General features: G+C 37.8%; 1 protein-coding gene across 2 annotated transcripts; it reads right to left on the reverse strand.

Annotated features, from left to right (window-relative positions):
- Nucleotides 1–20948: 20948 nt before the first annotated feature.
- HERPUD2 (HERPUD family member 2) lies at nt 20949–39633 on the reverse strand. 2 transcript variants are annotated; one of them, XM_007431483.4, is made up of 8 exons: nt 39107–39633; nt 35495–35572; nt 33458–33571; nt 32584–32735; nt 27970–28026; nt 25808–26131; nt 22839–22953; nt 20949–21475 (listed from the first exon to the last, which is right to left on the reverse strand). In XM_007431483.4, the coding sequence occupies exons 1-8, from the start codon at nt 39251–39253 to the stop codon at nt 21317–21319; spliced, it is 1146 nt and encodes a 381-aa protein (XP_007431545.1). In that variant the 5' UTR covers nt 39254–39633; the 3' UTR covers nt 20949–21316. The 2 variants fall into 2 exon arrangements, with proteins under 2 accessions (XP_007431545.1, XP_007431544.1); XM_007431482.4 differs by having other exon boundaries at nt 27970–28092; nt 39107–39629.
- Between the last annotated feature and the right edge of the window lie 32456 nt (nt 39634–72089).

The following is a 72089-nucleotide window of genomic DNA, read 5'->3' on the forward strand; positions in this document are numbered from 1 at the left end:
ACTAGGGAGCATCCATTCTGAAACACTTCCCACACCCTCTCAATTTCTGTGGGCTGAGACATCTTTTGCATGATGGTTCTGTAGTCTGCAGCCCTCCCTCCTGTCTCCCAAGGTCATTCCCACATACCATTACAGATCCTCAGTCTTCCTCAGTAACATGTTGAGTGCCATGTGACCTAAGAGGCTATCATCTGGCACTATATCATCAATCATTTTATATTTTCTATCCATGTGGTTTTCTTGATAAAAATACAGGAGTGATTTACCACTGCCTTTCCCCCACAGTAAGAATCAATGACTTTGCCATTGTCACTAAGGTGGTCATTCACCTCCAGCATCTTCCTATATTGCTGCTGCCCAGTAAAGGTGTCAACTTGCTTTACTTTCACACCTTGGATGACCCTGCTGGGAATATATAGGCATACACTCTTTGCTAGACATTCTTTGCTCGTCCCTCCCAGGAATACCCCCACTACCACAGGAAGGCAGTACAGGAGGATTTGGGGCAGGAGGATGTCGTCAGTTCATACACATTTATTAAATAGTTAATCTAAAATGGGAGGAAGTTTTTGCATTCATGTCAAAGGAATAAACAGCTGAGTGTTTTCTGCATATATCTTCACTCATTCATTGACTATGAGCCAAACAACGTATAACATTAAAAAAAAAAAAACCTTCCATGGTATCATTCTCCTACCTGAGAAAGCGGGGGGGGGGGGGGGGGAACAAACTATTTTAATACTTAATGCACATCAATAGGTTGTACATAATCGTATGTTCTGGCTTTTGGAAGATCTGTAACAGTACTCTTAAAATTATTCTCCCTTATTAAAAGAACTGGATGACTCAGCAGTGACCTATATGATGCCCATTCAAGAAGTCAGTGCATTGGTAAAATGAAAGAAATAAGAGGAATAAAAAAGACAATCTTTGTTAGACTTAACATACTGAATTACTAAGCCCAGCTGAAAATACCTTAATTTTTCTGAAATTATGCATAACAGAGAAAGATATACCAATTTATGCCCCTTCAGCATACCAGAAACCTCAAGAATGGGAGTGGATGGACTCCTGAAACCAGCAGTTGCTCAACAATCTCCTGGGACTTTTGACCATTGCCAAATTTCAAACTGTCTGGGGGTTTTTGCCACCTTTTGATACTTTTCTTGAGAGAGGGAATACAAACAATAACACCTGCAGATGACATATCTCATCAATACCTTGGGAAGTGACCATGGTTTTTTGCTGTTAGGCTGTTATTTATTTTTCCTCCTCTCTTAGCAGAAGTTATATTAGGTAGCTGGTGTTGTTCTCTTTATCTTAATGGCTACAAGTAGGAATACAGACAGATGGCAAGCAGAAGTGACTAACAATAACCATGATGCAATCCGCAGAGCTAACTAAGTAACTTCTTCTAAGTTCAAGTGCAGACAAACACATACATTGCTTCAGCTGGCTAAATAACTCTTTCTGCACAGGTGCAAAGGGAAAAGGGGACCCGCACCACTAACTCCTTTCCAATCTTCTCTGGTGCCAATACAATGTTAACTAGTGAAAGTTTCCTCCTCTGACTTGTTTCATGAAAAGTGGGGCTATGTAGAGTTCATAAGTTTTGAGAATTACTATAAACCTGCTTCTGATTGAGAGCTAAGGCTCTAAATCTTAAAAATATCTTGACATTTCTTCTTCTATAAATTTAAGTCACTGATGCTATGTAAGTTTTTCTCAGAACCTTAAACATCTAATAATTTTAAATGGATAAATTTTAAATTTATCCATTTAAAATTATTAGAATTTAAAACTCCTTGGGTATTTAGAATGTCCTAACTAAATATTTAATATAAAAATATAAGCCATTAATATCCATTCAGTACGCTGGGCGGAGGGAATCCAACAAATCAGCTGACTCGAGTTCTATGGAATCAAAAGAAAGCATCTGTCACTGACAGATATTTTGTATAGGGACAGTTATTACATTTCTGGGGCAAACTCTATGTCTTGAGCTGTATATTACAAACAGAGGTTACAAGGAGGGACTCATTCTTCTTGATCTATTGATTTGCTCAGTACATTATGCATTAGTAAAATGTTCAGAACTGCAGATAGTATGTGTTTTAAGGGAAGAGCAGTCTTTAAAAGGTCAAAAAAGCAATTGAGAGGTAATACAATTGTGTGCAATTATATTAAAGAGCAGAGTTATTCAGCTTGTTTCATCTGGTGATTAGCTACTGAACTGTCTATTTATCTGAGCTGGAGTTGATTCAGTTATGTTAATACTGAAAATGAGAATTTTAGTTCAGTTCTGCTTTGTTACCTAAAGTTCAAGGCATTTCCATTTTTACAAGCAAGCCATTTCAAAGTCAAAGAACCTTTTAAAGATTAGAAACTCCCAGCTATATTGTTTTGTACAATACACTGAAATGGATATGACACCTAAAATAGTAAATAGTTTTTAGGTGGTGGTGGTGGTGATGGCGATGATGGAGGACGAGGAGAAAAACAAGAAGATTGTTTCTATAATAATATTAGCACTTAGTAATAAGTGCATTTGAATATACTTAGCATTTGAATATACTTAGAACAATGGTTCTTAAACTGGGGATAATTACCCTCAAGGGGGAATTGAGGCATATCCTGGGGTTAATGGAGCAATTTGTAATTGCTTATTTGTGAGTTGAGGGTCCAGTTTGGGATGGACACTGCTGAGATGTTTGCGTAAAACAACAGAGTCTAACTGGCTGGTTGTTTTTTTGTTTTTGGTAAATTGGGGGGGTAATTATCTTGTACAATATATGTTTACAGTAATGTCCTTGGACAGATCAGCAATTTTGTTCCCATATTTCAAATGGCATCCCAAGGCAGATAAGTATTTACCCACTTCATACCACTTTATAAATTAAAGGTAGAGTTGAACCAGAAATCTCTTGAAACAATTTGCAGTACAAACTTACACGTTTACATCATATTGGATAAAAATGCCTTATTGAAATTTGAATTTGAAAGATCCCATCTAAATTCTTAAATATATAGACAGATTTGTACTGTACTGTAGTCTTAAACACACTCAACTGAGAATAAAGCCTATTAAACACCGTGGGATTTAGTTTTGAGTAAATGCATGTATTGAGTGGCACAGTTAATGTTGTTGTTACTTTGTATCCCCAGGATCCCATGAGATTAAATGGATTGCAATGCCTTTTCTACCTCCTCTACTTGAGGAGTTTGGGGACAGGGGGGAGTCATTCTCAAACTTAATTTTGGAGAAAAAAAAATGAAAAAATTGCACCACCAAAAAACTCACACCCTGGAACATAGCCTCGTCTTTCACTGGCTCTGTTAAACCTGGAGAATGATTCATGAATGTCCTGCATGCACTCTACTAAAATGTGCAATGCAGCAAAGTAAATGTAGCAGTTATTTACAAGATAGTGTTGTTTATTGATTTGTTCAACCTGCACATCATCATATCTGTTCCAATGTACATCCAGAGTTCTTATATAATCTGTCTCTTCTATTTGCTTCCAGGGGGATGACAAGTTGTATGAGCACAGCAGTATATGAAGGAACTTTCACTCACAACAAATTAATTTAAGAAAGTTCATGGGAAGAAGAGCTTTCTACAAGTGGTGGCGTCCCTATAGCCACAAGAGATCCATTAGATGGGCGAATTCTTTTACCTAGTTTTTCATGTCCTATTTTCTTTTCTTTCATTCTATTTATAAACCGTTCAGTGTGGCCTTCCATTCATTTTGCAAAACGTTCTTCCAAAATGACAGAACGTAGTCACTTTAGGTTCAAATGTTCTTTTAAAAATTGTCATAAATTAGTCCTGTTTCCTGAAAGAGTTTGAACACTTTGGTGATTGAAGTGATTCTTTTGCTGTTCCTTTTTTTCAAAGTGAATCTCACCCAGATATTAAGCAAACCCTGAATGATTTATGCATCCCATCAGAACTGTCTGAAGTTGATGATCTTGCATATTTTCCAAAAAGAAACAAAACATTGTTTCAGCTGAGGTTGGTTTTCAGCTTGAAAACCCATTTGAAAGCCAGATGCACAGCGATTAAGACTCTCCTTGCAAGAGTTGAAAAGGTATTGGGTAAATTGATTGGCACTCTTCCAATTTACAAACTCAGGTATTGTCTTGCATTCATAATATTGTCTTAGACGTCTTTGACACACACTGATGCTGTTCAAACCAAGCACTCACCACACATATAGGAGTCTGGCTGAAGGACCACACACATGGTTTCATTTTTTTACCTTTCCTTCTACCCTTCTACAGCCCTCACACCACATCAAACTCTGATCCAGTCAGAAAAGGAAAATCAGCAACTCCATCTCCAATGAGCAGAAGCATTTCTTCACTCATACAAGGGGTAAAAAGTCTTTGGATCTCTGCCTGAAATGGATCATACACTGCAGTATTTTCTCCTGAAAGTCAGGTTTTGAAGCTCAATTTTTTATGGCAAATTGTGTCTTCAAAAACCCCATCCAGCATTTGCAAATCATCTGATTATCTGGTTGGACCACTGGCAGGGGCTGTTACTGGGCACCCGCTAAAGGTCCACAGTCCAGCAAAGGTCCACGGACGAGTCCTGGAGTTTGCAGGTATTATATTCTTTTTTGTTTGTTTGTTTTTCTTTCTTTTTCTGTTCTCCCTGATTATGCAAGCAGTGACAAAAGAAAGGGAAAAGAGCAGTAGGCTCCAATTGCCATACTTGTTTCCTCATTCTGAGGAGATTGGGCTCATAGAGAGAGGAAAAACAAATGGACAACCACAACAAGAATAGCATGGCTTTCCACCTGTACAACAAGAAGCCAGCTAAATGGGGCAATCCTTCTGTAAGTTGGAGTCATACTTTGTAGGAAAAAAATCCTTTCTTGCATGACACCCATCTTGGGCCATCGTCCTTATCTGCTCTGAAGACAAGGAACATGAGAAGGAAGAACCTTGAGGTTAGGAAGAACCCTAACCCATTTTCAGTCAACACCCAGATTGCAGGCTCAGGTGACTTAGGGTTGATCTGCACTTCAGCATGAGGACAAACCACCTTTCAAGAGGGCAAGAATGCATGACATGGTGCTCAGTCCACCTGTAGCCTGCTGGGAAGGTGACGTCCACATATGTTTTCTTGTTCTATGCCAAAGTAGTGCTTTTCCCCTCCCTGGGGCAAGCAGGGCTCTCCAGTCTACATCCAGTCTGTCTTATACAAAACCTTCCATTCTAATTGGCTGAGGTTTGCTCTGGAGACCTTACTTCACAGGCCCCATTCTTTGCTTTTGATGGCCTTTTTGTGCTGGGCAGCCTGCCATGAAAGGCTGGCCCTTTTGTGTGTGTGTGTGTGTGTGTGTGTGTGTGTGTGTTTTGGTGGGGGGGAGGGCAGGTAGTGAAATGCCTACAAATTCTTTTTTTTTCTTTTAATTGGATGGAATTAACAACAATTCTGCCAAGTTTCCTCTTCTAGCCCAGCTCACAGGAGAAATTTTTCAGCAGTTCTCAAAAGAAATGTCCACAGAAGGGAAAGTGATTGGCACTTATTTTTCTGGCATGGATGGGAGGGGCTAAAGGAAGCTGGGGAATCCACCAGTCAGTGTGGCCAAAGTAGAGCCACAGTTATTTATTAGGATTATATCCTGTCTTTTCTACAGGAGCTCAAGGCAGCGTACATAATGCTCCATCATCCTTCCCCACAACAACTACCCAGTGAGGTAGGTTTGGCTGAGAGAGAATGAATGGCCCAAAGGGTAGGGTAGAACCCAGGTCTCCCTGCTCGTAGCCTAGCACTTTAACCACTATACCACATTAGCTCTGCAGTCCTGGTTAAAATCCAGAAAAAGAAATCTGTTAAGCAGGTTTATCTCCAGCTGGTCTGTGGTGGGAGTCCAGCAGCTGAAGGCTGCAGTGGAGAAGAGCCTTTAGTCACAATTATGGTAAGATGTGTTATACCTTTATGCACTAGTGTGTCACTTTTGTCCCTGGTTTAGTACTGTATTTTGGGGCAGTGTGTACATGGCTTTCCTTCCCACTTCTCTCTTCAGAAAAATAAAATTTTGGAAGGAAGATTTGGTAGTGCTTTTTGGAGATTTTAGGGTGTTTCCAGTCAGTACAGACTTTCTTCCAGAGAAGGCCAGCAGAGAGGGCACCTGTATTCTCAGGTTGGTCAGGTATGGATGCTTTGATGGGTGTTGGGTGTCTTCCATGACTGAAGTTCCTGGAACTTCAACCCCATCTTCACAGAATAATAATAGTCCTAAACTTGGTATATTCCCTCCAATTCAATTGTCACCCAGAGAATATATCAACCAATTGGAATGAACTTCACAAATATTCCATTGTGTGTTTATCCTGAAAAATAACACTGCATATGTGTGCCATTCTATCCATTTAATACTAACAACAACAAGTTTCTGGCTATTCTAAACATCCTAAATGTGGACAATCCTTAGAACTAGTGAACTTACAGAAATGCTAACATTAATTGTCCAGATTCCACAAAGGTATTAATACAGGTTTATGCATGTATAAATGTACATCTGAATCTGCAATATGAAGGCCATCCTTTCCATCCGGTTGACTGAGGGGATAGATGTCTCATGGGTATGGAATACACATTCCAATGAAGAAGCCTGACATGTTGGAGAAGACTAATCGTACGTGGTTGAAGCTGGATTGTAACCAAATTCTTTAAGAGATTCACACAGTAACAGTTATGAAAGTAAGAGATGAGCTTTGTAAGTGACACACAGCTAACACCAGTGCTTTATTTTCAACATCAGTATCCTTGATTGGCACATACACCAAGGCAGAGTCTTGCACCTCAACCATCAGTCATAGATTTTCCTCCCCCAAACTGAGAAATCATTCATCTCTTTGGTGTGAAAACAAATTCTCCCAGTGTGGCTACAAGCTGAGCTAACATAGAAAACATTTCCTAGCAGTGCCTGCAGAGGATGGGCTTTGTCCCTGGACATTGTATTTCATTCCAGTTGAGAGCTGTGAAATCAGGCTGAGGCTGGGAATCCCACCCTCCCCCGGTATGAAGGAAGTGGTGATGAAAGCCAAGCATTTAGCTTTGAAGGCAAGGATTATTTCTGAGTGTCAAATGTTTAGCTGTAAAAAAATATAAAACAGCCTTCTCCAACCTGGTGCCCTCCAGATGTGTTGGACTTCCAAGTTCCATAGTCCCAAATCAATGTGGTCAAAGCAGCAATAGAAAACGAGTTTTCTTTTAGGGTCTGCATGACCACAGGATTGGTTGCTTGCTGAGGTTGCTTGCTGAGGTTTATCACATCCCTCAGGTGAGTGGGGACAGAGCCAAAAATGAGGAGGGACCCTCTGTATCTGGGGCCCTTTTTTCATTCTTTTGGGCTTTCATTCTTTCATCCACATCAAGCTCACTAACCCCCCAATAACTGATTTGGCTGTTCAAATGCTCTTATTTTGGGACCATTTTTCTTAAGATTCAGTCTAGTTTCCTGTAACTTAAAATCCATTTGTTCTGTGACCTGCCCTCTGGTCACAGAGAAGAAATCTTGGCCTTCTTCTTTGCAATAGCCCTTTAGATACTTGAAGAGGGCTATCACACTGTCTCCTGAAGGCTATATCCAGTTCCCTTAGTCTTTCCTCATCCAACCTGCTTCCCAGTCTCTTGATTACAGGGGTGTCATCTAGCTGTTTCAGCCCAGGTCACAGAAGCAGATTCTTAATTTTTCTCTAAGATATATCTCATCTTTTGTCATTCCACAACAAATTAAGGAAAACATATAGTTTTTAAAGTTTTTGCAAAATATATGGTTGAAGATGGATGGGCCGGCTAGAACATTGGCAACAGTAGCAGGAAGACACTGGGAAGATAAGATGGTAGGTTGAAAGGAATATCTGTGACAGCAGCAAGAAGAGACTATGATGATGGGGGGGGGGCTGCATCCTGTTTATTTATTTATTTGAATGTATTAGCTGCCCAGCTTCAATGGACTCTACAGCCTAATTTAAATGACAAGCCTGCTTACTTATCCTCACTGATCCTCTTTGCATCTGTTCCAGGTTCTCTGAATTCTTCTTCAAGTGTGATGCCCCAAAGTAGTCAGAATACATGAGCTGGAGGCAGGGGTGTCTGCAGCGTATTGTCAAAAAAGTCAACGTGTCAACATAAAAAAAAAAGTTTCAATTGCACCCTGATGGCTGTCATACCTGACTTACCCTACAGCCATCCATGGCCAGCCAAAGAGGATAATGACATTATTATTCCCTATGATATGGAAATTATTATTGTACTGGCCAACTACTATTAACATTCCATTAGCCTTTTCTGCAGCCATATTACACCACTGACTTTCCCCCTATCCCATCTTCCTGTCTTGTTGTAGCTGCTTGGTAGTTACTGCTGTCACCATTTCCTTCCCAGGTGATGTCTTTATCTAGCATCCTCCCTCCTAATCATGGTGTGTGGGAAGGATAGGACCATCATGGCCTCACTAACAAATACAAAAGAAAAAAAAATGATGAAGATGAAATAAATTCTCCCACTATTATCTCCCGGGCCTGAAGTGTGAGGTGTGTGACTAGGGAAATCATTCCCTGCTCCATGAGGAGACAGATCCATCTCACAAACAAGACATAAAATTACTTTATTAAAAACATATAATGTAAAAATTCATTTTCTTGCTTTAAGTATTTTTTATTTATTTAAATTTATAGTCTATATTATTAATTATAAATAGTAAGACATTAAATTTATAAATAGTCTATAGTATTAATTATAAATAGTAAGACATTAAATTTATAAATAGTCTATAGTATTAATTATAAATAGTAAGACATTCAGTGGCAAAGGAGATAAACCTCAAGGGCTGCTCAAAACATAGAAAGACAGCTGTGTGTCAGCAGGTCTTTTGGGGGGAGGGATGAAGAAAGCAGCATTGCTTTTGTGCTGATGTGACACAAACTCTGCCCTTTTTGTATGTGCATTGTGATGTTGCTTGCAGGTACAAAAGGGGTATTACTTGCATCATGATGACACATTGTTCCTTTCACACTTTGATGAAATTTTCAGATCCTGCAGATGCCTCTGCAGAAAGTGATTGAAAAGTGATCTCTGAAAGAAAAAAAAGATGAAGGAGTATGCATGGTTTTGAATAGATCAGAAGATGGGGAACTCTGCCATAGAGAGGTTTTAAGTTGAAAAGGAGCACAAAATCTACTGAGCATGTACAGAAAACATAAATATCAGAGAGTCAAATGTAAAGCTCAACACAACTAGACAAATCAAAGATCAAACTCCCAACACAGTACATCATTTGCACTTCTTGCTCCTTTTCTTCCAGATCCCTTGATTTTTCTAGAAGAGGAGATCCCTTTTTCTCTCTAGATCCTTTTTTCTCTCTAGCAGAGGAGGGACTAGGGTGAACTCTTTGGACTATGTGTACAGGTCCCTGCTTCAGTCAGGAAGATCCTCTTTGAGATCGAGGTGTTGCTTCTGTGTCTAGGAAGTAGCGGTCAATTGTGTGAATGCTAGATGACATCACAACAGATGTATATTCATGTTGTTCCAACAGCCCTTTCATACATACTATTCTCAAGCCAGATGTCTTCTATGTTAATCTGTGTATTTGATTGATTTTTCTTAATCTTCAACATTTCTCTCTTTTAAATTTCATTCTGTTATTTTCAGCTGAGCTGTCTCATTTTTCAGAATTATATTGAACTTTGTTCCTGATTTTAGTGTAATTGTCTGTCTAGTTCTGCATCATCTGCAAATCTGGTAAGCATTCCATTCACTTCTTAGTCAAAGTCATTAATAAAAATATTGAAGAGTAACAGGTCCAGGACTGAATCCTGTAGCATCCTACTTGATACTTCTTTCCAGTTTGATGAGGAACCATTGATGAAAACTCTTTGACCATGGTTTTCAAAACAACCATTGCCCCACCAAATAGACCATTCAGCTTATGCTTAACTAGCTTTCTAATTAGGATAAGTATTTTTAAAATATTTTGCTGAAGCCAAGATATTTTTTGTTCACAGCTTTCTGACAATGTGCTAAGACTTGTTCTTAATAAATCCAGGCTGACTTCTAGAATAAGAACTGCAGGGGAAACATCCAAGAGAGAAAGGGATGACTTACTTCTCTTGCCAATTGCCCATTATTGTCTGATATGTTCTGTAGTTTTTATTCAGCAAATGTGATCTTGAACTCAGCAGAGCAAAATGTTGCTGGGAAGCAGCTAGAGAGAAAAAGTAATGAGGAAAGGATTAAACATGGGGATTGTCTTCCAATTATCCTCTGATAATGACTCCCACCTCTTCCTGGCACATCTGAACTCTTATCAGGCATGTTCTTTGGAAAAGGTCATACCATGGAAGATTTAATTATTTGCTTAGCCCTCTTATATAACTAGAAAGCCTTTGTTGCCCCAAATCTGCTAGCCAGTTATTCCAAGTTGCCATTAGTTTGCTCTTGGGATTGGAAATAGTTTACAGTCATTTGGCCAATCATTAGTAAGGTTTTAGCATCTCTGCCACACAAGTACTTCACGTTAACAGAAGTAGTGTTCACACACACTATTAAATTTAAAAAAATAGGCACACAGATTCCAAGCATTCCAAACATTCTGCAAACAGACCATTTTAAACAAACCTAACGGTCCAAAAGACAGGCCAGAACTGGAGACTGTCTACTTCAATTTAAATCTGACCCTGAATTATGTACATGAATTAGTTGAGAGAACTGCAAGAAGATGAATAAACAAACAATAAAAGAAAAATTGGGGTAGAAGAGAAAAAGCTAGACATTTTAAACAATCAGACTCCAGAATTATTCCCAGGCTAATATCCATGCCTAACCAATGCACTTCTCAGAGCACATCAGTGTTCAACACCCAGCCTAGCATAATGTGCTGCGAAGATCCATCCATACAGAGGCCAGGGCTCAGGTGATATATATAGGACTGAGAACAGAACTCAGCCCCCCAAATCAACTTTTAAAATTTTTCCTTTAAAAAATGTATGCGTGTTGTGTTAAGCTAAGCATAATAACAACCATGAAATAATACAAGATTTGTATTGCTGGATATACCAAGTCTTCCTATTCTATTTCCAAAAGAAGCCAGCTAGATAAGCAAGTCAGAGCAAAAGTGATAGAAGCCAGGTAGACCTCAATAACAGGAGCAGTAAATTTCATTCGAGGATTGTGCAGGCAGGAATGGGCATTTTCTGAGAACATTTCTGGGATGTTATTTTTACTAACTCCCCCTTCCCCCACCCAAATAATTTTGAATAATGTCCTTAAATATTCTTTATCATTTCTTCTTAATGTATTGCTCCAGTTGAGTGTTTTTCAAACTTCAGAACAAGCATGTTGGCTGGGGAATTCTGGTTGTTGAAGTCCACACATCTAAAAGTTACCAAGTTTGAAAAACGCTGCCTTAGTAGAATCAATTTTCCTTCCTTGGGCCATATGTATAAAATTACTGTTCCCGTTTCCTTTATATGCAGGGTAGGTGCAGGACTTCTTCCGATAGTTAGAACAGATCTCTTGTTGAAACTGAGCAGTCCTCTCCACTGATACTTGGATAGACGCCTAGGAATCACGAGCAAGTGATCTTGTATCTCCCTCCAGATAGGTTAGGATTGCAATTCCCAGAATTCTCAGCCTACATGGTCATCTAGCCATGAACTGCTGCAAGTTGCATAAAATACAAAAGAGCTAGCCAACTTTGATTACTACCTTGACTTGGATGTGAATATTTTTAAAACTGCTTCTTGCCAGTATGCCTTCATAAGTTTAGGAAAACCAGGGTCTAGATAAATGAAACAGAGAATTTCTGCATGATAACTGAAGTAGACTGCTTGTTATCTCTAAATACTTCTTCAAACATCCAGTTTCAAATGGATCAGAGAACCTATGTGATTCCAGTTCTGGATAAAATTCTGTTTTAAGGCTGAAATCTTAGAACTTATTTTGGGCTATTTAGCCTTTCAGATATGACCCGAATGCTTCCTGTTTCAGCAGAGTAAACCATCCACCTCTATTAAATGAGAAAAATATCCATGACTAATCTTACAGTTGTTTAATTTTAATTATTTCCAACCTGTCTACCATTAGTTCAGTTTGCCTGAATCTCTTGATCAAATTTACATCCATATTGAAAGGGATTTTAGGAATAATGTGCATCTTTCCTATATTGGAAAGTGCTAGACCAAGTCAATATACAGAAAAGCTTGCCCCATCCTTTTCCTTGAAACTCTTCTTCAATTTAACCCAATTTTCTAAGTCATTTAGAGGCCTTTAAACAAAATGAAATCCTAATGATGTTGCTGCCATGAATAATTAATTGTATTTGCACAATCTCTCAAACAAAATCTATTTTCATTAGATTAGAGGTTCTCTCAAGACTCAAGAGTTCATGATGGCATTTCTATACCCTTCTTTTCTCTTACATTTCTTTATCTATTCTTTTCCATGTCTATAATCAAGGCTTCCATCATTTCTACAATTGCCCTAAATCATTTGCATTGCCTAGCTTGGAAGTCTTTAGAAATGGATGTTTAATTAAAATGAACTCCTGCCTTGCCAAAAATAGCTGCACTTTTTAAAGGTAAAGGTTCCATAACTGCCAATCAGCATAAACAGATGAACATATATCATAGTTATTTAAATAACTAATAATACCAAATAAACATGGTATTATTTATTGCAAACATCCCAGAATCAATATGGAAATTTGATGTTTCTGGTTTGGAAATTTGGCTGTACACAGAGCAAAAGTTTGTAAACTAAGTATTAGAAGAATGACTGATTCCTTCAAGCTAAAACTAGATAGGTTGCTTCTGAACAAAAACTAAATTAGTAACACTCCTGGAAATTATTGGTTCCTAAGAAACTTGGTGGACTCAAAAGGAAGAAAAAGACCCTGCAAATTTGCCTTGTACTTTCTTGCAGAATTGAAAATCAAACTGACATTTTAGTTTCTTCTGTAACAATGTATGAACACTAGAAAAAGATCAAAAGAAAAAGGCAACAATAAGGAAAAATGGTCATAATCATTGTTAAATGCTGTACTGTAGTTTGGATGCAATAAAATGGTAATGATGTCCCATCTTGTCATCGTAGGGAAACTGAACTTATTTTGTAGGATCATATCTTTTTATATATACCATTCAGTAAAGGAAAATTCAATGGTAGATTATTGAACACAATTCAAAGCACACACTGTAATAAATGTCCCAGTAAGTTATGTTTTCCAGCTAATTCTTTAACACATCAGAAGTTATTAAATTTCACTAAAAAGCAGAGAGAATTAGATCAAGTAAAAGGTGAAGTACCCATTTATTCTTCCTAATGGAAGATTGAGCAACCTAATGAAAATGAGTGGAAAATACAAGAGGAAAGTTTGCAATAGAAAACCGGCCCTCACTCTTTGCCTGCACTATGATTAAAGTGGCAAATATGGTTTGTAGTCAGATCAGCACCCACGAATTTCATTGCATTGATCCTTCTGAAGATCAAATTAACTTTTGATACCACCCCTGCAGAATACCAAACATGTATACAGAACAAAGTGTTCTTTTGGATTTATTTTTTCAAGCTGCAACACTATACTGTAATAGTAACACATTTATCTTTCATACCATTTACGTTGTCACTGCATTGGAGGAGAAGAGGCATATGTTCCCTATCCCTATCACTGGAAAGAACACCAATAATGAGGGATAGAAAAAGTCACTGATCCACATACAAAGTGAAGAAAGAAGACAGAGTTCTATTTAACTGAATATTCTTGTGTAGGCAGGAATGATCAAAGATCATTGAACAACTCAAGCATGAGATCAAAACCTATATTTAATGCAATTCAACTTCATTAAAAAGATTAATAATACCCCTCATTGATAGTCACATACAATCCCTTATATTGGAGCAGAGATTTTCATGCAGAGTATGGTAGATTTCTTCAGAGGTCAAGGCAGTGCATCTGTGGCCTCAACAGTCTTTGCTGGTGCGGGTCTTTCTGGGATTCATCCAAGTCATATCACAAATATTTTGTAATGTAGTCTTTGTCTTAAGCTAAAACAAAGTTACAAAATACTTGTGATATAAGCCATTCTCCTAGAGGTCTTAGTGTTCTTATTATCTCTCTGCAGGCAACCTAAACCCTTCCTATCAGTTCTGTTTTTTATCTTTCTAACCAACCATATTTCTCTACGCTGTTTGTTTGCAGCTTTCTGTTTTCACTCTTGCCCATTTTTCTGCATTCTGTACATTTTCCATCCGTACCTTTAAAAAGGTTACATTGATTTCAGGTACCAGTTATGATCAATATTTTGTAATCAATGATAGAGATGTTATGGTAATAATAGAAAAGATCTGTGATTACAGGAATTGGAAGAAACCAAACAGCTACACAAATACATTAAAAAGTATTGTATAGTTGATTCACTCTACAACTGGACAGGATTAACTCTTAGATCCTTGCCATGATGAAGGAAAGGTGGAGAAATCTTCCTTTTCATATACACATTCACATTACCCACACAGCTCAAGAAAATGAAACAAAGCCCAATTTCCCATATTTAAGAATCTTTTCATTTAGGAGCAAAAGGATATTTAATCTACTTCAACTGACTTGCCTAGGAAAGCCCAGAAAATAAGCAAAACCATGGCTGTTTAAAATTTAAGTTGAAAATGTAGACACTGAGCAACATATCTCATTTCTTTTCTAATGCCTCCATCTTTAAGCCTGTGTACTGTTTCCCAGTCTTTATAAAGATTACCCACAAAAGGAATCTTCCAAATAGAGTTGAAACATAGTTTTTAGTTAGCAATCCATATGCCTATTGCACCATCTAGTGGGATATATGATGACAATATAAATATGACAGGAAATCCCAGTAAGAGGATGAAGCTTCTTTTTTAAAGAAGTGGAAGTAGCATTACTTGCTATAGGGTCAATACTTTCTATCTCCACTGCCAGTATTCAAATGTGTACCTTCAAAGATACTGTTAGTCTAGGATTCAGACATATACAGTATTTGTTTCCCACTCCTCACTCATGATTAATAGAAAGCCAGAGAGTAATTTAGATCAAGGAAAATTTAAAACAGTAATTTTAAATTACTGAATTACTGCCCTGAATCAGATTAGCAGTTCACCATAGCTGAGGAAGAGGAGGAGGGAGAGGGAGAGGGAGAGGGAGAAGAAGAAGAAGAAGAAGAAGAAGAAGAAGAAGAAGAAGAAGAAGAAGAAGAAGAAGAAGAAGAAGAAGAAGAAGAAGAAGAAGAAGAAGAAGAAGAAGAAGAAGAAGGAGAAACAACAACACACATGCTGTTCTGGGATCTTCCAAATCACATGTCATTTCTCTTATATTTTAGTGCAAGCTGAAAATGATCCAAAGGAGACTCACACATTAGTTGGTAGCATACATCATAGATTTTTTTCTATCATTTTCCATATGTTTTGTTTCATTCAGAAAAAAAAACCCACTTATATTTGCAAAATCATATAGGCTTGATAAATGTTAAGAATGTTTACCATAAATTTACCCAGAACAGAAGGTAATCTCACTATAATTTCTGAAGTTCTCTCTTAATTCCTTCTTTATTCTTTATTCTTTCCAATCCAGCAGGACATCAGAAAGAAATTATGTATAGGTGTGTGAGATTCTGCTGTTTACCCATCTTTCTATCAGCAGAGTAAGGGACCACCTCTCCCTGTGTAATGGTGCGTGGGAATGACTGTGGGGAACAGGAGGTAGAGCCATAGCATAGACAATGGTCTGATAAATGATATCTGAGTCCAAAGGAGGGGTAGGACTGGAGAAAATATCTTAGAAGGGACCCTCCTTAGTTTTCAGGAGAGTAAAATAAGGGAGGGGAGAGGTACTTTCAGACTTCTGTTACTGTAACTTTACAATAAAAGTAGTGTTAGTACTCATGGTTGATACTTGTCTGGATTACTTCAAAGGGCTGACACCCTGATTACATCTACCTGTCCCATCAGATCTGGCAGGAGAGGCATGTTATGGGTCCCATCTACTAAGGAATGTCATCTGGCAAAACCCAGGAAGAAAGCTTTTTCTACTGTGGTGCCCACCCTTTGGAACATCATCCCCCCAGAACTTAAATTGCCCCCTATCCTTCTGGCCTTTAGGAAGGGCCTGAAAACATGGCTGTGCCACCGTGCTTGGGGCTCCAGCAGTAGTGGTGAGCCTTTTCAAAGGCTATACTGAATGAGTTGTTTTGCTTGTATTCTCCTGCTGACTGTGATTATGTTTATGTTGAGTTGAGTTTTTAACAGTGGTTTTTATATGATTGTATGTTTCTTATTTTTATTCATATTTTTATTGCTCTTGTTTTTTATTGTTGTAAGCCCAGAGTCACATATGTGAGATGGGCAGCTATAAAAAAAATAAAATATATAAATAAATAAAATAAAGTTACTCTTCAGAACCAGAACAAAATGGGACCATATCTGGTGTGGTGGGAAATTGAGTTTCAAAATGGGCTGGATATGGTTTGGGGCTACAGACCATAAACAAAGAAAGAAATTCAGAAAAAAAATCCCCAATGCATCCCCCTGGGAGAGAGGGCTGGGCAGTGCCTTGGAGGGCTGCCAATTGCTTCGTTCCTATGTGCCCCATCCTTCCCGTCTCTTGATCACATGACCCAGAGTTCTGCTGCTATTAAGGGGCTGGAAAGCATTTCAGAAGCCTTGTTCTACATGGTTTCCCTGAGTTGTTAATAATCGGTGATACTCAAGACTGTTTTTCAGTCTTCTTGTACAGAATTGGCTGGCTGGGGAATTCTGGGAGTTGAAGTCCACCCTTCTTAAAGTTGCTAAGGTTGACAAACACTGGGTTAGACTAAGGATAGATTCCAAGTTTCATAAACTCTAAATGATACAGTCATTGACCTTGCAGACTGGGGGTGATTGTGGGTATTGTTTTAGTGAAGGCTGTTGCAGAACCTCTTTCCTTATCATAAGCAGATGTCTCAGTTTCTCAAACATCTTTTTTGAAAATGTTGTTCGGATAAAGTATCTGCCCTATGTCTTCTGTAGTTAAGGTACAGGCAGGTTATTTATTTGTTTATTTATTTGCATCTGACTCTTTAAATATTTATTTAGCACTTCAATACCCATTTAATCCTTTTGTTGTCTAATAGTCCACCCACCTCCTTACCCTTCTTCTTCCTTCTGATGTACTGAAGAGGTTTTAAATCATTCTTATTTTTAACATGCCCCAAATCCCCCCCCCCAACAGACATGGTTTAATCCATTGTTGTCCCACCTGTGGTTCTTTTAAGCTCTTTAAACACCATTTGTTAATTGCTGCACTATTCCCTTGCAGCTAAGTGTTACCTCACCTGAACTACGTGAGACATGCCACTGGAGGTTTCATTATTATGATCCTGAGTGCTGCATGCCCTAAACACTCTAGGCAGATTTGACTTTTGTGCATTTATTTGTACTAATCCGTTTTAGAGATTTTTTCTCCTTTGAAGTCAAACGTGATGACTGCCTTGAATATCTTTGACATTTCTTTACTGTACTTATATATACACTTTAATAGCAATATAGTCATTTCCCCAAGCAGCTTAACAACCCACACAGTTTGCAGTCTCAGTCACCCCTTACAACTGAGTCCAGGATTACATCCTTTTTGGTCACTTGTGTGGTTCATTGCTGTAGAACTGTATCATTCACTACATCTTTGTTATGATTAGAACACAAGCTCTGTGAGAGTAACTGAATAATCCATTACTAATACATTTCTCTCGTTATCTGTCTCAGTGCCACCATGAGTACAGGTAGTCCCCAGTTTAATAACGAGTTCCATTCCCAAAGTCTGTCCTTAAGTCGAATTTGTAAGTCAGAACAGTATTGTATTGTATAGTGAGTAGTATTGTGTAATTAACTCGAACCATTGTGTATTTAACTCGCATTATTGTGTATTTAATTTGAATTTTGCTACAATAGGCTCTGTTGTTAATTATGGGTCATCCGTAACCCAGGGACTACCTGTACTTAGCCAAAGGGCAATAGCATTTCCCCATTACAAAATTATTTCTAGGGATTCATATAGCAGTTATGTGAAGAAGTCTGCCCTTCTGAAGTTTATTTCTTTGACACAGTACTTTCTTTGATGTACAGAACAATTAGACATATTTCCCTATTCATCCTATGTACTTCAAAATAATTGTATCATACAGGTATCCTCAGGTTATGACCACTCATTCAGCAACCATTCAAAGTTTCAATGACACTGAATAAAGGGGACTTATGACTGGTCCTTGAAGTTGTGGCTGTTGCAGCTTCCCCATGGTCACATGATCATGATTTGGGCGCTTGGTAACTGGCTTGCAATTACGATGGTTGCAGCATCCTGTGATCACGTGATCACCATTTATGATCTTCCCTGCCGGCTTCCTACAAGCAAAGTCAATGGGGAAGCTGGGAGGTCACAAGTCGTTCCCACTCCCGCTGCTTTTTTGCCTGCCCACCCACCCATGCTCCATAGCACTTACCCACCTGTAGCGCTCACCCTCCAGCCTGCTTGCCTGGGACTCCCACCTCTTCCCATGTCATGGTCATGTGAGGTCCTTGCTTAACAACCCATGCGGTCCTGGGGTTACAACAGCAACCGGGACTGTGATGCAGGCATGTGATATCATGCTTTATGACTGCATTGCTTAGTGATGGCAATCCCAGTCCCAACTGCCATCATAACCCAAGGACTACCTTTTCTCATCTTTGACATTCTATCAGATTTCTATGATGCCTACTATATCTATGTTTCAAAATTAAACATTTCAAGTTTCCAATTTCATCCCACGGGCTCCTACCATTAGCATCTACCATGATAGACTTTCTTCTTTTTCTAAGCTGTAAATACAGAGTAAAACATAGCAATCAATTTCTGCTTGGTTAAGTCAGGATACTCTCATTCCCTATAGAAGATTCAATCCAAACTGGAAACTCCCAAGAATTTTCAAAACTGATTATCTGCCATCTTTTAAATATTAGAATACCAGCACTCTAGTTCTCTGTTAGTTTCAGTGGAGGCTGTCCCTTTGTAGACTCAAGTCACCAGTAAAAACATGATAATCTGCAATTACTAGAGAGCATGATATCATTAGAATAGTAGGCTGTTACTACTGTTCTAATCCAGATTTACTTCTGGACTTAAGTTATAAGTATTTTTATAATACTCAATTGCCAGTTTGTTCTGTGTATATCTAATTAATAACTAGCAAAGGGATAATGCAACCAGGCTAAATTGATTAGAATAACTACTGATTAAACTTGATTTGATGGACTTTTTCATCCATAACTTTCAACTTTGTTCCATTCAAGTTTGATTGGGTTCTGTGAAAAAAAATCTGCTAACTTTTAACTTGTGAAAATGTGAAAGATTCCCTGCTTAATTACTGATCATAATTGATATGGGTAGAAAAATACCTTTTAGGATTCTCTTATATTAATCAGTCACATTAGTGAACAGAACCTACTTCTGCTGTTTGATAAACATGCCAATGGCCCATTTCCAAGTAAGGAAGCCATGAATGATTGACTTTGCCAGAAAATAACTGAAACTAGTGCTACAAGCACAAATGCAGTTGAAAAAGTATAGGTGGTAAGAGTTAATTCCTTAATACCACTTTATTTAGTCATAAAGGTCCTATTGTTTTTAATATTATTCCTTCACTCTAATTATGTTCAAATCAGTAATTGCTATGGCCATTAACTATTTTTTCACAGATAAACTATCCAAACTGTATGCTAGAAAAGGGTTGATTTGCCTCTTGGCCATCAATTTTAGAAGACACTCAAATTCACTTTCAGCAGGCAGTTAAGAGAAAAATTATTTCAAGAATCTAATGGCAACTGCAGTACCAGGGCCAGCTTAATGATTGTCTTGATATTTGTAGTTGTAGCCTAATGGATTAAGTTGCCTTCTAGAGTTAACATTTTAAGAAATATCAGCAATATTAATGTTTCAAAAATATCCAAATGAATTCTCACTTGAGGCATAAATGACCAGGCTCAAATTATCCTACTTTGGACACATTAAGCGAAGACCCAGCTCTCTGGAGAAGGCTCTAATGCTGGGAAAGGTGGAAGGAAAGAGGACAACCTGCAGCAAGGTGGACAGACACAGTTACAGTAGCAGTTAGTGCACATCGGAAGAGCTGAAGGACCAGGTTAGGGACAGATCATCATGGAGAAAATCTATTTGTGTGGTTGCTAAGAGTCAATGACTTGATGGCACATAATCATCATAATAATCATTAATTTGGGGACCTTTATAATGAGTTGTTTTTTTTTACCCGCCAACCATTGAAAGTTCATGAACTCTGCCTAAATACATCACTTATTTCTATCTTTTAAGTTATTCTATGCATTGGTTTTTTAATGTATTTCTGTTGCACCTAGCACTGCTCATTTTGATATATGTAACCTCTGGATCTATTATGTCTGCCCCACCCCCAAATATCTCTATCTATGGCAAATGATAATTGCAGTTCAACACATGTGAAGAACAGCAGTTTAGATGATGCTGCTATAAATAACAGTTAAGATGTATTCAACATTCTTTATGATTGTTTTTATACAGAACAGACATACTGAGCCTTGCTCATGCAAATTAATACTGAAGAGTTCCAGATAAGTTTCCTCATTACTATAGCTTAATTTAAAAACTAATTACATTCATCTGTGTGTCCTGTAACTATTTTTTAAACTTCAGTATGGATTAAATGTTTGTAATGTATTTAGTTGTTATCTATTCTCTTCAAAACGTTGCTTTATTATTGATATCATGAGGTGAGTGGGAAAACCTAGAGAACAGGCCAATAGCATGGCTGAGTTGCTCAAAACTATAAGTCCAATATAGATTTTTGATACACAGTTTTTTTTAAAAAAGAAACAATGACAAAGATTCCAACACAAGTTCTATTTTACTATGAAGGAGCTTATTTCTAATTGGTAATTTAATAACTCTTTAAAGGAAGGACATTGCACCAATTACAGGTTCCTTCCCTTAGTGTTAATACAATTAAAACAAAAACATGGAAGACCAATTTTTTACATTTTTCTTCTTTAAAGAAGAATATTTTTAAAGCATTTAGTAGTCCATTTTGCTTAAAATATTCATTAGCATGAGAAAGCTGAAAGAAAAAAATCACATTTTTGTACAGCATGATCAGAAAATTTACATTATATATATATATTTTTTGCAATTGCACTATATTTAAAATTCTTCCCTCCCAGAGTCAACTTCCACTCCACTTTAAAGCATACTAGTAGTTCCTTCTTTGCTTAGTTGCCAACTTGTGGAGGTCCTTCAGGAATGAGGGATGTAAAGAAAGTGGTGATGAAGGACCACGCAGAAGCCATAAATCCAGGATGCTGTTCTGTATTGACGTCAACAATGTCTTCGCCGCTGTCTTCATCAATACCTTCATCCATGAGACGTTCCTTTATAGAAAAAAAAATCCTAAGTGATTTAATTGCTTTAATGGAATTTGTATTAATGGAATTATTGTAAACTGCAGTTTCTTGGAAAATATGTCCTCTTTCCTATCCAGATACCTAAGTACAATGTATTCATTCCTCTTTGCAAATTTGATAAATTATAGGCAAATCAACACCATGTTATAAATGGTAAAAATTAATAAGAGATTGCAATCCAATATAAATTTACTCAGAAGCTCTGGTTTCAACTAAACTTACTCCCTATTAAGCATGCATAGACTCATAACCTTACTTTTATTTTATTTTAATTTATTTATACATCACATTTATATAGCCACCCATCTCACACGAAGTGACACCGGGCAGCATTCAACAATTAAAAATAAAATAACAAGTGAATAAAAACAGGCATTATAAAAAGATAAAAAGTTATTATTAGAATAAAAACATTATCACAGATTTTTAAAAAGATTTTAAAATATACAAACCCCACGGAGAGAGCAGAATATCAATTACAGTGGAGCCATCTAAGAATGTCTCTGGTTCCCAAAGACCCCCAGCCCTGATGACACAACTGGGTCTTGAGGGATTCCTAAACAACAGCAGGAAAGGGGCGAGTCTAACTTCAACGGGGAGAATGTTCCACAAGGACAGAGCCACAGCAGAGAAGGCCAGCCTACTGGGATCCACCAAATGCAAGTCCCTGGCCAATGGAATGTGTAGCATATCTTCCCTGCCAGATCTAATGGGATGAGCTGTTGTGATCAGGGAAAGGCAGTCTCTCAGATAACCTGGCCCCATGCCATGAAGGGCTTTAAAGGTCAAAACCAGCACCTTGAATTTGACCTGGAAGCAAACTGGCAGCCAATGCAGTTCGCAAAGCAGAGGTGTATTGTGTGCTCTTCTAGAAGCACACATAACTGCCCGTGCTGCCACATTCTACACCAGTTGAAGCTTCTGGATATTCTTCAAGGGCAGCCCCATGTAGAGTGCATTACAGTAGTCTAATATAGAGGTGACTAGGGCATGAGTGACTGTGAGCAGAGCCTCCCATTCCAGGAAAGGGCACAATTGGCACACAACATGGAGTTGTGCAAAGGCCCCCCTAGCCACGACTGCCACCTGCTCTTTGAGCAGGAGTTGCAAGTCTAGGAGGACCTCCAAATTGTGCACTGAGTCTGCCCAGGGCAGTGCCACCCCATCCAGTACCAAAGTAGTCCCAGAACTGGCAGGATCCCGAACCCAATGCCACTCAGTCTTGCCAGGGTTCAGATGAGTTTAAATTTCCTCAATTTAGAGATCAAGTTTCATAAAATAATAATTTTTAAATTTAAAATTAATGGTGTTGCTCAACTCATCTCCTTACCATTTCTTCAAGTCCAGCATTATTTACATTTTGACCATCATGGTTTATATCTGCATTGTTTGCTGCAGGCTGTTGGATTCCTTCTTGTCTGAATGGGAACCACCCAGCTTGGTGCCTTTATAAGACATTGACAAAATTACTAAAAAAAATAATGTATCTTTTTAATCTAAGATGAAATAAAACATGTAAGTCAGGAAATAATATAAAACAACAAATTATAACAGATCAGTTAAGGGTAATATCATTTAACTCACTCTTCCCCAGATGCATTAGGAACACAACTTGTAGAACTCCTCAGCCAGGAACTTACATATTTTTGAATGCAATTGAATGTATTGTGTGTAATTGAACGCATAACTGAAATGGTTCAATTATATATTTTTGAATATATGTAACATGTAAAACATACATGTAGAAGCACTAACATATTCTGTTTTAATTTAGATGAGCACATAACAATCGGTGTAAATATTATGAGTGTTACTGATCAACTTTCACAAATGAAAAATATGCACACTTACTATACAATGGATTAAATCTTAATGTAAACTAAAACGTTCAATTGATTTCAGTGAGTCTAAATTTGACTAAAGTTGTATCAAACCACTATAAAAGATATAAACTGGGTGGTGAGTGAGAGGATTTCACACTCATTTCCAATTGTGAGCTATATGCCACATGCCCATGTACTGGATATGATCTTGCGCTAATAGGATACAGTGGGGGTGGTGCTGGACTAGGTCTAGGGAGACCTAGATCCAAGTCCACTCTTGATTACAGAAGTTCACTGGATGATTTTGAGACAATCATTATGTCTTCACAGGGTGGTTGTTGTAAGAAAATTGGGAAAAGGAATTCCTGGAGGAAAGGCAGTATTTAAATCAAACAAATGAATGTACTAAACCTCATAACCCTTTCTTATCAAAATAAGGAGTAAAAATTTGCTTTTCATGCTATATACATCCTTCAGAAAATTTCTGATGTTGAGTATCCGTTACACAGCTCAATTGTAAATAACCTAGAGGGCTATATATAAAATATTTTCAGAATCCAGAATATACATTCTCTGGGCTGTACTAATGTGAATTTCATACTGAAGATATTAAGTCATCAACTCTGAATGTACAGTTCAAGCGTATCAAACAACTAGTGAGAGCCTGTTTGGTCTAGTGGTTAAGGCACCAGGCTAGAAAGCAGAAGACTGTGAGTTCTAGTCCTGCCTTAGGCATGAAAGCCAGCTGGGTAACTTTGGGCCAATTTCTCTCTCTAGCCTAACTCACTTCACGGGGTTGTTGTTTTGGGGAAAGTAGGAGGAGGAAGACGTATTAGGTATGTTTGTTGCCTTGAGATACAGTGGTACCTCGGGTCACGAACGCTTCTGTTCACGACCAATTCGGGTCACGAACAGCACCGTTCGCAAAATTTTGCTTCCGTTCGCGAACTCCGCATCAGAAGACGAACAGGATCCGTGGCCATTTTCCCTGCTGACACACGTGGTCGTGGCTTCCTGTAGGGAGGGGGACTCTCCCTCCAAACAATAACCGCCTCCCCACCCGCCTTCCTGTCCTCCACGCCTCAAGCAAGGTTAGTGTTCTCTCTCTTCATACTGTACTGTACTGTACTTTGTGTCATATTTTTGTGGTTTAAAAAAAAAATACATATGGTTCAGAACAGATTAACTGTATTTACATTGAACCTTATGGGAAAATTTGATTCAGGTCGTGACTAATTCGGGTCGTGACCAGAGTCGCGGAATGAATTAAGTTCATGACCCAAGGTACCACTGTATTTATAAAAAATAATAAAGACAGTATAATTTTTTTTTTTCAAAAAAAGCAGTTTGTGTCATATGCTTCAACTCCCTGAATAAGACTGATAAATTTCTAATTCTACAGAATTTTAATGAGGAGACATAACTGAGAAATTAAAAAGCATATTCAATATATGACATATAAATATCATATTAAAATATGAACATGATTCTGAATTTTATATAGATAGCATTTCAGATATTAAATAGAAATAAACTTTAAAATAGATTATATAATTAACTCAATGCTTGACAATTATGTACACTAATAGTTAACCTTGGGACTAAGATCAAGGAGATTTTCTGAATTCAATCTATGGATTTCCTAATATATAGCACCAGGAATCTCACCTCAATTATGAACTCACTGGATAGCCTTAGGCAAACTACTCATCCCTCAGACTCTCATGGTCTGTCTTTCCACCGATTGTAAGTGTTACTGAAAGAATTAATTTGATATAATGATGGATAAAATAGTTTTTATTCTGTTCATGACCCATTTCTGTTTTATTTTAAGATAGATATTCCCATCAGCTTGCTCAAATTTTAGAAATGCATTGTAAACTTATATGTTTATATGATCTTTTCAAGGGTTCCTTTTCATGTTTAAATTCCCATTTTTTTACAGATTCTAGCATCACAGAATAGTTAGAAAGGATGCCTTCTGCTATGCGGAATAATCATGAGTCCAAAATGTCCCAGATTTCAGCAAAAATATACATCTTTTCTAGAAAACCATATGAGGAAAAAATCATATCTGATGCTAACAAGGAACTCATCTTTTTAAATATATAATTATCCAGGAAGAGAGGATGCATTGAGATGCACTGGTTTTTCCTTAAGCAATCTCAGGGGTGTTTTAGATGCAGGTGATGGTGCTACACTTTGTAAGTACTCCGAATAGCTAGACCATGTAAAAAAATAAAATAACTGCGACATTCAGACCATTAACAGTAAGCTCCCTAATCATGTGACAGAAAAGTTAATAAATCTGCAGACTAATCCATATATCTATTTCCAAAGTGAGTGCTAGGGAGTGCAAACTGATGAAGTTCACAACAAAATACATAATGTACAAACTCTTCCACTTTCTCCAATTCAGTGTGCTTTAAATTCACAAAAAAAGTATGGATTATATAAATATACCATATTTACTTACAGGTAAACTAGTAACATAGCTCCCATCACCATAACAAAGCGACTGAAGGATGAATAGAAATATACAATACTAAGGAGAATAGCTGCTCTGGAGAATGTGTACATCCAGTCCAGCCAATCTCTATTGAAGTCCTCTTCATTCATGACTGGACCTCCTTGAGCATTCATCTGCACATTCTGGTTTACAGGCCTGTTCTCCTGTGGAGCTACATTTGGAGCTGCTGGGGCCTCATTCACAGGATCATTCTCAGAACTTGTGGGTTGTGGAGTTGGAGGACTGGTAGAGTCAGGATTGAGGGTTGCCTGGGCTGAAACTGCAGCTTGACTGTAACAGAAATAATTAATGGCTTCTCAAAAGCAAGGCATATTAGTTAGCTAACTATATTATACAACAAAACAATTTCATCATGGCACTTGAATTAGCTGCTGTGAGAAGGGCAGCCCTCTCCCTTTAAAGAATTAAGGAAGAGAAGAAAGCACTCTCCCTCGCTGGTAGCTGAAACAGGCATTTTGAAAATAAGAGTCAGCCTGAAGCACAGAAATTATGTATAGGTAGTCCTCAACTTACGACGGAAATTGGGAGCAGCATTTCCATCGCTAAGCAATTGGTTGTGCTTGGGTCTTGACCCTCGCCACACAGGGGTGTGGCAAGGGTCAGAGGGGATGTGCAGGGATGCAAGGGAGGCGTGGCGAGGGTTGGAGAGGGTGCAAGGGAGGCGGTGAGGCTTGGAGAAGGTGCACGAGGGTGCAAGAGAGGCACAGCACAGCTTGGGAGGGTGCGCGAGAGTGCCCAAGGGAAATGTGGCAAGGATTGAGGATGGTGCTCAAGTGGTGGGGGGGTGCAGCAAGGGTCAGAAAGGGTGCATGGGGGTGTGAGGGAGGTGCAGTGAGGGTCAGGGACGGTGCATGAGGGTGCATGGAAGCTATGGCAAGGTTCAGGGAGGGTGCATGGGAGTGTCCAAGGGACTACTGTGGCACAAGCACAGAGGGGCTGAGGAAGAATGCACAGGTGGGGGAGACTTACTTCAGTGACTTGTGACCTTCCCTGCCAGCTTCCCCACTGACTTCACGGGGAAGTCCTCAGAGAAGGTTGCAAATGGTGATCACGTGATCGCAGGGCCCTACAACCAGTTGTAAGTGCAAGCTGGTTGGCAACTGCCCAGATCGCACTCATGTGACAGCAGGGGTGCTGGGACAGCTGAAACTCCAAGGACCAGTCTTAACCACCATTCATTCAGCACCATTGTAACTTCAAATGGTCACTGAATGAATAGTTGTAAGTCGAGGACTACCAGAAGTGCTTCTTTAAGCCTGGCCCCTGTTTTTTTCCTCTCTCATATGAAACTGCTCTTCAGGGGGTCTCAGGTTTATAAAAGGATTTGTACTGTACATAAGTTTTCTCTCTTCTGTGTTTCTCTGCTTTCAAAAAATAAGCTTGCTTTTACAGGTACCATCTACTCTAAATGAATTATCAGAAAATTCTGTGGCCTGATTTTCATCCTATACTTGTTCACCATGACATGTATCTTCATCTTTTTGTAGTGCATTTGAGGGAAGAAAAATGTTCTTTATGTGGCAAGAAGATTAGTGAAGAGGGAATGGTTGCATAAAAAAATTCCTCAGAGGGTTTGGGGTTATTAGTAATTAGTTAGTACTACATACCTCCCAAATCAAGGGAATATGCTTATTTTTTTCTTCAATCATCAACTGAATTATTGTGAATAAGATTAATCATGCCACATATATGATAAATTTCATAGCATTTATAGTAGATTGATTTCCCCTTTGACACAGCTGTCCTGCTAAGATAGATTCTTACATAAAAAGAAACTGAAAATATAGAATTGTTTCTTGACATAGGGGTTTTCCATTTTTCCAATAAAATTTATCCCAAAATGCAGTCTAGGCGATGGAAATGTTCATTTTGTAATTACTTTTCTCCAAAACAAAGCACTTGTCTGAGTCAGCCACCAAAACAAAAACTATCCTTAAATAAGCAATTTTTATAACTCCACAATTCTAGTACATGTTTTAACAAATCTATATTTTTATTTCAGAATTGGTTTGTTAAAACTAAGCTACAAAAAAATCAATCTAGACTCTGCCTTAGTTACCAATCTTCCATCTTAGTACTAATTAAAATCATGCTATATTTATACTTACTATTGCATATAATACTGACGTGCATACATTTGTTGCCACCATAACATCTGCAGAGGGCTGAAAGTAGGATAGATTGGAAAACCAGCTGACATTCCTTGCCCAGGAAACTGATTATCTAAGTTGCTACAAAAAAATTAAAGCTAATTATATCCCATTATTTTATGTAGCAGAGGTACATATAGTTAAAATAGTGCCATCAAATCTGAGCTGCAGAAATTCAGAAGATCACTAAAGAGTTAGCATTTCTGTATCTCTTTGCTTCCCTCTAGTACTAGTTTGGATTTTTGCAGCCCATATCTAGTAGCCATGAAGCTAAAATATTTATTTCAAAAAAATGTATATGGCCCTATCACAGAATCTAGGCAGTTCATAACTGATAAAACATACAACAAAAATGGAACAATAACTGATTCAGCATTTTTTGCCCAAAAAGTAAATATAAACAACAACCTTATTTTAGGATACTTCTTACATAGAAAAGCATTAAAAAGAACAAAGTATTACATATTATGATGATGATATTATTTCATCATCCCCCATAGTTTACTGTTTACAAATTTAATTCCCAGTGTTTGGCAAACATGTAGAAGTGAAAGACTGCAATGAGTTCAAAAGAACTTTCTATAGAAAAGTCAATATGGATTCTGGAGGATAAAATGTTGGCACATTCACTAATTGCTACACTCCCTTCAAACCAAAAGTTTCAACTGTCACTTTAAGAAGTGATGGCTAAGCCTGCTTTTTCCTTCTCTCCTCCACCTTTTTCCACAAGTGTCATGTTTTTTAAGTGGAAAGCTAGGAGGCAGAGACTGCCCCCTTGCTGATATTTGTAAGCTACTCTGGGAACCTTTAGGTTAAAGAGCAAAGTAAAATGGCTATAGCATAAACAAGCCAGAAACAGTTTTTTTTATCATGGTAATACTCAATCTGAAGTCCCATTTATAGTAGCAGTATATGGTAGCACTATTTACAGCAGTAGTAAATGGAAGTACTATTTACACCAAACAATCTGTAGAACAGGTTAGATCAGTGTTTCTCAACCTTGCCAACTTTAAGATGCGTGGACTTCAACTCCCAGAACTCCCCAGCCAGCTGTTATGCTTAAAGTAAAATAAAACAGCTTAACAGAATACCTTAGCACAAATTGTGTTCCATTACATTAAAAATGTAGCAAGTCTTGTAGTTATAATGGTTTACCTCTCAAATTGGATTTAGTTAGCAAGGGCAAATGCCAAAATATAACAATTGTTGTCACCACTGTTATTTAGTTTATATTTATTTATTACTTCAATTTATATAGCCTGTTGTTCTGCCCAGAAATGGCAAACATATAAATCTAACAACTCACATGTATCTAAAATCCTTACAATGAAAATGCTATACATTCTTTTTAAAGGCAACAACAGAATTCACTGTAATACAAGTTGATGCAACCATATTGCATCAGATCACAATTCTACCTTAGAAGAAAATTGGTTGCAAGGTGTCACAGGAGACCTTGCTAATTCTCTATGTACCCAGACTGAAGAGATATAAAAATGGTAGTAATGGGAAGAGAGAACCAGTAGTAATTCTGTTATTCAAAAACCGTTGGGGGAAAAAAAACATTCCCCCTAAAAATCTATTTGGTCTCTTTATATCACATATTCTTCTACATTAAAGATCTTTCTAATGCAAGGAAAACATTGAAATTGTAACTATTTATTATTAGTGCCAAAAGACTAGATAACTGCACCTCATTTTTTAATATACTTAAGGGGCCTTTAACAATCAAATTTTCTTGTGGTCTTCATAATTCTTGAAGGGTAAGTTCTAATTAGTTACCTTCTGGTTTGCAGTTTGAATTTTTCTATTCCATAAGGGATATTTACATCTACATCTATATCTTCTGGGCCACAGAGATTTTTCTCTGTTTAAAGACACACAGAAAAATTAAGGACTTCCATTTGGTATTCTCTGTACACACTGAAGGCTAAATACACAGAGCTTTCCAGGAAAATATATACTTAGTAGTTAATAGAAGACTGATTTTCTGTAAGATGACTGGCAGAGACAAAAAAATCATTTTCCCTAAAATAATTACATATTGTGCCTCTTGTTTACAATATCATCTGAAATGAATGAAAGAAAAATAAATTGTGAGTTTGTAAAACTAAAAATGAAGAATGGAATAGATTGGAATAAAAATTGTCTGGTCTTGTCGAGTGCAGTAAAAGAATATGTGCAGAGAAGTGATGGTGTAGGCTTAGTTATGAAATGCCTAAAATGTATTTTAGAGAGTATAAATTGCTGTTCTCTAGGTCATTGTGGATATGTGTGAAAGTAAGAATCCCTAGGTTGGTGACAGCTGTATGTTACTCTCTAGTGAATCATAATAATAATTAAAAAACAGAAATGAGAAAAACTGCAACATTCTAAATTAAAGCAATGAAGCTACTAGGTGGCATAAATGGATTGGTGGGGACAAGAAAAGAAATTACAGAAAAAGCAATTGGGCTATTCAGATACCAAGAATGGTTCAGAATGGTGATTGTTGAATATCTGCTTAGAAAAACTTTCTTAGTTTTTAATATATGGCTAAAGTATAAGTCTGTTCATACGTACATAAGGCAAAGGAATGAATATAAATCTAAAACCAGATATATTTATCTCCGAAGAGAATAATTGAAAAGTAGATGTAAGGAAAGAGGATATAAGGGCTATTTAGAACAAAGAGAAATGAATTAAGTTACAGTATATCACAGAACTGTGCAGACTTATGCTAATGGGAATTATGAAAAAAGTTTTTTTGGTGGAATAATGAAGTGAAAGAGAATATGAAGATATTAAAAATGAATGCGGGAAAAGATAAGGATGAGAGGAAGATACAGTATAAAGTGTACAGAGAGAAAAATAGTTGCAAAGAATGTAATCAACGATTACAAGCAACTTTAAGATTCAAAGAGGCAGAAAAAATGCAGAGCAATTAAAATATAAAACTGCATTGGAAGTGAGTGTAGAGGAGTAACCAAAGAGCTTCCAACAGGGTGAAAGGAATAAAAAATGATGAAAATATTTGCAAATAACTAATATGAGGGAATACTGGAAGAAATATTTTAGATATTTGTATAGGAATGAGTGATTATGTTGAAGAATGGAATTGAAACTAATGCTACAACTACTGGAATCTTTAAAAAAAATTATGAAAAGGAAGCCATAAATACCATGAGAAAGTTGAAAAATAGCAAGGCTGCAAGTTTAGATGGTACAAGTGAACAAATGTTAAAATATTAATGTGTTCATTTGTTTAAGGAGTGGCAATGCAATTCATGTAATGTGTTAAATAAGACTGCATCTGTTCCTTATTACTGGAAGAATACCATTATTGTTGGTATCAAGTGTGAGTGCAAAACCTACAAGGTGATTACTTTGTTAAGTGAGCCTGAGAAGGAATCTGGCAGAATTCTGACTGACACAGTACAAAATGTGATAATGAGCAAAATTTGGGAAAGTCAGTGTAGCTTTATGCAAGTCATGGGATGTGCCGACCAAATTTTTCAGATCATTGATAAATGCATAACATTGAGAAAGCAAGCATACTGTACATTTACTGATTTAGAGAAAGCATATGATAGTATGAATAAGCTTGAATTATGAAGGTTGTTTCTTTAATGTGAAAAAGAATACATGATAGAACTAAAGCATATGTGAGAATAAATGTAATAATTGGGGAATGGTCAACACAAAGCAGAGAGAGATAAGATAGAATGTCTTAATGTTTAATGTATTTGTGAACAATTGTATATGGAATCCTTGTGCTGACATTAAAGGCATATTGGTTGGAGATATGAATGTACATGTATTTTTGTATGTTTTTTATGTATTAGCTGAAAACCTGAATGATTTGCAGTGAATATCAAATAGATTGCATGATGCAATGAAGATCTGAAAATTAATAAATCAAAGATCAAGATCATTGTGTGTGCAACAAGAAAAGTGAAGTGAACAATAGCAAGTTACTCATTCTGGGAGAAAGTTAATGGTTTGTATGTGGTCAGTTATGAGAGGCAAAATGTATGTAAGACCATGCTTCTTCCCACGTTGTTACATGGAAGTGAAAGTTGGGTATGTCAGGAGAAACACAGAATTTGAATGCAGTGGAAATGGAAGTGTGTATGATAGAACAAGGGATAGGATATAGAATAAATTAGTTTTGAAGGAATGTGGACTGAAAATACCAGTGCAAAAGGTGGTTTGGTCTTTTAAATGGAACAAATGAGGATCAAATAGCAAAGCAAATCATATAATATAAAAATGTACAAGTTGGAAGGAAACAAAGTTGTGATTAAAATAAGGGAGGGGACAAGTCTGAAGAACAAAAGACAATGCGTGAAGTGGTTTATGGACATGATGGAAGGAAGGATAGTTTGCAAGGGCAGAAAGATAGGGAGAGATATAGTTAATGCTGTTGGTATACATTAGTTTTAGCCACGTAATTTTCTTTTTCTTATTTCATCTTTTTAATTTCTTTGTCTTACTATTTTTATGCCATTTCAGTGCTCTGCATTATGTTGCTTACACTATAAAATGTTTAAATGAAACTCTTAGGATTCAGATCATTTATATGCTACTTACCCCTGCATTACATATGGGAATGGATGGCTTTGCATTTGATTATTTTGCGTTTGTGCAAGGTTGCGATGTCGTACACCTTCGGAATTACTGGCAGCTGTATATACAGTTTCTTGAGATGGGGAAGGAGATGTTGATCCCGAATGTTCTGAACTCTTAAAATAAAATGCAGATAATACTTTGAATCAGATGTGCAAAGCATTCAGTGCTTTATGCTAAAAGATCTGGTTCTTCAAAACATTATGAAAACTAAACTAATATTCTACAGTGGACTATTAGCTTCTTTCTATTAGAAATCCAATCTGCAGTTTCATACCTTGTGCCAGAATAACTTATTTATGCTCCTCACACCATTTAAAAAAATTTTTAACAGACTATTTTGCTGACTAAAATTAGTTCACATGATAGTCTTTTTCTTTTCCACCAACACCATCAAGAATCAAAAGGTAAACAGATTATAAATCAGAAAACATCATAATGAATCCAGAACTCATAGTATAATTGTGAATATCAGCCTATACAGAGCAATTTCTATCCAGACCATGATATTTGCAAGTACTCTGTAAGGTACTTGCTAGAATCGGTTAAAAACCTCCAAATATTGTACATATTTCTGGAGGGATGGGGAATAATACTTGCACATTTTTGTTTTGATTTTAAAAAAGCATAGTTTTAAAGATACAATCCAAAAATTATATAATTCTATTATACCTACCAGCTTAATCAATAAACTAATATTCTAAACTGGACAAAATAATTGATATACTGCCATCCTTTCATCATACTACTGTTACTTCTATGGGGGGTGCATATATTAAAACAGCATTTAGTTATTGACAGAACTTAAATGACTACATCTTACACAAAGATAACTTACCAAGCTGTTGCTAGATGCTGAAGATTCATGATTTTCCCTAATAGTGTCAGGTTTTGGAGAATTCGGGGGTGTCCGTGAAGAACATACTAAATGAACCATGTGATATTCATCTTGCTAAAATAAAAAGGAATATTTTTAGTGCTGTCTACTTTCTCTCAATCATTAAATCCAGGGTGACTAGCAGAACCAATCATGCGGCTAAGTGCTCATACAACTGGTATAGTGGGTATGTTTGTACCATGCACTAATCTATTTTCTACATTTGCATAGACTGTATGAAATGTGTTGGGTTCACACAATAAATTAATCTATGATTTAAAAAAAAAAACAACCTTGGAAAATTATGCAAATACAATTTCTAGGTCTTAACTTGACCTAGTTAATACAGCCAATGAGTACCAAGTGTAGGCTGTCCATAATGGCAGGTCCTGCTGCAGCATCTGCATGAACCACCCAAGTTCTAACAATCTTCTTTTTCAAAGGGTAGCCCAGCATGCAGCAATGGGTAGGCCAGTACATACAGCACTCTCTTGGCTGGCTTGCTCTCCTGGCTTCCTTATCAGAGAGAGGAAAGACAGAATGTGTCAGCAAAAGAGAGAGAGAGAAGAAGGGAAGGAAGGAGAAAAGAAGGAAAGACTGTGTGTGTGTGTATGTGTATCTGTAAATCATATTTCCCCATGTATTTTCCTGAGTGTTCAGGAAAAATTGATCTAGTGATCTGTTTGTGGCTATGACCCCACTCTCACTTTTATACTAAGGAACATCTCAGCTTACTTGTCTGTGCAATGGGGCTTGTGAGCTCTTTAGTCACTGGATCAGAAAAATGTGTGAGTAAATGACTGATGTTAATGTCTAGATCACCCCATTTCCTAAATTTATACTCAGTCTTCCAATTGCTTTATCCAGTTCCAAATAAATATTCAGTTTTTTTTTTTTTTAACTTTTGAGTACTATACATTGCCATTTGTCTACAATGGATTCCTACCATGGGGAGTACAGGAATGTAGATTCAATGGAAGATTTACTGTTTTACAGATACTCCTTTCCCACCATAATATATGTAGGCTTTGTGCTCTTTATTTTATTTTATTTGAGAACAGTGTTGCTTTATAATTATAACTTACTAGTCCTAGCAAAAAATAGCATGCAGATCTAAGCAAAATTCAAACACTTCTCTATCTGTCTACCTACCTACCTACCTACCTACCTACCTATGTATCTAAAATATATTTTAAAGAAGTTTCTGGATTTTGCTTAAGCCTTTTTTCTGAGCAATTTTTAAAAATAAAAAAAGTGTTTAGATCTTGCTTTTCACTGCATTATCAGAAAAATGCCCTAGTGTTGCTGTACCAGATTGCATATCTGCTTCTCAGTAAGATGAGAAATATTATTGCCTGTATGCATTGTTCCAGTATCTTTTAAGATCTCTGAAATAGAGAAGATGAGTAGAAAACTACTCCCCTTGGCTCCACCTATAGCAACCTATTAACTCCACCTACACTCTGGAGAGTAGGCAGAATAGGTTCTCCCTCTTTTCCATCAGTCCAGTAAGCCATCACTAATCATTGCTACTCCTCCATAATTTATATTGTTGTTGGCAACAGACAGCAATTTTAATCATCAATAAATAACTACAGGGAGAGGTTATTAGAAAGGACTGTACCTGTTGTTCAGGATTAGAACAGCTATTGATCTAATCAATGCAATACATTAGTTAGCAAGTATGACACTTTTAACACTTGTATTTATGATATATAAAATAACTAAACCTTATTAATCTACATGTACACTTAGAAATATCACAGTAATGGTTTTCTAAAACAGATAATCAATTCATATTGTAAACAAACTCAGCATGTTCTATTAAGTTTCTGTAGTTCATTATACAACATTGGAATTGCTCCATTTCACAATAGGAATTGCTCCATTTCATAATAGTGACAACCTCTATATAGTTTAACAGAACTTTATTTTCAATCTTTGCTATTTTGAAAAGTAAAAGGTCTATTTAAAATACAGTACAAGAGTAAAACTTACTTTTCTGAGAATATCTTTCAGTTGCAGGTGATCTGGAAGCAATCTGCCAGAATAGACCAGTCTCTGATCCTTTGTAGACTAAGAGATGTGACAAAGGAAGAATTAATCCTTTTCAGTAGCACTACCTTAGAGCTGTAAACAATATTTGTAGATTAATAAAGTTTGATTTAAACCTTTTCCTGCTTACATTTAACATTTGAGATATGTGTAAATGGTGTCTAAAGCTCCAATCTACATGTATAGTGATGATAATACACAAAAATGCCTTTATTACCTTTAACCACAGAATGGTTCCTCCAATCAGCTTTAATAAATAAAGTGTATGTATACTTCTCAAGAGGGATATATCTTGAACTAGTGTCATTTATAAATATTGGTGCTGCTAAATTTCAACATAAATAAGCTCATAAAATATCACAACTAGTTCTTTTTTCTCACATTGGCACTGCATTTTAACCAGTTTTTAACTAATGCTTTTATGGGTACAAGACAAAAAAAAAAAATCTGATTTCCCCCCCATTTTGACCTCACTTCTGGGGGCAGAAGATTCCATAAGCCAGGCACCACGGCAGAGAAGACCTGCCTCCTGGGACTGCCAAATGTAATCCTCTGGCAGACGGGACCTGCAGCATGCCTTCTCTGCCAGACCTGATGGGATGGACAGATGTAACTGGGGAGAGGCGGTCCCTCATAGTAAGTAGAGATTCAAATTTATTGTTGAAATAAATGGGATTTGACTAGCCTTATATCTCAGAACTACTGAGTCACTCTAAATGACATACCCAAAAGGGAGGAAATGTATGTCCTATAAACTCCTCTAGAAGACTGAATGGCTGATCCAAAAGAACCCTGGTAACCTAAACATAAATAAAGAGCTAGCATCTTCGTAATCTGAACATAGGATACAGGGTGATCTAATATTAATCTGTAGTGTAAAGTTATTCAAGTCATTTTTATTATCTGGGTAGTTATATTATTATATATTGTTTAATTACACTATTATATTGAAAATAAAACCTTACAGTACTATAACAGAGCTACCAGATCTAGACTACAAAAATCCCTGGTCAGTTTTCTTTATCTCTTTGCTTCCATCTACTGCTCGACTATATTTTTGTAGCCTAGACTGATACTCCTATTTAATATAAACTTGCATGGAATCTCCACGTTGTACCAGAAATGATGGGCTGGATGCTATTTATAAAATCTAAATAAAAATCAGGAGGCATATCACTAAGGCATGTACATAGCTGGGTGAGCTTGGGCCAGTCCCTCTCTCTCAGCCCCTAGGAACAAGGTAATGGCAAAACCACTTCCAAAAATCTTGCCAAGAAAACTGCAGGGACTAGTCCAAGTAGTTGCTACGAGTCAATACTGCAATTCTGACTTGAAGGCACCAGAACACACACACACACACACACACACACACACACAACACAAAACAACCTGCTAAGTAATTTTAATTTTTTTTTAATTTTTTAATTTAATTAATTTTAAGTAATTGATTTTCCTTTGGTATTCTATCTTTTAAACCAAGCCATTTTCAAATTTTCCTTGTCAATTATAATATTTCACAATATATTTCAGGAAATAATAATCAAATTTGGCACCACTAAATATGCATTAATTTAATTCAAACAGAACAATTTAGGGGAATAAAATAAGAAACTAGGCTTCATTCCCATAAATAATTTCAGAATACCACTTCCCCCTGTCAGCAGGCCTGCTTTCTTTGAAGCACTGTAGAACTGCAAGAAAGTGCAGGTGAGGTCTTAAAAATTACTTTTCATTTATTTAAAATGTTAGAAAACATATAATGTGGCAAAACAGCACATTAGATAATTTGCTCAAACACAGTCTGCAGAGAAAAGACTTATGGCAGAAATGCAAGCATCTATTGCCTAGTTGATGCCAAAGGAACAGTTATAGAAAAATCAGGAACCTCCTGAACCTCCCTGAGTTACACAGCATCTTGAATAAACTGAATCAAAGAAACAGGCAAAGAGAGAGGTGGTCAGGCAATTGTGTTAGTCCCAATCTGCCATGAAAAGGAAGAGATTCACCTTGAAAAGAAAGGGACTTAATAAGAAAGCAGATAGTTATCTATTCCAGTCAGTTAAAAAAAAAAAAAGAGTGGGGGAGGTAGGGCTGTGCAGTGGTTGGATTCAATTGCCAAAAGATGCTTCAGAGCAGGTAAAAGTGCAAACATGGCACCTAGCTACAGCACCTAAAAGAATACGCATTTTTCCCTACGATCACGTGACTAGTAGCTATGCAATCCCAGGAAAGGGCAGGGCTGTTTTATAAGATCTCCTTTTGGAGATCCAATCAAAATACTGCACAACTCTAATGCAGGAAGCAAAAGCAACAGTTTGGTTTTTTTAGACCACATTTTCAAAGAAACTTACTTTAGTTGAGGGAGATGGATGGCTTCATGGCCAAACAAATGTCAGGACACAAATAACAACAACAATAATTAACCTGTGTTAATCAATTCTGTGATTAACCAGAATTGTGATAATCATCTTCTTGGAGAGGTATGATTTGAGCATGAAGCTCAGGAAGAGAACCTAATATGACACAACTGTCTTGTTCTTATTCTTGTTCCTCTTGTTGTTGTGACTGACAAAATAAGACTTTCAAACTGAAGAATACTGTAGCAAAAGTTTGCAACAGAGTAGCTAATTAGGATGGCAAGCTACAAGAGGAAATTTCAGTGGCTTACCCAGTACCATTTAGAGGATCAATTTCAATTTATATTCTCTTAGACATAACTATTTAAAAGTTTGGGGTTATTTTGCAGATTGTACAGTTACTGGCAAACATGGATTTGCTTCTGCAGATTCAACAGTTGCAATGAGTTTCCTGATTAGTTATTCCCTTATAATATGAAGGTTGTATTATATGTGTGATTTAGCATGTATGTTATTCTAGACATATATCTAAGCATTCTGCATGAAATGGCTTTCTTGACTGATGAATAAGATTCCAATAATGGAAACCGTATGCACTTTTTTATTAGGAGACAGTGGGATACTAAGTTAAAACTGAAGTATCTGTACTCCAGTAGATAAGAGAAAGAGTGTTAAAGTGAGCAACATCTGGACTGCTTACTTGGCCTCAAGGCCAGAGAAACTGAGCAACAAGTGAGTGAGCTGCACTGTTGGATACCAGATGAAGAAAGGCAATCTTACTGGAGCACACTTTGGAAAAGTGAAATTTTGGATTGGGGAGCAAGGGGAAAAAGGCCTAGTTGGTAAGCCAGTATGCCAAGGTCTCACATCATTGCTTGGGGAAGAGCTGGTAGAAAAATGGCTATGCAGTCCCATGGGATACCAGTAGGAATGCCACCTTTTATTACTGACTACAACTTTAAAACACTGAAATATAGCAAAGAAAGCCTGCCCAAATACAGAGAGGCGGCGTGAAGAGCTCCATTTTGGAACGCTAGACTCCTTTTAAACGCATAATTACAGCAAGCCAAGAAGCAGAAAATAAAGCGACCTGCTTGCACGCAGCAGTTTTTCTCAGCCGGCACCTCTTGAACCCCACCGGCTGTGCTGCTCCGTCCGGGGGACTCGGGAGGAGCTAAAGAAAAGGCGAGGGGCTCACCGGCTTACTGGGGTACACCTTGGAGAGGTGGCACTTCAGCCTTCCGACGGTCCAGTCCAGGAAGCAGCTGATGGTCTGGTCCGTGTACTTCTGGTTGGGCGCTTTGATGATGAGGGTGACGGGCGGCCCTGCCACGGGGGTCTCCATTGGGGCCGGCGGTTGTCCAGACGCCAAGGGCGGCAAGCGGGCTCAGGAGCGGCAAGAGGCAGAGGAGAAGCGCCTTCCAGGAACGGGAGTGGCCGCGCAGCCCCCGGCGCCCATTTCTGTCCACTGGGAGCTGGTGTTTCGTCCTCAGAGCAGCCCCGGCCCAGTCCCCGAGAAGCGGGAGGGCAGCGTCACACACCGGCCACGCGCAACAACGGCCCGGCCCCCACGTAGCCCACTGCCGCCCCGCAAGCAGCCGGTCACCGGCAGCCTTCCCAACCCAGAGCGAGCCTAAAATGGAGTCCGGAAAAACAACCAACCAACCAACCGCCCCGCCTGGCGAGCGCTCGGCGCGGCGCGGCGGCGGCAGCGGCTACTCCAGCGCGTGGGCACCAGGGGGCACTGTGGGGCGGCGGCGGCGGCGGCCGGAACAGGCGAAGGCAAAAGAAAAGGAGGGAACGGATGGTCGCTGGCAGCCAGGGGCTGTGGTTCCTGCTTGGGCGGTTTGGGTCCCCGCGTGACAGAGAAGCGCTCGGGAAATGAAGCTTTCCCGTACTGTTGTGTCCCCTAATGCCTCGTGAATTTTTGTGGTGCAGCTGCGGAAGCCAGAAGACTGACAGTTGGGGCCAGCGAGAGGCAAAAACGGAAGCATAGCAATGGGAAAGCAGTGGGAGCGGAAAGGGAGGAAGAACAACCGAGCAAACAAAACAATAGGAGAGAAAATGCCATTTGATATTTGAGTGTGGTTTGCACGTTTGGGTGCGTCGGATTCTCACTGCAAAAGGTCTGGGAGGGGTAATCCAGCAGACCAACACATCTGGAAGGTGACAAGTCGGGGAAGGACGCCCTATAGCTGGAAGGGGAGGACCATAGACCACTGGGTTGAGCATCTGCCCTAACTCTTAAGTATCAGTTCCCGAATCATTTCCCATAGCTAATAAGATCTCTGCCTGAGAAACCCTTAAAGCTGCCAATTATAATAGTTAGACAAATAATCTTCCTACATTCCTTAAATATGGGATTGGAGTTTGAGTCCATTCTTGCAATGTTTCGTTAAGATGGTTATGGCCATGTTGTTGTTTTACGTAGTGCTTATGAAGTTACTGAAGGATGGGGGGAGGCACAAGCCAGTGGTCTTATAATACCTGCTTAGGCCCTAGCAGGTGGGAATAGTCCAAGGCACTGCTCAGCCTTGCAAGGCCATCCCAAGCAGGCTAAGATCGCTCGTTGATATTAGCAAGGCTTGGAAATATGCATGGAGCTCCAGTTTAACTCTCAGCTAAAATGAGCATGTTATAAATGTTCACATGCAACACACTCTAATTTGTTATTAAATAAGTGATTCAATATTAGAATATGCAGTTTTCAGCATTTCTTTCTGTGCTTATGAAAACTGCCAGAAGAAGGGAGGACAAACCAGTTGATTTTCCCTTCTTTTAATTTTAATTCCCATATGCAAGAATAGAACTTAAGAAGCAATTAATAGACTGACATACAGTGCATAAACACCTTTAGTGATTTTTTCTTGACATAGGAATAAATGATTGTTAAAAGCCCTGGCTTAAGCCATAAATAAACTGCTAGCAGTTCATGGCATTCTAAGATGCTATTCAGTCCATTAGCTACTCCATTTGTGTGTGTGTGTATATGTCTACATTGTTTAAATAAACTCAGAACATATTTTTTCTGATAATCTTTAATTGGTGATTGGCATTACATCCTGCTTGGTTCAGACACTTTGAAGTAGATTATGATCACTATTTTCTAATCTGTTTTGTGACTAGCAGGATGAGGTGACAGACATGTTATTAGTCTGATACTCAGAACTATTACTTTAGAACTACGTTTGTAGTTGTTACAGGGTTTCAAAGTTCAGAATAATTTCATAAAATGCTCTGGTGCTTTTATGAAAATGGATCATTCATGAGATTACTAATGAGAGCCAGTGTTTAATAGCTAAGATGTTGCATTAGGACCAGGAAGACCTAGGTTCTAGTACACTCTGAGCCCAGAAGCTCACTGGGTACTGTGAATGAGTTGCTGTCTCTCAGCCCAACCTACTTCATGGGCTTGTAGTGGAGAGAAAAGGAGGAGGTGATACACCACCTTGAGACTAATAAATAAATAATGCTATGCAGTCATACTGTTTTCATGTGTTAATGTACAAACATTGAACTGCAGTTATTATAAAACTGGGGGGCGGGGTTATGGACAGGGTTAACCAAAACGTTTCAGACCTTCCAAAGGTTAGTTTCATATGATATATTGAGCCACAAATGACAACCTACCATGTTATGCAAACTTAGTCTGTGTGATTAGTTTAAGATTCCATATGTTATGTGAACCTAGAAAATTGGTGTAGTTAATTAACTAAAGTAATGTGTTGTGTGAACACATCCAAATACTCTCTTCACTTTGGGGCAGGATGGGGCCCATTCATTCACTTGAATGCCTTCTTATGGTATAATCAAATCTTTGCCTACTATAGAAGTGGATTAAGAAAACTCCAGAAATTTAATTCTGCTTTTTCACTTTGAAGTACATTTTGCCATAAGTGCTAGAAGATAAGGGTTTTGTGGGCTTCTCTGGAGCATCTTGGATAGTGGTGTATGTTAGAACTGGAGATGCAACATTCTAGGAGGAATGATTACTATATTATGGCACTAAGACAGGATGAAGAAGCAAATAGATCTTGATAATAGATTACTCCACTGAGCCAAAACGAACAACTTTAAAGTCAAAAGTGATTGATAAATATAAAGTTTTTTGAATTTAGGTAGAAAAGAACAAAAGCATGAATATTTATTTATTTATCAAATTTGTCACTGCCCATCTCTTTGAAACAACTCTGGGCAGTTTACAGCAGAGATAAAATTCATTAAAATGCAACATAAAACACTCCTAAAAATAAATAGGTTCCAAGAAAGATGGAGAGTTGGCGAGTAATTCCAGGGACCATTGTCAGGGGGCTAACTACCCCCGGGACAGGTAGAGCCCATATTGCCCCATGCACACTGACAGAGCCAGGTCTTTAAACCTTTCTGGAAAGCTGGGAGGGTAGGGTCCCGCCACACCTCTGGGGGGAGAATATTCCAAAGGGTGGGGGTAACGGCAGAGAAGGCTCTCTTCCTGGGCTCCACCAGCTGACATTCTCTTGCTGATGGGATCCGCAACATGCCCTCTCTGCCTGACCGAGTGGGACAGGTTGATGTAATGGGGATGAGACGGTCCCTCAGGTAACCTGGATCCATGCCATGTAATTCCATATAATGGAATGGAGGTGACCTGACTTGAATGAAAATGATTGAGTTGACATAATGAATCACTGTGAGCTGGCCAGAAACCAACAGTGCAATGTGTCTGCTTTAAATGCTGATACTGTATGGTCTTAGGCTGCAATAATGAAAGCCTAGCTTTTTTTTTTTTAGATTTTTTTATCCTGCCTTTCTTATTTTTTATAAATAACTCAAGGCAGCAAACATACCTAATACTCATTCCTCCTCCTATTTTCCCCACAACAACCCTGTGAGGTGAGTTGGGCTGAGAGAGAGGGACTGGCCCAAAATCACCCAGCCGGCTTTCATGCCTAAGGTGGGACTAGAACTCAGTCTCCTGGTTTCTAGCCTCAAGCCTTAACCACTAGACCAAACTGGCTCTCCTGATCATTTGAAGTAAGTGTTTGTCCATTTTCCACTGATCATGATTATGTCCAGTTCTGGGTACCAAATTTTAGAAAGGGTTAAACTGACTATACTTGAGAAGAAAGTGAACTTGGAAGAGCTGTTTATGGCTAGCCTGGAAAGGAAAAGCTTGAAGGAAGACATGAGTTGACAAAAAAATAAAAGGGTAAGTCTAATTAATTAACATGGTTTTCAAAATCACAAAGGGCTGTTAATAAGAAATGGGTTAATATGAAATAAATATTCTCTGCTGTTTCAGGGGGTGGACTAGAACCAGTGGACTAAAATTGCAGAAATGAGTTCAGCAAAACCAGAAGCCCCATGCTTGGATTACAGTTACAATGTAGTTATCTCAATTTAAAACAGGTCCTGTCCTCAGATCTTGAACCGTTGTACCCCAGGAGCAGAAGTATTGGGCTAAGACTGAAATACCCAGCTTGAACTTCTTGCTTAGACATTCTGGTCCTGGATATGTTTGTCTTTGCCCTACGTGTCTCAGAGGATTGCTGTGAGAAGAGGGAATAATAATTATATTGTGATCTACCAGTCCAACTAAATATTGATAGCTGGTAAGTGTTTGTATGACCCTGTTTTGTTCCCAAGACAAGTTACTGACACAAGAAGGAACATTTGCAAGATCAGGTGACCAAGTAAACAGCATTAGGTTTAATCTGATGACACCAAAGGAGGAAGATTGCACATGTATCCACATATAAAATTAAACGAAGTGTCACTAGATAGCGCTATTGCTACACTTTCCTGAAGGATAAAACCCCCTCTCAAATATGCACTGCCCGGATGTGGGGACGAAAGAATTTCCAATTACTTAAAAATAGAAGCCGATGTTTCCTCCATCCATGTATAACTATCAAGTCAGTGGGCTGCCTGTTGAGAATTGAACTGTATCCTTTCTACCGTCTCTCGTTCTCTGTTCTTTTATACAGAGGAGAATATTTGCAGGAAAACAGGACTGTTTTCTCAGTGTTAATTTGCTTCTGTTGCATATTCATTGCATGATGCCACTTGCTGTAACCCTGAACGTTGTTTGCATGCACAGAACTGCCCTGGCAAAGGCTTGCATAACATCTTGAGAATTGGAAGGATAGTCTTTTCTAATTCAGTGAATCTTGGTTCACCAGACACTTCAAGTGTTTGTGATGTAATCAAGATGGGAGAGTGGATATTTTAAGGCTTCTGTCAATATCTCAAACTTCTTGATTTCAACCCTTGATTCTAAACTTTTTGTACTCTGAATAATTTCTAAAGCTTTGGTGGGTAACCTGTTTGCATTTAACATCTGTGGGAGGCTGACAGCAGATGATCCAAAGTCCAAAAGGTATTTCTTGGAGGACTGGGGACAGTCTGAGTTTGTTCTTGGTTTTATAAATTCTGTCTTTGTTTTATAAATTATAATCACAAATGGCTTCAAGAGCCACAAACACAAGGTTCAAAGGCTGTCTGTTGCTCTGAGGTTTCAGATCACCTTCTTGTGTTCTGAAGCCCAGCAAGCATTCTTATTCTTTATCCACACAAAGATGGAACATGCCAAACATATTTTTTTTAAATATCCCAAAGAATATTATTTTTAATGCAAGTGTCAAAATGAAAGCACAGTTATCCTTGGGCTAATCCTCATGGAACATAATTAGGCTTAGATGTTTACCTGTAAAATAATTGCCAGCTTTTGAAATAAAAGCGGTAGTGACAATTGAACAAAGATGAGGGGCAAAGGCCCGTGTGGTACTACAGCTGTACATCATGATAGCTTAACAGTCCAGTTGCAAAAAATCTCTGGCACTGAAGGGAATACTTGGCAGTGGAAAGGAGTGGGAAGAAAAAGGCAGTGTTTAATGATTTCCCATCTAAAACTTTCCTTTCCAGGATTCTGTTTGTAGGACCAAATAACGACTCAAGCATAAAGTAAGCTTTCTACAAGTGATTTTCAGATGGACAGATACATATTCTTTGCTCCAACACCTTCTCAGTACAAAGCACACAATCCCCAGGACTTTTTACAATGTAATAAGAAGAACCTGTTCTTCACTTGGATATACAGCCAGTTTTAACAGCTACTTGACACTCACTGATGGCATTGCAGCACTGAAATCGGTTATCTCAAGATTTGCCAGGCTGCCATTATGATTTAAATTTAGACAAACTATTCAAAGTTGACTGTGCTGTAGATTTGAATAAGAGACTTAATATTTTCTATTCTTCTAATGACTTGTTCTCATAATCTTCTTTTTCACAGGAGATACACATGATGGCACAATACACTACATTCCTGAAATCTCTTTCTGTGGTCTGACATGACTGGATCATGTTTAACCAATGTATATGTGAAGTTACCATTTTGTGCCCCATTTGGATCATTACACATATTTATATTGATGTCCATTTGTCCTTTTAACACCCTTCAGAGTACGAAGAACTTTTTGAGAACCCGGTGTAATACCTTTTATTTAAACTACCCTCAATAATATGGCTGTGCAAAATCCTGAAAAGGCATTATCCCTGTTAGTATACATACAGCAATAACTTAGATATAGTTATATATTTTGGAAAATAATTGGCTTCTGTCTGCATAATTGTCTTCTGCCTCCACAGTCATGAGACAACTACAAAGAGTGACTACTGGATATTTGACAGCAAATTTAAAGGCCACCCACTTTGGTGCCCATTGTCAAAACCAGGAAATCTCACAAACAGATGATAAATACTCAGTTCCACAGTTAATTCCTCTCCCTTGCTATTGCTGAAAAACAACCAAATAAGTTCAGAAATCTCTCAACTACTTAGAGCCAATCAACCTTCCTCAGCTATTTCCACTAGGCCTGAAAAAACAGATTAGCCATGGAGTATGACCCGAAAGGTCAACAAACTGGCTATTTCAGAACTGGGTTATGTAGACTTCTGGAGAAACAAATGTGGAACCTTGGAAGTTCAACTTTTCAAACTATTGCTATTTTGGGTTGCACTATAAAGCTTCAGAATTTGCAGAGCTTTACATTCTATCCTCTGGGCTTCTTTCATGTTTCCTAATTACAATTCCACTTGATGGCAAGCAGGCTGAAATTCCTGCAATCCCTGCCCACCCCCCCCCCACCCCCCGCCACTTTCACAGGCTTCCTTTATCTACATAAACATTTCCTGTTCTGCTTTCTCATCCTTCCCCAGAGCCCTATAAGGGTTTTCCATCATCATTTTTCTCCTGTTCCTTTTTGCCTGAGTCCAAGTTGTTCCTGCACTGTAACAAGTCTGGCTCTGACATTTGTTTACACAGCAAGTCCCAGTTTAATTACCTCAGGCCCATTTCCGTATATTGCCCTTCCTTGAGTTAACATTCACTGGCTCTCTTTCTTTAACAAATGATATGCCAACATGTATGGCATTCTTATGTGCTCTTTGATGAAGGAATTTAGATGGAGTGTAACTAGGATGGATTTTCATTTCCCTGATTTGGCTGTTAAAAAGATAAAATCCCTGCTGGATCAGGAGATAGGCTCTTCTGGCCACCCTTCTATGTCATGCAGTGGCCAACAAGATGCATTTGGGAAGCTGACAAGCTTGGATAGTCCCCTCCCAGTAAGCAGTATCTAAGGAGTGCTGTCTGTGATTCAGAAGGTAATAAACCACCATCGGTATTAGGAGGCACTGATAGCTTGAGTCCTCATGAACCAGTTCAGTCCCCTTTAAAACTGTTCAGATTGGCTCCTCTTGCCCAACTGCTAACACTGAATTCCAGAGTTTAATAACCTGCTGTGTGGAAAAGTATTTTGATTGGTCCTGAGTCTCCCTGCATTCGGTTTTAGTAGATGATCTTGACACATGATCTTAACATTGTAAGAGAAGAAAGGGAGAAAATTTTCTTTCCTGGTTATCTGCGCAGTGCATGATTTTATATGCCACTATCATGTTTATCTGTTGTGGGGGTTCATTCTTCCAAGGGGTCTTGCTGTTGTGGTGCAAGCAGGAGTGAAAGCAGCAAAGGAGAATTGGGTAATCCTGGCATATTTAACTTTTAAAGGAAGGGCTTTTGTTAGAGTTAATAATAGTAGCTATAAGTCACCCCATCAGCTGGAAGGCCATAACAGCCTTTATGTCACCCAAGAGAAACCCTTTGGCTATGTTTGTACAACATGCCAAACCATATACCATGGTGTAAAAAATCACAAGGTTTAAGTCAAAACCAAACAAAACACATTATGTCTTAGCATGCTAAGTGAATCAGACCATCCCATTAAACTATACTATGGTTTCGTTTATTTAGGAATACCATATTGTCTGAACACCACCATTTTGGTTGATTCATCATGGTTTGTGCAGCACCGCCCATATGAGCCACGATGACAGCAAAATAACAGATGCTTTACAATGTCATATTGCAAATTCTGCAGCTATAAGGTGGTCTGACACAAGTATTTAATAGCTGTCATTTGCATGATGTCATGACACATATGTCCTTTGCTCCTGCTTCTCTACAGACACCCATGGGTTAAAGGTTTGGTGTGCAGTATGAACACAGTCTTCATGAGTTACGTACATCTGCTGCAATGGCAACTCAATCCTCCCCCTGCGCAGCTTCTTAAAGCCTGAAGAGATGTGGTGTTAGCTGGTGTTTCAGTTCCCAGCAGCCGGCATTCTGAGTGAACAGCCAGTGTTTTTTTTAACTGACCTATAAAATGCATTCTTTCAGATAAGGCACATAAAGTTATCAGAAGCCAGTAGTCAAATTCTGTTAAGCCCCATTCAGCCTGATTCTGTTCTAACTATCCTGTCCAAATGTAATTTAATTTCTGTCCACTCTTCCAGTCCCCAGGAAACAAGTCACTTCATAGCAGTGATAAACATAAACAAGACATAGCAGATAACACATTAAATCACAGTAAGAGAATGCCACACACACATGCACACACACACACACATGCATGCACACATACTCAGAGAATAACAACTTGCTAAAATTAGTGGCAAAGCTGATTTGGAGTGAGAAGGGTGACCAAATGTTTCAAGGCATTGAATTGCATTTTCTGGGTGGAAAGGGCCTTTGATATAGGCTTGTATCCAAAGTTATTAAGTTGCCCAGCAGAGGTTCACTTGCTGATCTGGGAAAATTAAATTCATATTCTCTCATTGCCCCTCTTATTGTCAGTCAGATAACTCCAAGCTCTTCCTCAGCTCACCAGTCTTCCTCACCAGAGGAGTTTATGTACACAGTATGGAAGTAGAGAGAGAGAGAAGGGAAAAGGGGGGAATGTGAGGCAAAGGCAAGAAATGCAATTGCTTTAGAAATGACCAAATAGTGTGCGCTTGTTCAATGTAACATAGCAATTCTTGCATCAGATAACTAATTAACAAAGTAGAACCAGGATCCCTAATCGCCATCTAATCTATATGAAATGGCACTAAATTTAATTTTAACTATGTGTGAAGGGTTTCTTTTCCCACAAGCTGACCTTGGGTGATTGCAAAGCTAAGTATAGTCATACCTAGTTAGTATTTGGACAGTAAGCCACCAGGAAATCCCACGGTTGTGGGCTAGACTGGGGACTCAGAAACTGGCAAACTGCTTCCATTTTGTTTCCAATAAAAGATGACCATCTCCATGTAGTCACTGGAATCTGAGTTTGACTTGAGGGAGAATATCTTGGCCTTAAGACAATATTTGGGTCTAACAAATCTTAAACACAAATGGGTTGAATGCCACAAGAGTGCAACAGTCTTTAGTTCTTAATGCTACATGCTTGCTTTCAAAACCCAAGACACATATACTACATAAGAAGCCCCACTTCCCAAAGCAGTTCAAATTTCAGAGAAAGTACACATAGCCCTGTTTTATTTATGGTCCCTTTTTTTAAAAAAAATGGCAAATAGCAGAAAGAGTCATATGAATAAACCTAGCAAGTAAAAAATGTATATTCATGGAATGGCATTTAAAAAAAAACTGGGACATTTATATCATTACTGCACATAAGCAACCATTTGTCATACACTACTGTGCAGTCTTCTGGCCTGCTGGTGTGCTTTTCCCCAGGACATCTGTAACTACTTTATGAAACCTGGATGTCTATTCCAGCCTTACTTGTTGTGACGTAGTGAGCCATGCGTTAGGAACAAGAAGGTGGTGCACAAGTTCTATGTTCTCCTGAATCCTGCTCAGATATTAGTGGTTAGAGAAAGTCAGATTTGAAAAAGAGCAGCGGGTTTTAAGTGAGAGCAGCAATGATGCCTATCTAGAAATCTCAGATATCATTGGAGGTCCAAATCTAATGGCCCTGACTCTTCAGCACCTCATGACTACAAGGGGGCAGTAGGCTGTAGACGGAGAGTTAAGGAGTGTCCCTTCTTCATCTGTCATATGCCTGCTCTTTGTCTAAGACAGGGTTTCTCAACCCTGACAACTTTAAGGCGTGTGGACTTCAACTCCCAGAATTGAACTGGGAGTCTTAAAATTGCCAGGGTTGAGAAACCCTGGTCTAAGAGACTGGTAATCTAAAGTCAGTTCCTTCTGCTGGACTTTCCAGGACACATGCAAGGAATGCATGCTCTTGGACTATCCTCTTGGTAGGATGCAGTTAGTGAGGTGCAATGTATTTCCTGTAAATTAATCTCCTTTCTGTTATAATTATAACGCTTGCTTCACTAATCCTTCATTGACTAAATCACAACATATTAAACCATAGGTCATGGTTTACAATGGCTGGGTTCACACAAAATGCCAGGGCAAAACCACATTTATAATAAGGGTAGAAAAACTTGGAAAATGTATGCATGGAAAATGATGATGTCTAGACCGCCCTAAAATTAGCTGTAAGAGGCAGGGAGATTACAGAGTAAAACCCTTGTCTTGAAACATTCTAGTGTAGATGCAAGTTAGCTAGATATTGATCAGTTTAAAAATCTTTGAGGCTGGACCTGTAAGGAGAGCAAGTAAGATATGCTATAACTTCTCTTTAACTTGTGGATTTACTATTCCTTCATCTATCCCTTTTCCCCCCAGACAGCAGGAACTGTAAGCCAGTTGAAAGAAAGAGTAACTGCACCATCAGCAGTTTCAGTGCAGCTAAGCATAAGCCGGAGAGGATTCAGAGGAAAATGAAATATGCGTTAGACTGAGAAATGACAGGACGCATGCAGAGACAATAGCAGTAGAAGTGCCTCAGAAACACAATCCAGAAAAGCAATTGTACCCTGAAATGTAATCAGAAAATTGATTATGAACATTCAAGCTCACTGGAAAGTTAACAAATTTAACCTGGCATTTTAACAAAAACTAATGTTCTTTTAAAGAAAAAATATTTTACTCTTGTTTAGGGAGTTGGTGATAGAACTATAAAATCCATTACTGAATATCCTCTTCTATTGACCATTTTCTCTTGAAAAATGGTTGTTCTTTGTTAAATACAATTACAAATTATATATGGTGTCTTGGCCAAATTCTTTTTAGGAAATACATTTTATTATTCTTTTTGAAGGCAATGATGTCAGCCTACATGACTAATTGGGTGGAATATTGTAAACCAATATTGTAAAAAGCTTTTTAAAAAATATATAAATTATTATACTATTGTACTAAAACCATACATATTTAAATGTCTGTACTTTGAGCTCTTAAGGGCAAAGCAAAAATTCAGAGAAAAACCACCATGTTGTTGTTAGTAGAATCAGAAACTTAATACTTTCCAACACTCAGTTTATTTATTAAACATTTGTTCCATCTTTTCAGATCAAATGCTAAGATAGCTAACAATAATACGTGATAGGATACATTCAATAAATCAGTATTACAGTATAAAATAAAGTGTATAAATAAAGTATAAAGTATATAATAAAGTGTTGAATTGCACTAGATCACACAGCAATGATCTGCACTGCACTGTTGTGTTTCCCATAGCTACCTACGGTTGTGAAAGTTGGACCATGAAAAAACTAGACAGGAGGAGAATTGACTCGTTCGAGCTGTGGTGTTAGAGAAGGGATTGCGCATTCCTTGGAGAGCAAAGGTGACAAATAAGCAAGTTCTGGAGCATATAAAACCAGACATATCACTGGAAGGCAAAATCACAAAATTCCACCTTATGTATTTCGGCCATGTTGTGATCAAACTCACTGGAAAAGGCAGTTATGCTTGGAATGGTCAGCAGTAAAAGGAAATGAGGCTGCCAAAAAACATGGATGGATCAAAGCTGACACCAGCCAGAGCATAAAACAACTGAAAGAAGCCATACAAGATCAGAAAATATGGAGAGAGCTGGTTCATAGAATTGCCAAGAACTGGACATAATTGAACAGATAGCATCATTATCATGGTATAAAGACTACATAGCTAATACCCCCAAGAGTATTTTCTTCCCCTCTCCTTCCAAACCCTTTTCTTTTTCTGACATGCCTTTTTGATTTGTAGCCCTAACAGCAGAGACTCTTACTATATTATTGATGTGTAATCCACTCTAGGAACCTTTTGCAGCTGAAGAGCAGTATTTTTTTCAAATAAATAAATAATAATGTGAGAACAGCATTAGCAGAAAAGGCTCAATGTTTAAAGATAAAACGACAGCTAGATAGAAACGTGCAGCTGATGGCATAAGGTATCTCAAATCTAATCTAATCAAATCTAATCAACTGTTGTTAAATCACTTTACATTAAAGATTGTACATTTTTATATGTATTTATGCACAGTACATATGTACATGTTGGAAGGACTGTGCCTAAGACACTGAGCTCATAAAACAAAATAATAAAATGACATAAATGTGACATATCTTTCAATATTAACAACTGGAGACTAAAAGCAAGCTCTTGTTGAAGCAGCCAAAACTGAATCCAGACCATCTTGTGGTTTCATCAATAAACAGAGCGTTGCAAAAGTCTGTAAGTGTGTCTCTAACACCTACAACATTCAGGTTTCATTCCTCCATAACAGTCGCTGGGGCAGAGAGGGAACAGTTTATCACATGCTCCTCAGGGACAGGACTCTTGAATCTTGTATTATCGTGACCTTGCAGGTGCAATCCAATCCTATTAAATAACCCAAACCAGCCACAGTATGGCCCTTTTAACAAAACTAAAGAAGGGTAACTTGCATTACCTTGCATCTTATTTGTTTGAAATTGGGCAGTGAATTTCATCCACGTATGTTCAGACTAAAAAAAAAAATCACTTAAATCATTTATGCATTTACCTTTCCCATCAATAAAGGCAAAGTTATGTTTCTCATGGATGAATCCTTGTCGGAGATTATTATGAACCACAATTATACCTCAGGTTTTGCAAGGTATAACATATCTGGACTTCAAAATTTGGAGGAGCAGTACTACGTAGCAAAAAACACAGAAAACTGAAACTCACTGCTAACATCTATGGTTCTCCAATATTTGCAGCTCAGACATGTTATGCCTAGATTGTATGCATCTCTAAAATGGAGGCTGCTTGGGGCTTGGAAGACATATGTCCAGACAGTGCTGGCTCAAGGGTACGTATATTGTGCCCTTTGGCCACATTGACTGATGGCACCACCTCCCACCGATGCATTTGTAGAATGATTCAGAAGCGGTGGCGGCATTGGCACCCCCTAAGTTTTGGCACCTTAGGCCAGTGACTATTTGGCCTCAGTCTAAAGCTGGCCTTGTGTCCGGGCATAGCCAGCTAGAAGAAGAGGACTCAACACCCCTTATGCCTTCATTCTGAACCCAGCCAGATTCTACATGATGAAGGCATTTGAGCGTCCAGGCCTAAAGCTGCAGTCTAATTAAAGGACAGATCCCCTTTATTTAGAATAATTTAGAAGAACTCTACTCCTGAATGGAGTTTACCTAACACATTGAGCTGCAAACTGGCCAATAATTTAACAAATGCAACTTGTGTGGTTAGTTTACAGTTCAAAGGGGTTCTTGAATTCAGAAAATTTGGTAAGTTGAATGAACCAGGAATATGTTAACTGTTGTACATCGCCCAGAGTCACCTTGTGTGAGACGGGAGGCTATATAAATATGACAAATAAATAAATAAAGTATAAATTAGCACGTTATAGCCACACAGCCAGTGAAGAATTCCTTCTGAATGAATTTATGGTTGGCTACTGGGCCTGAGTAGGATTCCTGGATTTTTTGCTTCAGAATCCGTTGGTAAGTCTATGACAGAGCAGGCTCAGAGCTTCTGTTTTCTGAATCTCATTTTGGATTCAGACCACATCTGATTGGTTTGAATTGAAACTGATTATTTTTTACATCACTGAATTGGGGTCCAAACCAGATCTTGTGATCCTCACACACCCATACTATAAATCCTTCCAACCCGTCCATTCTGTGATTCTATGTAATAGATTCCTGCATGGGGCTGGGGGTTGGACTATATGATCTCCTAGGCCCCTTGCCACTCTTCCATTCTATTATGATTCTGATTTCTATGTTCTATTTATTTTAAAGTATTTAAGAAATAAAATGAAGGACTACATTAAAAAAAAAAAGAAGGTGAGAAAGGACATAGTGGATGGAAAATAAAATATCAGTAAATACAGAATGTACAATGGACATAAAATTTAAAATCCATTATTTCTTTGATTAAATAATTGAATGTATAAAACTAGATTCATATTATCCTGAGAAATAATTATAAATCACTACAGAACTCTCAACATTATATTGATGTTACCACTATTTATCATTATCTAAAATAGATCCACGTGATCTTATGAAAAGAGTAAAGAAAAATAAATGCTAAAAACAATCATTAAAAAACAATAGTAAGTTCAAGTTTTCCTCACATTGTACCCTACCAGTGATCACATCAAATTATTTATAAACATTAAAATTGCTTCTAGTTACTATCTTTCCGTCAAAGATTTCCCCCTTAAAAACTATAGTTTAAGTACAGTTGCTGAGTTTGCCTTGTTATGTGACATGTAATATACAATGAAGCGATTCTTGCTTAACTGAACTCAAACTTCTATACAGGATATATACTGTTACTTTTGCCATTGCTGCATATTCCCCAAGTTGGGTTTCCCAGTATCTCTTTCTGATGTTGGGCCATTCTATTATGATTCTAATGTTTTCTGGGCTGTGTTACACTATTTCAAACTTGCCTCTTGGGTCTCACACTCTCATACCTTTTCAAATCCTCTTTTCTTTCCCTACATCACATTGTTTCCAAAAGCCGCTTCTTCACACTAAGAAAGGAAGGCTGTAATTGAAATTGTCAAGACACATATTAGTTGCACATACTAGTGACCTAATTAAAAACGAACAAAGTAATAGGTAATTCTTGCACCATTTCAGAATGTCCTATACCAGTGGAAATTGAACTTAAATAAATTTTACGACTGCTGAAGGACATGAGATGGCTCTGCAACTGGATATGCCCCACAATAATAAAAAAGGAGCATCTTATTTTAATCAGTTTCCTCAATATCAAGGCCTCCTCCTGTACCTCACTTGTGTATTTTCATGTACATATCTTCCAAAACACTGCATTGCTGTCTGGCTGTTTCATGCTTTGCTTCATTTTTTGTGATTTGGAAAAACACAGATGTAGAGGTGAAAACAACAGGGTTAATTATAAGTAGATTGCAACACCATCTGGACTCTTCATAGATTTTATGAATGAGTTTGCTCTATAAAAGCCTTGTCTGGAAGTATTAACTGAATCAATTCCAAGCCAAGGGGTCCTGAAGCAAATGCTTGAAGCTAGATGATCTTTATTATCAAGTATTAATAAGCAGGGGGCAGCAAGGAGCAGAAGATTTGGATATGACATGATTGATAAAGCTGATTGGGTCTTGTTGGATTGCATTTTAATGATACAGTATGTTAAAGATGCCTTAAGCCTGGGATAGGCATGCCTTGTGCAGTGAGTATCTTGAAATCAAAATACTGCAAATAAATGAATAAAAGTGTGGAGTGACGGCTGGCAAACTAGATGATTGTATTTCTACAGTTCAACCATTATCATAAAACAGCAGTAGACAAAGGGGGAAAATAGAATGAATCCATGTAAGATTTATTGATCACATGTTTCTTGTCAAACTCAAGACTTCCTGTTCCTCAATTATTGTCTAAATACTGCTATTAGAATGTATGCTGTAATATTGAGTACAGTTCTCTGTGGCATTCAATCATATAAAGAAGCACATTTGATCCTGGTCCTGTTACCAATATTTCCATTCATTTCTTAGGATACAGTCAGTTCACCTCAACAGGAAGCAGATATGTTTTAGAGATCCTTCCAGTATTACCTAACATTGTGGAAACTAGAGCAGCATAAATCTTTACCACCCCTCCCTCATAATGTCAGAAATTCCAGGGCATGTGGAGGGCCAGTGACATCCCAGGAGATAAGGCAATGTCTCTGTAAGAAGCCACAAGCTTTTAATATGAATTAAGTGATGTGGGAAGGTGCCATTGTTCTTATATTGGTGAAATAACACCTGAAAGAGTCTTCTTACAATTGCTTATAGCAATATAGACATAAGCAAGTATAGCACAGAGAGCAAGAAACTGAGTAAAACCTTGAGGGAAGTACTACTTCAGGTCTGAGTATATTGGAATTGCTGGAGAAGCCATGGGAGGTACTTCTTAGCAGCGCTGGCCCTTTTCGGCTCTCATGCAGTCACGTGCCACAGGGGAACTTCATATCACAGAAAATATTTCATATACACTGGCTCTTCTGCTATTACTATTTGTGGGGAGATAACAATGTAGCAGTTTCAACTTTGGGTGAACTTACAAAGCATCTGCCTTCTTCTGAGCCTGGAAATGTGTTTGTTCAGCGGTCTCTTTTTTCATAAGGAATCAGTCTGTTAGGTTGCACTCCTAGACATGCAGAAGTTCTGCCAAGATGGACAGGAAATTAAGCACCCTTTCTTTCACCTGCAATTTCTTGCCTTAGAAGTTTTGCCCCATTAAAATTATAAGAAAAATATTGATTTGGAAACCTTATGTTTGCCTCCTAAATGATCCTGCCTTTTATTACTAGGTACACTATTGGACCCAGAAGCGGACCCTTCATGTTTTTGCAGTCATCCAGGGATAAGTTGCTCAGTTGCTCCAGATGCAGAAAGTAGAACTAAGACTACAAAGGCATGGGAGCTGGCATTCACCAGGATTTTGGTAGCACTTTAGTTCAAACATTTATACTAGGTTTCCAGGCAGTCTCATATACTCACTAAATAGAAAATAGAAAAGAGGATGAAGTATTTCAACATCTGATGATGAGCAAGGAACAATCCCCGTGGACATATTTGCCCTGATTATGTTACCAATATTTCAGTGATCAAAGGCAATTAAGACTGGCATGCAGTTTCTCCATCCCTCTCTGGTTGAAGGTCATTGCCCAAGGCTAAAAGTCACATGAATCTAACTAGTCTTTTGTTTTATTTATTTGTTTGTTTCATTAATATCCCAACACTCTATTCAATTTGAGCACCCAAGGTCAGGAAAGTAACAAGAAGAAAAATGTGAAATGTCACAGGTAAACATTCTAACATGCAAGTTAATATGAATGCAGTCATTAATTTACAACTAACACTTTGGAGAAAGAGATGCATATGGACTCTTCTTCTAAAAGAAGAAAGAATGGATGCCAAATCCAATTCCTGAAGGAGTGCATTCCACAGGCTGGGAGTGACATGGGAGAAGATTCTCCCATTTGCAAGATAAATGAGCTTCTGACTACATTCCAGATTGTATAAGGGTAGTCCCACATAAAAAGCATTGCAATAGTCAAAACAGGGTTTAAGTAAATGTAAATAATTCTGGATAACTACTGCCAAATTCAATGGGCTCAGAAAGGGCGTCTGCTAACATATTACCTTTAATTATGCAAATGTGCACCACACCACAAACACTACCTATGACACCAAAGACAGCTCTGTATCAAGGGACATTTCTACTCTTCCGGAGGAATGCAGCCCTATCCATTATCGCCCGAAACTCAGTATTCAGATCTAGTTTTCTGCTGACCAACATTTTGTTGGGATTTAATTTCACTTGTTCTCCTTTATTCAGCTCATTATCAAATTTAGGCAACATGCAGGAATTCCAGTTGGATCCTTGGAGCTGCATAGTAAAGAGTAATAGTAGTCGGTGTCATCAGCATACTGTTGGCACCCCCATTCCAAAACTCCGAATGACCAAAGATGAAACCCCATGGAATAGTCATGGGCCTAGCTACTGAACAATAGTTCCCCAGCACCAATTTTTGGACCTTCTCTATATGAGGCTAATTCTGATCTGGCTTGAGTCAAGAAGAGCATGATTGAGGAAATAACTAGTAGTTTTCATTCCTCCAAAAAACCCACTCACATCCTTGAGATCTACAGGCTGAAAAAATAGTTGCCAATATTATATCCCTAAATTGTGCCACAACACTGAAAATAAAGATTACACTTCAAAAAAAAAAAAAAACTCATGGAAGAAGATGCTTCATTGCCATAGCCTGCATTCCTGACCTCCCATGATGATGGAGAAGTCTGCAAATAATTGTAATTGGGTTTCTGAATAATTGGGTAACCATGTAAACTAATAGTTCCTGATCGTATAAGCCCTGGAAGCAAGTTCAGCTGAATGCAAGCTTTGCTGCAGATCATTTCCATCCATTCCACACAGTGCCAGATCTTTTCCAGTGCCTTGAGAAAGCTAAAAAGTTTCTCTCAGTTAGGAAAAAATAATATTAACACTCTCTGTCTTTTACTGCCAGACTATACTATGTAGTATTTAAGTACAGAAATCTATCAGAAGCTTGAAAATAGTTGCTGTAAACAGCGTGCATGAAAGGGAAATTTTCTTGTCAATATTGTTGATAAGATAGAAGTGGAATATTTCTCAGTATCACAGAAAGGACAAATACTGGAAAAATAAAACCAACAACTGTGTTGTTGGTTGTTGGGGTTTTTTTTTTAAAGAAGCATGCAATATGAAATGGCATTGACTTTCCTTGTCTAGTTTCTTATAGTCTATTATTTCAAATATAACAGGTTAATATTGTTATATATGTTGGTATCAATCTGAGCTACAGCTAGATTATTAAAATCAGAAGAACATCAGTTTATTTTGATGCTACAAATCCCATACAGGCAACAATATAGGATCAATGTAGTTTTAACAATACTAATCGTGTTCCACTCCTCAAATAAGTAACACTTCCATCTTGCTTTCAGCTCCGATGGCTTCCCTCAAAACATCTTGGAAATTGCACTTTAATGAACTGTAGAAGATTACTTGACTTGCTAGTAATCAGTCACCTACAGTAAATCTATCTGTTCCCCTCCACTCCTATAAAATTTTCTGCAATAGTATGCCATCCTAACTCTTTTCTCTCTATTGCCACCTTCAAATTATGTACTCAATGGCTGTTTTGTCATACTTATGAACCTCCCAGATCTATCTGTCTGGCTACTGTGGGAAACAGGATGCTGAATTAGGGAGGGGTTAAGACTGGTTTAAACTAATAATATAGGAAGAGACATGCTGAACCATGTCCAGATATAATTGTCCTAAGTAAAAAAAAAAAAAAAAGTGAGGAAGAAACTGTGTATGATTAACTTCATATTGCATGCATCTTGAATCTGACTCTTTCCTGAGTGGGAGTTTTTGTGAAGAGATCTTCCAATCACAGTTGGCATTGTTTTTCTAGTACGCTGCCTCTTTGATTGCTTTTCTGTTAATTAAGAGAGATGAATCAGCACTCACACAATTACTTTTCTTTCCCTTTTTTATGACACAATAGCCATGGAATGGAGGCAATCCAGCCATGTTGCTATATTTAGTTTCCTGAATATGTATAGTCATAGACAGAGAGCCACAGTTGAAAGGAGTTTCATATTATGGGAACTTTTTTCCTTCTGTATTCACTAAATGCTTATTTGTCTTGAAATGAATCAACAATGTTGATATCACAGCTATCCTTACAACTTCCTTACAAGGAAGTTATTTCAGCATTTTCTTATAAACGCTTTTGTAAGGAATGAATATTCTGTCCCACATAGCCTGTGTTGAATAATTGAACTCCAGATATGTACTAGACTATAAGTCCCATCAATCCAATCCAGCATGATCATCATCATCCTTGTACCAGCTGGAGCTGATGGAAATTGTATTCTCACCACCCATGGAGAAGGTTGGGCAAATCATAGTTAAGGAAGAATCCTTACAGATAACTGTGTAGTAGTTGATTTGAAATAAGACAACACTTTTACAGCCCATCTTCAAAGATATAGTATACTACTTACTGGTGGTATGTGAAGCTGGATTTTCTTGTGCTTTGAAAATAGCAAATACTTTACTCAAAGCACCCATGCTTAAAAACTTGCTTGAATTACTCATAGAGGTCAATAGGCTGATATGCAATAATTTAAAAGTTTTGATGGAGGGGGGGTTATCTCAATATTTTCCTTATATAGCACAGGATTTTTTTTTCTTGGTTCACTAATTTAATACCATCCAGAGAAGGAGATGATCCCAAATTGTTGCATGTAGGTTGATAGTTTAGAATTTGCCAGTTAAACAAGGCAGGACAACTTGAGTGTAAATTAGGACAACTATATCTGGACTGCAAAAATACAGATGACTAATGGATGGTAGCAAAAAATTAGCATTTTCTGTACCTCTTTGTTGCCATCTAGTGATCATCTGGATTTTTACAGTGACACATGATGGCTCTAATGTAAATGCAAGTGGATGGGGATCAAGAACTGTGCTCAAGAAAAAACACCCCATGGTCCCAATACAGTGATAGTATTAATTATCTGCAACAAATAAATATACTGGGGAGGACAACTTTTAATTTTAAAATAGGGCTGCACATTTTTTATTAGTATCATTTTGGGCAGCCAGTTGCTGCAGGAGGCTTGGCGATGACATAATGCAAGTATGGTAGATGAGAGCAGTTTGTATGGGGAACAATGTCATGTGAACCAACATTTAATTAAAAGTTAAAAGACAAATAAGCAATTTTTTGCTGTATCCACCTTCAACATATCTGAGGGCCAAACCAGATAGACAGGATAGAACAGGGCAATCATATTGCTTATTTTTGTCTCTGTCTTATTCATGTATTTAAAAATGCAACCGAATAATGACTTATTTTTACAACATAAGTGTTGATGGGTGAAAGAATCAGATTTTTTTCTTTTCTTTCTCTTAACATTTGGGTCATTTAAGGCACTTTTCTTTCTGTAAGACATTGGGAGGGGGAACATCTGGTTCTGAAAGTAAATCAAGCTGAAGAGAAAGCACAGCAAGATAAGATGGGGGTAATTTATCCCTAGGCACTGCTTATGGTCAAAATTTGATCTTTACTCTAGAGATAACATATCCAACATGCAAAACTCTCTTTGCTGCCACCTAGTGGCTGTCCAGGTTTTGTAGTCCACATATGGTCACTCTACCTTAGCCCAGCTTTACACGAGAAGGAACTCTAACAAACATTGCAAATGTGCTTAGCAATACGTTTGGGGTTTTTGGATGCCTTCAAGTCAGTGTTGACTCCTCGTGACTGCCTGGACTAGTCCTTGCAGTTTTCTTGGCAAGCTTTTGAAAGTGGGTTGCCATTGCCTCCTTCCTAGGGCTGAGAAAGAGTGACTGGCCCAAGGTCCCCCAGCTGGCTCTGTGCCTAAGGTGGGACTAGAACTTACAATCTCCTGGTTTCTAGCCTGGTGTATTAACCATTAGATCAAACTGGCTCTCTTAGCAATAAGTAACTGGCACAACATGAGGCAAGCTTAAGTTGTCCTTAGCCATATTGATATCAAGGTAATGTTTTCCCTCTTATTCTGACACTTCCCAGTGGCAGCCTCAGGATGTGTATGTTCTGCTGTATTTTGCCACCCTTGATATGGGAGGCAAAGTCAGTCGATCAGTATTGGGAGTGATCAGAGAAATGTCCATTAGGAGTTGCAAACTAATGCAGGTATAATTGCCCCACCACCACCACTGCCTCCAGTACTGGTGGTCCCTGGACAGTCTCTTCTGCCACCATTCTGCTTTTCACTCCTTAATGAGCTGGACACAGCACTGCATGGAGTATTAAGAAAAATGCTGGCCAATAAAGTTGCCCAGGCCTGAAATAGTGTATAGCACAACAGAGTCATTGGGTAACAGTATATTGCAGTGAAAGGCAAGAATAGGTTGAAGTATCATAATAGTGAAATGCTGTGGACAATTTTCTGCCCTCTTTTGCCTGCAGAACATAATATAGAGGGATCCACAGATCAGCACTATAGAAGAAAAAATGGAAGGGGAGAGAAACCTTAACTAAAAGGGCTCTTCCTCAAGAACTTCTGCCATCACCCCAGCTCCAATGATTCCTATTTTGTTTCCCAATTTACTTGCCTTGGGCTTTGACAGAATAAGGTGGAGAAGGAGGGATGGGCATAGGGTTCTGAGACATCCCATTCCTGCTCCTGTGCTGTGCTGTGCTGTGTTGAAGAGGGCAAGCAGGAAAGCCAGAGGACTCAATCAATCACTTTGCCCATTACCCAATGATCACTCATAATCAAGACAACACCATACAGCAGTGACTTGGAACTGACACCACAGAGACAGGATAGGAGGCAGCAGTGGGAGCAGCAAATGTCATGCTGGATAATTAATCTGCCAGTTCCAAGACAGACAGATAAGATTTTAAAGCAATAGTGAGAAAAGGCCTCTGGTTTAGCCTTAAGGAAAATATTAAGGGATTTAAAAGAACTATTTAAAAATAATATATTTTTTTAAATGGAGCAGACTTTTAAAAAAATACTAGGGTGTTTTTGTTAAAAACCAGTGTGAGGCATTCACAAGGAGGCATTAAGAAGAAAAATCCAGTGTAAGAGATAGTTCTAGTCTCCACCCCTCCACTCCCTATAGGAGTCGGTCACATATCAAAGGTCACTGTTAAGAAATTAGTCTTATCTTTTTAGTCTCTAAAACAAAACAAGAACAACTTAAGGAAAGCCATAAATATACCCTCATTAGAGTCAGAAGAATTCCAATGCTGTCTCAAAGCACTAGCATGATAAACATCAGGAGACTTCCATAAATGTAGCTGGAGAGATTTGGAAGAACAGAAGATCCCAGACTCACACTTGCTACTATAGTCCAAAGTGGAGGGTCATTCCACACAATCATTTTTCTATGCTAGGAATATGCATGGTTTACTTAGTGGGACATAGTAGGAAGACCATAGGACACTGAGCAGCTTCACCAGAAGTCATTTTAGTTCTCCTTCAACAGAACTTATGTGGCAGCTGAGTGCCAAGACACAGTGAGGTTTCGCTCTGCTGGTATCTTTTAGTGCATGGCACCCTGGTTTCTTTATGTATAGTAACACATCCTGCAAGGTACTGGCAGAATGTGCTAATTTTTTTGGCACTTGAACCACAGAATATGTAACTGGACAAAGGCTAATCTTCACATAGTTTTTACAGTCTCAGGAATTCTTGTGTTCACACATAACACTAACTGATAAGCCATGATTTACAGCTCATGGAGTCATTATTCAGACCATCCAGCCATTAAGATGGCATGGTTCTCACAACATGGTAAGTCAAAATGAAATGAACCACATTATGGGTTAACATTAGGTGGGAGCCCATTCACAGTAACAAACATATTTTAAATATTACCTTTAAGACAAACAGCAATGAGAATTGCCCCTTTTAAAGAGAGAAAAAAGAAACATTAAATTTGTTTCTGAATGACTTTGCAGCTGTATATTCGCTCCAGTGTGCTTATCCAGATTGAAATTTTAAATCTGCCATCACCAACAATTCTGTCTCCTGCATGATAGCCACATTCCTGCTAAAATGTGAAATGCTAGTTCCGTTTAATTTTAGCTGAATTTTAAAACAGTGTTTAAAATGTTATAAAGCAATTGTGACATAGGAATAGGAGTCCACCTAAAAGAGCTTCAGCTTTAGTGAAATGAAATGTCATTAGAAGTGGTGAATAAGATAAACAATTTGTAGCTTCTGTTTCTTTTCATTTCTAAATTTTCCAGCCTTACTTTTGGTCTAATTTCTACATCAGTTTGCTTATAAAAAATATATCCATCAATTGTCACATATATTTTATGTGCATTTCACTTGGGACACATTTTTGCAGTTTTTTCTAATACATGTAATACATGCTTGTTTGCAACAAGCAAGTTTCCCTAAGTAGTGCATTTTTATCCATTATTTTTATCAAAATACGTGTATTGTGCATATTTTTTCCAATTGATGTATTTTTCTATGCATCTTAATCAGAAAAATGCACAGCAAAAGTTGGAGCTATGTGAGTGCCAAAGGATAGAAGTATTTTAGATTATGTATATGCAAGCTCTCATTAAAATACAAACTGAACAAAATTCTCCCCTCTACCTACCAAAGGAATAACTCGATCTGGATTAATTTATTTCATTGCTTTAAATGGGATTACTTTAAATGGGATCATGCAACACATGATCCTACATGAGTTAATACAGAAGAGAAACTGAATTCAAATGGCCTTTCTTTGTAAATAAGAATGTCTAGCCACGGAGCCTGAATAATGACTAATTTAACTGAGCAGAGCCTATTATGGGGTTGCCTAGTTTGAAGCATGCAACTCCCCATGTTAGGAAAGCACCGCCAGATGGTTTTGTGTCACACAACTATTAAAAGTACTGGGTTCTTCTTTAGTTTAGAAATTGCTAGTTCAGTGAAAATTATCTCCAGATCATTGCTTCTGCTGGGAGGCTACATCAGTGAGAGTAACAGGGCTAATTTTAAACTAAATTCTTGGCATAGTTTGTATGAGAAAAATGTATCACTGTGAAATCTTAATCCTATTATTCAAATAAAAGTTATGGTATAAGATAAATCAGAAAAAGTAAAAATATATACAATCTGATTGCCTTCATTCTACTAATTTGCCCAGCATAAAATGTATGTTGCTATTTGGTTAGATGGAGTAGGCATCTGGCATAAATCCAGGAGATTCAACACTATAGTACTCAGACAGCTACCTGATCAGCACATGATCCAATTTTAATTATTACGCTTACGGTATTTTCTTTTCTGCCTAAAACTTCAGTTTCACTTTTTAAAATCATGGGTACCTTTATTGAATAAGAAATGGATATTGTTTACTATTCTCTATAAATTAACTCTAAAGTGTACAACATTAACTCTATTTTACATTATTTTATGTAAAATAATTTTCAATAACTCATTCTCTGAGTTGGAATTCCATGAGACTAGCAAACTGAGTATTTGCCCTGCATGTCAAACTGAAACGAGGTTAACCTTAACACCCTGATGTTAATGGAACTTACTGTCTTTCTTGCCTGGAATAATGCACTGACAGAATCTGGGTTCACACCTTGCGCTAAGCCATAGACTTGTGTAGATTTGGCTTCAGATGTTCAGAGAACCTAGCCACTGTAGTTTGCAAAGCATGGTTTAAGGCTGAGCATGTTGTGTGAAACTGGCCAATGATGATTTATTAATCAAATCACTGATTAAGCAAACAACGGTTTAGCATGATGCATAAAATCAATCAGTACTGTTCAACTTTTTAACCACCTACAGATTGCTTTGCTGTTAATTATGAAATGATCACCCATCAGCGATCTTGTAAGATATGTTTCTTTTTCAGTTTCCAGTGTGACATGATTGAGTCTAAATAAACATTAGAAAATATTTTTTTTACTTTAATTTTGCAGGGCTGAACAAGTCAGTCATCCTGGTAATATGTAAAATGCACCAATAATCACTGAAGGTATTCACAACCCCAAGGCATTATCTATTCTAGGGCTGGGCTTGCTTTTTATTTCTCTTTGTTTGGGTCACCATCTTTCAATATGAAATGTGCATCATCATATGATTTTGAAGTAGCAGTTATATAGCCACATGTTTGAGAGTAAGTCCTATTGAATTCATGAGACTTCATGAACATAACACTGTGCTGTAACAGGATTTACATCTATCTAACACATATATGTGGTCGCTAGCAGTTGAAAATGGCTTGATGGCACATAATCAATCAATCAATCAATCAATCAATCAATCAATCAATCAATCATACCAGGATTTACTGGAGTTCTCGTACCAATTTCCAACAATTTCCAACATCTGATGAAGTATACTGCATTTTGTATTGTTTCACTTTTGGTGGTCAGGGAGAGAAACAGATGAAACCAATCAGTCATGTCTAATCAACACTTTAGCCTGATGATCCTTCCTACAGCAGCACCCTGGAGCAAGAATTTGGCCTAACATTTTTTCAGCATAAATAAAAACTTAAGTCATGCCCCTGAGACTTAATCAGTAAAAAGAAAGCAAGCTTGGAGCTTCAGAAGTCGACATGAATATTCTTCCTGTCTGTGTGGTGTTGAGAATAAAACAGAGAACCTTAAGGTTGTTGTCACTACAATGGCAATGAATTATATTTGGTGCACAAAAATGACTGCACCAAAAGATTTGGATGCTTTTTAAACATGTTGCATTTGGCAACTGTAAAATCAGTGACATGGTTGATGAAAGCAACTTAAAAAATATCCTTTTTGTGGCTGCCTGCCAACTTAAATCAATTTAAAAGCAGATATATGTTATAATAACATATTGCCACAGGATCTCAGCAACTCACAAATAGGATAATGAAGTATTTTATTGTTATATTGATCAGAGTGGATTCCACCTCTCCATAATATGCCACATCGCTTTGCAGCAAAGGATTTGTTGGGGAAGAACTAAACATTTGGAATACGGGAGGACAATACATGCCCCCCCTCCAAAGAGCATTCCTTGATTTGTCAGTGAAAATTAAATTGCAGTAGCAAAGAGGAGCATAAAAGTTTCAAGTACACTACTGAATATTAAGGTTAGGCAGCTCCTGGAAAGGAAGGTGAAGCCAGGTACCAAAAGTATATATCTGGTCCAGAAAATCTGCGACCTTGTGGGAGAAGGAGAAGGAGAAGGAGAAGGAGAAGGAGAAGGAGAAGGAGAAGGAGAAGGAGAAGGAGAAGGAGAAGGAGAAGGAGAAGGAGAAGGAGAAGGAGAAGGAGAAGGAGAAGGAATCTTTCAGATGTTCACTATAATCACATGTTGAGGCAGAGGTGGCTTCTGCTTTTTGAAAAAGAATGTCCAAAGGATCAAGAAAAAAATTGGCTGTGACCCAGTTTTAAACCAACTGCTGTTACAGTTGGAATTCACTGAAAGTTGTATTAGAAAATAAATTCAGGAATAATTAAATAATCAGAAAAAATATAGCTGTGGCCTTGAATCTTTTGAATAAAAAATCCTCTCAAATATATTTTTCTTCCAATTGAAATCAGTAAGAGGAGTATTAAGAAGAAGAAGCAGCAGAGAATTTCTGCCTTCTGTTCTTGCTAAATTGACCACCACTGGGTTCCACACACTTAACATCAATCACATTTCTGTTTTGTTTTTAAGAGTAAGGAAATGATCTTGGACTATTTTTATACCATGTTCTGCTTTGAGAGTATATAGAAATCCCTTAACCACTCGACTTACTCATGCATCCATTATTAAAAAAAAAAATCTATCTATCTATCTATCTATCTATCTATCTATCTATCTATCTATCCATCCATCCATCCATCCATCCATCCATCCATCCATCCAAAAGTGAACATGAAAAAGAATAAAAGAATATAATAAATGAACCAAGGATTTAAAAGTGTAGTGGAGGTTATAGCTTTCTAATGTATCATTAATTAGTTGTAAATAGTTAAATATATTGTATATATTATATCATAATAAAAGACTAAGAGTCATTACTGAGTTAAAAATGAATATGAAGAATCATGGACAACACAATATAAATCACTGAATGGATTCATATGCTGTAATAAGTTCAGTCCATATTTTTTTAATTTTCATCCGTTCAATTATGTCCAATTCTTGGAGACTGCCTGGACAAGTCCCTGCAGTTTTCTTGGCAAAGTTTTTCAGAAGTGGTTTGCCATTGCCTCCTTCCTAGGGCTGAGAGAGTGATTGGCCCAAGGTCAGCCAGCTGGCAGGTGAGACTAGAACTCATGGTCTCCTGGTTGCTAGCCTGATGCTTTAACCACTACACCAAACTGGCTCTCAGTCTATATTACTAAGAATTTGTTCTAATTTAGGTATCCTGTAAAATTGAAATATAGATTCTATGCATAGATAATCCCAAATTTTGGATAAGATACCAATTCATGTATTAGATTATTGTCTAAGAATGGTTTCTATTTTGAGTTGAAATCCGTTCAGATTTATTTTTAAGGTACAAAGTTATTCTAGACATCAAATAATAGCTCATCCTATCTTTTTTAGTACTGACTTGTTTTATTATGATAACAAGGTTGTGAATTATTTCCTTAGAACAGAAAATGTTTTAAAATCCATTAAAAAGGCTGTCAGTTTCCATTAGTTTGGAAAAGTACTTTTCTATAAAGTTCAGTAAGTTGCCTGACATCCTCTATTCATAGTGATACTACTAATACAAGTCACAGAACAGTAACATATTTTCAGAAAAACATTTAGTAGAGTGCTGCATACGTTTGGCATTCAGGAAGGAATGTTTAAGGCTGCAGTTCAGTATGAATTCCAGGCCAATAAAGCCTCATTAAAAACAATGTTATTTACTTCTTAGTAAACATACAAAGAATTCCTCAGTAAAGATCTGGTGACACTACTAGTAATCAGGGTATCCTAATGTTTGAAACAAAATGTCAACTTTCCAAATCTTGCTTCATCTACTCTATTGTCGCTTGCAAGTAGATCTATAAACCGCCCTGTTTTTAAAGTTACTAACTTGCGCACTGAAATAAGAGGAGCTAAAAACAGTTGTGAATGATGATGAATTCTCATGAGAGTCACAACCCCGAAGAATGCAGCTGGGAAATGTGGAGAGTGGGAAGGGAAGGAGTTCAAAAGGAAATGGCTGGAGCAATGCCAGATTGTGTGTGAACATATAACGGTTAAAAGTCAGATTGGAATTCTCTTTTGCACAGAGGCAGTTCTCTTCAGGGCAAGTACTTTAGAGAGGTAATAAATGTTTCCTGAAAGTTACAAAATGTGGGGTGTTGCCTTACTGTGTCCGGTGTTCTAGGCACTATGCTGTTTTTGCATTTTGAATGCAGATTTGTATTTAATTATTTTACTTCCTTGGCTGTAGAAACTGTATAAAATGCAACCAGTCTGTCAAAAGGGATTAAGCTGCAATGTATTCAACTCTGCTGATTTTGCAGAATCATGCATTTATGCAACATGACATACTGCCAAAAGGGGCTGCGTACAGTAAATGGTAAATTGAACAGACATCTTTTTTGGCAGCCTAGCAAGTCCAAATACTAGCAAAGTGATTTAAGCCTACTGTAGATTGCGGACCCAAATACCACTGGCCTGGAAATGACATTTATTTGCTAGCACTACTACAATGTGAGGTTCAGTCTCTGCATGAATTGGTCACATAATTGTTTAACGCATGTGATCTTGCTTCCTTGTAGATTTCTATAATGAAGCACTGTTTAATTTTTTTTCTTGAAACAGGCAAGAATACTTTTGCCGATATATATTTTTATCTGTACCTCTAATGCTAAGATGAAGCAATTACTGTACTCTGAAAGCTGATTAAGTGATAAAACGTGTGCCTCAGCTCATATACTCAAAGTGGCCTCCCGGAATATTCTATGGCCACCATTTTCTCTGTATATTTTCTATTTGTGTAGGGGAACATTGGATCCCTAAGGAGGCCAGATTTGGCTCAGAGACCTCCAAATACCAGCTGTAAAGCAAGTCTCCAGGCCTTTGCTGTGTTAGCTTAATAATACAAGAATCATGTGGGTTTTCAATTCTGCCTGCCTGCATACGAGTCCATGGATTTGACTGATTGCCCACTGTGAGTAAACAGCTAATGGGCACAGTGCCAGATGAAAGTTTTACTTTTAACTCGACTACATCCTCTCAGCTATTTCTGAAAAAACAAAGAGTAAATAATATGCTTAAATACCATAAATAATGGTAATGTCTGCCCAGTGTTTTTAACTATTTGTAATCTGCCCAGAGTTGTTGGGAGTTGGGAGGAAAATAAATACAACAACAATAAATTAGTTAATAACTAACCAACTGGTTAGCTGCTACAGGAAGATTGCACAGACTCACTACAAACAACGTCATGACAAAATAGCAACAATGGTGCATTGGAATATCTGCAAGAAATACCACTTGCCTGCAAGCAAGAAACAGACAAAGGAATAGAAAATGAAGAAGCTAAAGTGCTCTGGAACTTTAGAATTCAAACAGACAAGCACCTGCCACACAACTCCCCAGACTTAACAATTGTTGATAAGAAAGACAAAAAAGTCTGACTAGTGGACACTGCAATACCTGGAGACAGCAGAATAGGAGAGAAAGAACTGGAGAAAATCACAAAATACAAGGACTTGCAAATAGAAATTGAACGATTGTGGAAAAGCAAATATAACACCAACAGTAATAGGCTCCTGGGGTGCAATCCCAAAACATCTGGAGCACCACTTGAAGACAATCGGCATTGACAAAATCCCCATCAGCCAATTGCAAAAGGCAGCTTTACTTGGAACAGCTTACATCCTGCGACGATACCTTTAACACCATCAAACATCTGCCTATGCCAGGTCCTTGGGAAGGATTCAATAGGTGCATAAAAATGCCAAATCTAGTGTAAACATCTAGCTGACTGTGCAACCAACAATAATAATAAATCTTTCTGATGATCAAGCTTAACCACCTTTCTCTTCCAAGGTCTAATGATGTCAGAACTGACTTAAAAGATGTTTTCAGAAAGTCTATATCATTGATTTCTTTGATAACAAGGTTTCATATCCAATAATCATTTCATTTTGTAATATGTTCAGTTAAATTGACAGAGTCCTCAGACAAAACACAGTATCCAGAGACCTTAGCAATAGAGTCTATGAAAGAATTAATCATTCTGTTCCAACATGGAACATAAATGTCTGTTAGTGAACCCTGAAATTAAGACTTTTGCTGTCCATGCTGGGTTTTTTGATCACACACTTTGTTCTATCAAGGGTATTCTGAACATCCAAATAAACTTCTTCACCCATCCTATACACTTGTGAGTTCATGCATTTAGCATATTATTAGTTGCTTCCAACTATACCTTTCATTCCCTAATATTTTATTTAGTATTTGTAGATTCTTGTGGGGAAAGTAGAGGCATGTTGTCAGCATGTGAACATATACGTACTTTTTATGTAGATAATGCTGTGTGGTTGGCTGAGAACCCAAATGATTTGTAGGAAGTGTTAAATGAACTGATGCTGCAAGGAGCATGAGTCTGAAGATTAGTGCATCAAGGGCCAAAGAAGTTGTGTCTGACAGGAATATGGAATGAACAATTGCAAGTTGTACATAAATGGTGAAGAATTATTTAAAAAAAAATTTTTTTTTTACCTTGGTAGAATGCTTATTAAAGATGTGAAAATAGTCGGAGAAATTGTATATCATGTATATGCTTATACAAAGATAGTTGGGTATGTGGTCTATTGTGAGGAATGAATGTTTATTGAAAGAAGCAAAATGGCTATATATAAAAATAGTTTCTCTCTACTATTTATTTATTAACATAATTCTATACTGACACAATCAAAACAATTTTCAGGGGCTCACACAGAAAAAATACAAAATAAAATGTATGGAAATGAAAATGTACAGAAATGAGAGTTGAGAATGTCAGTTGAGAATGCCAGGAGAAAAATAAAAGTTGAATGCAGTGGGAATGGGGTACTTAAGAGGTGTCTGTGGTAAACCAAGAGATTGGATCAAGAATGAATAAGAACAGAATACAAAAGTGAGTGACCAGATAGTATGAAAGAAGTATGTTGACATGGTTTAGTCATATAGAGAGATTGCATGAAGATTGAGTTACAAAGCAAATATATGAAATATATGTGGTTCCCAGTGACCCATTGGGAATCACATATTAAAACAACATATTTTATGTGTGTTTTGAAAATAACATATAATATAGCTTGGTATCTGAGTAAAACAATACGGTTGAGATCTGCATACGTGGGGTTGATTGGGGTAAATTGTAGGGGTGACATGGAAATATGATCTGTACTCTCACTTATTTGTATACTTAATCACTGTATTTTATTTCCATTTTACCTAATTTGTTTTTATTGGGTTTTATTAACATTTTGTGTTTGAAATTCTGTATTTTGATATGGCCTAAGGGCTAATCAATAAACTTTGGTTTGATTAATATATGAAGGAAGAGTAAATTCATGGAGAAGAAGAAGTCTGAGGATCTCTTGTTTAATAAAGTTGGTGAGATCCCCAAAGGGAGATCTATGAAGGGTATATATTCATGGTAGGAGTAAGGATAGTTTGCCAGGACAGAAATGGTGTTGATATAAACTAGATTTAGTTAGATTTCCTTTTCTTATCTTATTCCACAACCTAGCCTCCACAGTTGTTTTGTCCTGTTTTATTGGATGAATTTCAGTTGTTGAGACCTGAAGAGGTAGACAAGGTTACTTTGATGCGTTGATCTACCACTTGTGTGCTCAACTTTTACCATTCTTGGCTTATTAAATCGAGTAGGGAAGGGCTGTCCATCTGGAGCCAGGTTGAGAGAGGGAGTGGTTCCAGCCTCTTTAAAAGAGACAATGACTGAGACGCTCCTAAAGAAAACAAAACCTTGCCATAGAGGATTATAGCAGCTATAGGCCAATGGCTAATATTCCTTTCCTGGGCAAGCTGCTTGAGTGAGTGGTGGCCAATCAACTGTAGTCTCTAGGATCTCCTGGATGAAACTTATTTTTTAGATCCATTTCAATCTGTTTTCAGGCCTGGTTGTAAACCAGAAATCATCTTGGTCACCCTGTAGGATTATCTGTGTCAAGAAAAAAGCAGGGGGAGTACACCCGTTGGTCCTCCTGGACTTTTCAGTGGCTTTTGATACTATTGACCATGATATCCTCATTGACAGGCTGCCTAAATTGGGATGTGGGGATGATGTTCTATGGTGATTCTACTCCTACTTGGATGGCCATTTCCAGAAGATGGTGCTAAGGGATTATTTTTCTGCCTCATGGCAATTGGGTATGGAGTCTCTCAGGGTTCCATTTTGTCCCCAACATTTTTAAACTTCTATATGAAACTGCTGGAAGAAGTCATCTGGGGATGTGGGTTGAGTTGCTATCAATATGT

Source organism: Python bivittatus, unplaced genomic scaffold (assembly GCF_059951505.1).
Source record: "Python bivittatus isolate LINGU-HERP-01145 unplaced genomic scaffold, Pbiv_v1 ctg000610_np1212, whole genome shotgun sequence".
NCBI lineage: Eukaryota > Metazoa > Chordata > Lepidosauria > Squamata > Pythonidae > Python > Python bivittatus.

Bases quoted from the DNA above. Each gene is read 5' to 3' on its own strand.
- HERPUD2 (XM_007431482.4), bottom strand. From the start codon at position 39,253: ATGGAGACCCCCGTGGCAGGGCCGCCCGTCACCCTCATCATCAAAGCG. The intron at 35,573-39,106 runs GTGAGCCCCTCG...CACATCTCTTAG, and splicing joins AGGTGTACCCCAGTAAGCCG to TCTACAAAGGATCAGAGACT. The intron at 32,736-33,457 runs GTAAGTTATCTT...TTTTATTTTAAG, and splicing joins CAGCATCTAGCAACAGCTTG to AGTTCAGAACATTCGGGATC.